At 36.2% G+C, this 72,089-nt stretch overlaps 1 long non-coding RNA gene across 2 annotated transcripts; it reads left to right on the forward strand.

Annotated features, from left to right (window-relative positions):
• Nucleotides 1-23,049: 23,049 nt before the first annotated feature.
• Nucleotides 23,050-53,742, forward strand: LOC141653572 (uncharacterized). 2 transcript variants are annotated; one of them, XR_012547459.1, is made up of 3 exons: nt 23,050-23,132; nt 47,750-48,889; nt 52,646-53,742. It is a non-coding gene; the product is annotated as an uncharacterized LOC141653572 (long non-coding RNA). The 2 variants fall into 2 exon arrangements; XR_012547458.1 differs by lacking the exon at nt 23,050-23,132 and having other exon boundaries at nt 47,110-48,889.
• The last annotated feature ends 18,347 nt before the right edge of the window (nt 53,743-72,089 follow it).

Below are 72,089 nucleotides of genomic sequence, written 5' to 3' on the forward strand. Positions count from 1 at the left end.
GGGTTTTGAGAGGTATTTGTTGACCATTCGTGAGGAAGTGTTTCAACATGATCATCGTCTCTCTTACCTCACGAGTCAAGAAGGTGCGTTGGTTATGCACGGAAAGGTAATGAAGGCCGATCAAGCTCTTACTTTGGAGGAGACAAAGGCTTTGTCCTTGAAAGTTCTTAGCTTTGAGAGGAGTCTTCAATCTCAAGCTACACTTTTGCGGAGCTCATTTGATCGTCATGATGCCTTGGAATATCGTACTCGTCCCGATTACGTTAACCTATACAAAACTCGCCAAATCTAGCTTTGCCTTACCCCTCCCCTGTTTTCACATTTTCTCTTATTAGCCTTATTTCTTTTGTTTTTCTAATGGTGTATTTTGCATCCTAATACTCTCCACCATTCGGCCCATTTTGGCAAGCTACTTGTGGTTATGGCCCATGTAGTTCTAAACATGTTGTTCATTCGGCCCACTTGGCATAAGACATGTTTTCTTTGGTTTGTAGGTTACATTAATTCGTAGGTACTTATGTTTATCAATGGTTTATTAGCTTCCTATATCATTCTTATCTCTTATCTCGTCATGTACTATTCTAGTCATTTTATGTTTGTTCTTGTCTTTTCGATGATGTCAAGAGGGGAGAAAGAACGACCATGGTAAGCGTCTACCTAAGCTTGCTCCTTGTCAAGACCAATTATCTCTAAAAGTTCTTTAAGTTTTGATCTTGTGTTAATCGTTTGATCTTGCGTTGATCTTTATCTATAAAGATGACGGTATTATATTGAGGGGGAACTATATACTTAGTCACAATTTTAGGAGACTTGCCATCATCAAAAATTGGGAATTTGTTGAACCATGTAAAATATATGTTTATGTTTTGATGATGTCAATAGTGCTTGTTGCGCATAATTGTTTGTTTAAGTCCCTTTAGATTAGACTTCCTATTTGCCAAGCTTAAAGAATTATGATGAAAGTATACAACACTATTACTATGATCAGGCCCTCAATTACGGATCAAGATTTTGCAAGATTGTGGAAGAATTATTCAAGCATCGTGAGAAGACGAAGCTCGTCTAAAATTTAATCAAGCTTGAATGATGAAGTAGCCTACACTCGAAGATCTCCTAAGAATATTAGAATAGTGTAGGTGATTATCTCGTAATGGTAACATATGAGTGTATTTCTTATATTGGTAAAGTTATAGCTTGACAGCTATAACATTACTTATGTAAGAGCTCAGTGTTATAGCTCTTCTACTATAACATTGAGATGCTGAGTTTATATTACAAACGACTCAAGAAGTTTTCAAATTGTTTTGAAAAATATATTTGTTCTTTTAAATGTTCTAACAAAAGTATTTATTTAATAAGGAAGCTCATAATTCATTAGAGTGTGGTTTTGCTTTAAACTTAAAATTAGTAATTATGTTGGATTAACTTATGAGTTGAGTCATATTACTAATTAAGGTTTTACCAAGGCATACTCTTAAACCCTAAAATCTAACCTAACTTCAAGCTAGGGTTATTCACGAAAAACAAGGCATATGGGCCGTGGTTATTCGTGTAAACCTAATGGATAAAAGATTATTATTGTTAAGATTTTATTCTCTAGAATTATCTTAACATATATTTTATATTTAGCTTGATATCTTTTTTTATGATAATATATTCTTGATATGGAAAATCTTATCATATCTTAAGATTTAAGGAAAGAATAATAGGAGAATATCTTATAAATTATCCTTTATATTCTCTATTATCTCTTACGGTTTTAAGGAAAGAAATAACAAAGATATGATTGTTTGCATATCTTATATTTCGGCCATTAGGGTTTCTTATGAAACCGTGTGCCATGCTCCTTCCGTCCCTATAAAGACTATCCTTTGCAACATTTAAAAGTAAGACCTTCAAGCATAAATTTATTTTATTTTTAAGAACAAAAAACCGTGTGTTTCAAAAGAAGAAAACCGTTTTGCAAATTTTCCAAAAGGTCGTGTGTTTATAAACTCGTGCATTCATTCGTTCGTTATCGTTATAAGATAATAGTGCTCAATCGATGTCTTACTCGTTCATTAACGTGAACTTTTAGTAGAATCATTAAGTGCTTTCTTATTAGCGTAAGTTAGTCACTCGAGTATTTAACGGTACTCACTTAAGTTACAACTAAGGTTAGTTGTTTGAGTTGGGTTAGTAAATTTGTAATCCGTACAAAGGTACTAAATTTATTAATCGAGAATAGTGGACGTAGGTTTTGATTTCTAAAACTGAACCACTTCAAAAACCGTGCGTCTCTCTCTTTCATTCGTTTATTTATTTCGTTCTTGTTCGTTAATTAGTTAATTAGTTAAAGTTTAATCAATAAACTTTAAATAATTAGTTATACATATACAAACGAAAAAGTAGGTAAAAGTTTTTAATCCTCAATTCATGTAACAACCCGGATTATAAAACAAAGGAAAAACGTATATAAATTGAATTATCTGAGTATAATATTGATACAAGGGTCAAGGTGGCGGAAACACCAAGCCCAAATCCGGATTGATACTAAATCCAAAACCAAACTAATACATTATTCAAAGGTTCTTAAAACATAAAGCAAACTCCTAATTTATTATTCATCTCGCTTCGCACATTCCCCAAGCAAGCATCAACCAGTCAGCAACAATCTGAACAACCTGAGAATGGGGGTCGACAATCAGTCGGGAGTAACTAGATGCTCTCCCAGTCATGTTTACAATAATTGAATATAACCAACAATCATTAACAATTGAAATGTAAAACCAGCAAACATGTGAGATCATCTATACTCTTGAAACCCAACACGAACTTACCATAACTTCATCTACCTTAGATGGATGCAAACATACAAACCTAGACCATATGCAAGCACTAGACCATGAACACTTACAAGGCTAGTAGCAACAAACGACCCACATCAACGAAAGGCACAAAGCTAGCATTAAAGCATAGCAAACATGGTGACACACGATCCACAGCAACAGAAGGCACAAAGTTATCATCAAATCATAGCAAATATGGTGACACACGATCCACAGCAACAGAAGGAACAAAGCTATCATCAAATCATAGCGAATAGAGCGAACGTCGTTAGAGAGTATAACGCACTGCCTCTAACTGCTAGAGCGTATAACGCACTGCCTATAGCTGATGGAGCGTATAACGCACTGCCTCCAAGGTACTATGTATAGCGTATAACCACTGCCTATATGTCTAAGACCTGGCCAGACTCTCGGTAAACTGAACGACACTCGGGGAACAGAGCGTTTAACGCACTGCCTCTGCTACCCCCCCCCCCCCCCTCCCCCCCCGACTATAGACCATACACCAATCCCCGAAGGGTAGCGTTACTTCATTCCGGTAGTATACAACTGATACTACCGTCATCTATTCAACTAGCACACAACAAATTGTACAGTATAACTGACTGTACAAACAATGCGTGAACAACGCCACGACTCACTAGTGGGATAGTATAATTGACTACCCTACTTGTCATACGAACAAGAGTAACCAAAGTAATATGCAAACATAGTATTATCACATAACACAACATTACATGTGAAACAAGCATTAAATAACGAACAATGTTATAGTAACTTCATCTATAACTTTAACGATAACCATTCAATGTTATAATACTCCAGCTATAACTTTAACCATATCCTTACCTCGTACCCCAACGTTATATTAGCTCAGCTATAACATTGACTTCATTAGTCCAATGTTACATTAGCATTAGCTATAACATCGACATGTGACTTAAGTTATAGTAGTCCGGCTATAACGTTGAGCCATAACCTCAAAGTTATAGAGCTCCATCTATAACTTTATCACGACCTCAGAGTTGTACCAACCCAGCTATAACATTGAGCCATAATCTCAAGGTTATACTAGTTTAGGTGCAACTCTAGGCCTTCTCATAAACACCCAACAAGCCGCCACTAGGGTTTCCATTGGGAACCCTAGCCGCATGCCCAAACACCCAAACGGAGCATAGGCAAGACACGTTATGCAATTTAAACAATAAAATGCATACGTAAACACACAAACACAATTAATAAACAATCAAACACGTTCTAGTTTCACAAATCAATTATTAAATCATGTAAATTACATCAATTGGCATAAACACAATTAAAGGAAACTCCTAGTTACTTTTTTAGCAATTAATGAAAACCTCCATAAATAATACGACCAACAAAGCCTTGTCTCCAACACGTGACATCATCCCAAAATCAACATTAAAGACGCACGAATCCAAAACCCCTTAAAACGCCATGAAGGACTCTTCTTCTTCTTTACCCATTAAAATTAGAGACCTTAAAGGTAGGTCTAAAGGTCCATACAAATAATTCCCATTAAAAGATAAGAGCAAAGATTGTGAAAATATAATTTGTGTATGAGTTTGGAGGAAGGAAAGATACTCAACAATGGAGTCAAAGGGAGAAAAGAAGAACAAAAGAGAGAAATAGAGGAAGCTGCCGTGCGGCACTTTACGTGAGAAAACAAAGGAGAGCAGCTTGCCTGCTAGGTTAGGTTTTATATTTATAAGGGGATTAACTAATGGGCTTTAGGTTCCTTAGCTCATACAATGGATTATCAAATCACAAATAGGATTGGACCATATTAAAACGCAAGGAGACCTTATAATAGAAAAGTAGTTATTAAATTAAAATAATAAAATCGTGCACGGACATTTCAACACAATCAAAAGTAGATTAAAATGAGAAATAATAAAATATAGAACGGAAACTATAAATATAAATATTTTCAGAATACATCCATACACTTCGAAATAATTAATTTAATAAAATACTTTTATAATAAAATATTATTATAAAATACGGGGTGTTAAAATTCAACCCCCTAAAAAGATGTTTCGTCCTCGAAACTTGAAATTCAAAAACAAGATCAAAAGAAGGTAAGAATTACAAGTGATCATCAACAAAAGTCATCTCGGAATCCTAACCGCTTCTCACTCTGTCCATATCCAAACTAAAACCAAAGATAAAGATCTTAAATCTTCAATGTTATTATCATCTCCAGTCACTTTACAATCTCAAAAGTTACATCAATCTCACACCATAAAAGTCCATAAACATCATTAAGCCAACATCAACTCCTCCTATTTCAAACCCTCGTCCAACTACCATTTACCATAATTCCAAACAAATACGATCTCTCATAATCTATATAAACTTATTTCTATTACTCCAAGTCCAAATAACTTTCAACAACCACTTCAATTCCAGCTCATCATTCACTACAAGATCTGGCATTGACCAAAACCCCCAAACAAATAATCTCTAAACCAAGAGTATCTTTCGAATGAGAAAACTCTTCCATTCACGAGTGCCATTAAAATTATCGCTACCTTAACATCCTCAAAATCGGTAGTGCTCACTACTATTTATGACTCTTAAGCTCAAAAGGCTTCAACAAATCTCGATGATTCTCGATATATATCTACTTTCTAAAGTCATCAATCTCAAACCTCAAACTCTGACTAAACTGTCAAAATCCTATTCAACCTCAAACTCATGGCAACATTATCAGTCACACTGGCCAGACTTAATCATTCCCTTTTAATACTTATGACCACGACTTTCCTAATCACCCAAAAAAACCACATACCTTTAGTTAAGCTAGTACGTATTGTACCACAACACACTTATCCACTGATATCGCAATTCCATCATCGCTCATAATAATATCACCGTACCACTCTCATCGCATGTGCTCATATAATCACAAAACTTATAACCTCAATTTGTAGTTACAGTTTACTATCCATGAATATTATCATGACATCACAACCACAACAAGGCTGTATAAATCTATGTCCTTCAAAAAAACACTCATACTCTTAAATGAAACATCCTTAACCCCAGATAGAACAAACAAACATCTAAATACCCTCAATATAAAAACACCCTCAAACCTTCTTAACTTAGTATAAAACTTTTAATACTCCTTCTCAAAACTCTATACGTTGTCCCGATTCATATTATCATTCAACTCTCTTACCATGTTCTCAACATCAAATAACCAAACATCAAACTCGAAGCGTCTAACATTGCTCGCTAAAGGATTCAAGCTTCCTCTACGAGATGATCACAAGTAGCTCTAAAAAGATTTCAAACATTTTCAAGTTGCCATGAAAGAACAAACAACTTGCAAACCAAAACAAAATATTTTCGTGTAATACCACAAATCAAAAGAACACATAGCTTTAGGATGTATAAGCTCAGAGAGAAATCAATGTGAAAAGGGTAGTTTCAAAAATTCAAAGAAGAAGGAACTGGAGTAGAAATAAAGAATAAATAGAGAGCAGCGATAGAGAGCAGCGATAGATGAAACAGACAGAGGACAAAGATAAAAGAAACCTTTTAGTCTAAAGGCTCAAATAGAAAAGGTAGGGTTAACACGTGCAAGGATGACAAGAAAAGATATTTCCAAAAACTAGTTTATCTACACGAAGACGATACCTTAAGATAAAATAAATATAGCAGATAACCAGGGTCTTATAATTCTCGTACAATCATCACTTAAGGTAACAACGTCTCGTAACATCCTTTCATTGTATTTCCATAATACCTCAGAACCAACAAATCCTTATATAATCGCCCTTTTATACTTTTATATTCCTCAATTATCAAACTCTCAATATCATAAACACTCACGACATCAACTCTCAAGTCCTTCCACTATCCAGAACTCCATATAATCACACTTAATGAATCAATCCATAGCAATTCTATATATCCTCAAAAGATGAACATCACGATCCATTATAATCATCGTCCACATGGTCGTTCACTAAGGCAACGCTTGAACACTTTAACATTAATATCTCGCAAGTCCATAAGTTACAGTTCACCTCTTTCACTCAATCCTTTAAAAGATACGATCAGTAAGTAACTCCTCAACGGATAAATTATAAAATCATTCGTAACTCACTAATAGCCAAAAACGAATCTTACTCCTCAAATTTGATATCCCAAATAAAAACGAGCATAGTCTCCAAAATTCCCAACGTGCTCAATCATAACTCCACGATAACTCTCAATTCATTTTCCATGATTTTATCTTCGATCCATAAGTAGTTCGCATAACTTTTCCCTTAACACGAGACAAAGATTCAATGTTTCTAACCATTAAGAGCATAAGTCACGATATTTCCCAAATGACATCAATCTACTCATCATGACTCTCACTTCTTGTGAAACTATGAAACCAAAATCATACATCTTATACCGCATATCACCACCATGTATCATTATTAAGGATCCCTCAAGCACATAAAAGAACATAACACCTATAATCCCAAAGGGTTCATCGTCATAACAACCTATATTCCCAAAGTGCACTTCATCTCAACAACCACAAATCCAAAAATGAACTATCTCGTTACCAAACTTATAATAACAAACGCTCTTTTCTTTCATACTTGAACATCTCAACCTGCCAAACCATCCTATCTTGATGCCTCAAAACCATAAAGGAATCAACCTCGAAATCACCTCAAACATGAACAACTCCACCAAATGATCCAAAAAGGATGAAAGTACGGTAAGAGTAAAGCTCGGGTAACCAAGGATTAAAAGTTTTGACAAACATGTAACCACATGCAAAATAATAACATGTAAGAAACATTTTCAAAATCGACCATCTTTCAAATCAACAAAGCATGCTCAACAAGTCATACATGAACAATACATTGAATACAATTAATAGCTATAAACATAAGACATAGACAAACCAATACATGAACAAAACATTTAATACAATTAATAACAATACAAAGTATAAAGGAACGAAAAGCAAGTACAAAAATAGCTCCTGTAAAACAATTGATAACGATCGGAAACATTAAGGCATAAACTAACAAATACATAAACAACACATTTAATACAATTAATAAAAATATGAAACATTAAGGCATAAACAAACCAGTCCTTAATTGTTTCTACCCCATTTACTCTCACTCATTTACTAAGTCAATTTATTTTAGTCATAAACTACGCGAGAGTTGGGAGCGTGTTCGCTCTGATACCAACTATAACAACCCGGATTATAAAACAAAGAAAAAACGTATATAAAATGAATTATCAGAGTGTAATACTGATAAAAGGGTCAAGGTGGTGGAAACACCAAGCCCAAATCCGGATTGATACTAAATCCAAAACCAAACTAATACATTATTCAAAGGTTCTTAAAACATAAAGCAAACTCCTAATTTATTATTCATCTCGCTTCGCACATTCCCCAAGCAAGCATCAACCAGTCAACAACAATCTGAACAACCTGAGAATAGGGGTCGACAATCAGTCGGGAGTAACTAGATGCTCTTCCAGTCATGTTTACAACAATTGAATATAACCAACAATGATTAACAATTGAAATGTAAAACCAGCAAACATGTGAGATCATCTATACTCATGAAACCCAACACAAACTTACCATAACTTCAACTGCCTTAAACGGATGCAAACATGCAAACCTAGACCATATGCAAGCACTAGACCATGAACACTTACAAGACTAGTAGCAACAAATGACCCACATCAACGAAAGGCACAAAGCTAGCATTAAAGCATAGGAAACATGGTGACACACGATCCACAGCAACAGAAGGCACAAAGCTTTCATCAAATCATAGCAAACATGGTGACACACGATCCACAGCAACAGAAGGCACAAAGCTATCATCAAAGAATAGGGAATAGAGCGAACGTCGTTAGAGCGTATAACGCACTGCCTCTAACTGCTAGAGTGTATGACGCACTGCCTCTAGCTGATGGAGCATATAACGCACGGCTTCCAACAGTGTGGAGCGTATAACGCACTGCCTCCAAGGTACTATGTATAGCGTATAACCACTGCCTATATGTCTAAGACTTGGCCAGACTCTCGATAAACCGAACGACACTCGGGGACAGAGGGTTTAACGCACTGCCTCTGCTACACCCCCCCCCCCCCTCCCCCCCCGACCATAGACCATACACCAATCCCCGAAGAGTAGCGTTAGTTCATTCCGGTAGTATACAACTGATACAAACGTCATCTGTTCAACTAGCACAACACAAATTGTACAGTATAACTGACTGTACCAACCATGCGTGAACAACGTCATTACTCACTAGTGGGATAGTATAACTGACTACCCTACTTATCATACGAACAAGAGTAACCAAAGTAATATACAAACATTCTATTATCACTTAACACAACATTACATGTGAAATAAGCATTAAACGAACAATGTTATAGTAACTTCAGCTATAACTTTAACGATAACCATTAAATGTTATACTACTCCAGCTATAACTTTAACCATGTCCTTACCTCGTAACCCAACGTTATATTAGCTCAGCTATAACATTGACTTCATTAGTCCAATGTTACATTAGCATTAGCTATAACATCGACATGTGACTTAAGTTATAGTAGTCTGGCTATAACATTGAGCCATAACCTCAAAGTTATACAGCTCCATCTATAACTTTATCACGACCTCAGAGTTGTACCAACCTAGCTATAACAATGAGCCATAATCTCAAGGTTATACTAGTTTAGCTATAACTCTAGGCCTTCTCATAAACACCCAACAAGCCTCCACTAGGGGTTCCATTGGGAACCCTAGCCGCACGCCCAAACACCCAAACGGAGCATAGGCAAGACACGTTATGCAATTTAAACAATAAAACGCATATGTAAACACACAAACACAATTAAACATGATAATAAACAATCAAACACGTTCTAGTTTCACAAATCAATTATTAAATAATGTAAATTACATCAATTGGCATAAACACAATTAAAGGAAAACTCCTAGTTACCTTTTTAGCAATTAATGGAAACCTCCATAAAGAATACGACCAACAAAGCCTTGTCTCCAACACGTGACATCATCCCAAAATCGACATTAAAGACGCACGAATCCAAAACGCCTTAAAATGCCATGAAGGACTCTTTTTCTTCTTTACCCATTAAAATTAGAGACCTTAAAGGTAGGTCTAAAGGTCCATACAAATAATTCCCATTAAAATATTTGGAGAAGAATATGTTGTAAAGATAAGAGCAAAGATTGTAAAAATATAATTTGTGTATGAGTTTGGAGGAAGGAAAGATACTCAACAATGGAGTCAAAGGGAGAAAAGAAGAACAAAAGAGAGAAATAGAGGAAGCTGTCGTGCGGCACTTTAAGTGAGAAAACAAAGGATATCAGCTTGCCTGATAGGTTAGGTTTTATATTTATAAGGGGATTAACTAATGGGTTTTAGGTCCATTAGCTCATACAATGGATTATCTAATCACAAATCGGATTGGACCATATTAAAACGCAAGGAGACCTTATAATAGAAAAGTAGTTATTAAATTAAAATAATAAAATCGTGCACGGACATTTCAACCCAATCAAAAGTAGATTAAAATGAGAAATAATAAAATATAGAACGGAAGCTATAAATATAAATATTTTCAGAATACATCCATACACTTCGAAATAATTAATTTAATAAAATAATTTTATAATAAAATATTATTATAAAATACGGCGTTTTACAATTCACCCCCCCCCCCCCCTCCCCTCTTGAGTATTTCGGATCGATAGACTCTTCACCTACCTATGCTCATTAGTATCCACCATTGATTCTCCTTGTTTTCTCCCTCTAAATCTCAAGGTTTTTTTTATTGTTTCTCCATATTTGTAGATCTAAGTCTTCGTACTCAACTATTTATTTTTGATGATTCTTAAATCATTTTCGTAGATCTTGAGTTTTTATATGAAGAAGGCTTTATTTTATGTTGGTTTTTTCAAGTTTGTGTACTTATTTGTGAAGCTAATTGAATATGGTCTGGGTTATAATCTGGGTATTTTATTTTAAACCTTAATTTAAGGAAGAAGAATTGTAGTGTTTTAATGGTTGATGGTTGATTAGGGGGGAGAAAATAGAGAACGGCGTCACTGAGATCAATTATCCATTAATTCCCTAACTTCCAACCATGAGATCTCAAAATTCCATTGAATGGACAAAAATTTACCTTCCATAAAATGGTCCAATTTATGTACTTCAAACTTAAAACACTTGAGTTATTACAGCTTGTTGGTAAAAAAATTACTAGAGTATGCAACTAATTTGTGGGTGACATTCTAAAAAGTGATGGGTAGCTTAGGGAAGAAGAAGTGTTGTTTTGGGAAGAACAAGAAGAAAAGGGTGTTTTTGATTGATTTACTGGTAATTTGAAGAGGTTTTTCTAGGTTTTAGCTAAGGTCGTAATGATGCTGATTCTAATTCTTTGTATATGGAAGATGATGAATGGAAAATTGTGGGACAACACCTCATTTTATCTGTTGTTACGGGTTAGTAATGGACCAATTCTATTAAAAGAAAATGGGTATAATAGTTGGGTATGTTGGTAGCTAAACTATAGGTTGGAGTATTTTGAGAAGCATCCCAATAGTTTAGAGTATTTTCATTAAATAACCATTTTTTTTACTTTCAGTTTCAATTATATTTCTGGGATTCACTTTGGAAGAAACTTACTTATGTGAGTCTGTGACAGTCTCCTTTTTTTTGCCCCTTCTGCTACTCGTAAACTCCCTTTCTCTTTTGATTCAGATTTTAATTTAGATGTTTTTCGTATTGTTATTATGTAAAGTTGTGTTTCAGTTTCCATTGTCTTTTTTGCAGGTAATATGCATTCATTTTCTGCAGATCCTTTGGACTTTTCTGGCTATAATACTGTGTTAGTTGTGTTAACAACCTCGCCATTTAAAACTGCATTGTTAATCAACATTTGGTGACCGTCTATTCACTCGCATGCCCCATTAGCTCTCTCTTAATTATTTACCCTTCACTTTGCTCATTTCATTTCATTCTTTCTCCACTACTCATTTCACTTGACACACTTTACCTTTGATGCCATATGCTCAGCTCAATTATTCATGATCTCTGCCTCTGAGTACTACTAATCAAGATCATCATTTTGGTCAAGACTCAAGATCCCATCTATCTTGAATTTCGTGATGGTTTTTAATACAGGATTTGTTTTCGCCTTATTTTTCCCATTCCTTTGCTTTGTTCATTTCTGATTTTCTGAGCAGATCTCCTGAGGCTGGAATTTCTGAAGAGAACTCCTGGAGCTAGAGTTGAGGTCAGTGTTTTATAATCCTGGCTTATGAGTTAAAATTAAGACTGGATGATTATGAGAAGGCTGCCTGTGTTGGTAAAATTGCTGTTAAATAATCCTATAATTTGTTTCCACATTTCTTACTCTATTATCTTTTGCAGGGCATCAGGTTGTGTGTCTAATCCATGGGATGACGTATCTCCATAAGCATTACTTAATACTTGTTGTGCGGAAGCGATACGGAGTAGATGCAAAAATAAAAGACACACAAGATTTACGTGGTTCACTATCAATGCGATAGCTACATCTACCAGGGCGAGGGAGAATAATTCACTATGTCGGGAGAATTACAGATTACAAAAGATGAGCACAGAGTTTTTCTAGATCTGCCTCTTAAAACTCTCAATGTGTTTGCCTCACAAATATCTCCTTAAAGAATAACTAAATTAGGGTAGATTTTATATATTAAGCTACCCTAATAAAGATTATTCTAATTAGGAAATAATAAATAAACAAACTTAATAAACTAAACAAGGAAGTCGGAAACCTAGACCAAAAGACAATTAAACTTGGAAACAAGTGGGACCCACTAATTTTCAATAGCAAGGTCAAAAAACACACGTAGAAAACAATGTAGTTCCAGCATTCTACGCGACCCGCAAACATGTGCCCGTCTTGTAGTTCTTTTTCCTTTTTTTTCTTTTTTATTCCTTAGTCTAATTTATCTCACCGTAATCAAACTCCGACATACTCCGTAAGCGACATACGAGTCACATACTAACAATTCTCCACCTTGACTCGGACAGTCGCATTTAGCAAACGACTTCCAAATCACTCGACCACTATACAGGTCACTCAAGTAGACTTATAGCTGCCATGTTCTAGCAAATTGAGCTCTCACACTAGAACACCATAGACTCCACCTTGAGTCTATAACCATCTAATATACCCTGGACTGGGTCTGCCGTCCAATAAGCCCTGGACTAGGCCTGCGTCCATTTAGCCCTGGACCGGGCCGCTCAAGGATGCTCCACCTTAAGCTCAGCACCCCGAAGGGTCAAGGACTTCTTTTGTTTTATGAACACTCTTGCTAAATTTAAATCTGTGTTTCTTACCAAACACACGCTGCTCATTAAACTCAACGTTACTCATCTTGACACCGTTAAGAAGATCCCTCTTGCACAATTGTTGTATCCCTCTATCACCCATATGACCAAGCTGCTTACGCCAAACCTTAGCCTTCTTCTCGTGATTTACGGATGCACAACTTGCAAAATTAGTCAGTGTTTCACCTTGTAATACATACAAGGAATTTTGTTTGACACCTTTCAGCACCAAACTAGAACCCTTCGTGACAGACAAAATCTCCCTTTACTCTGAAACTCATATCCTAAATCACTTAATAAACCAAGTGATATAAGATTCTTCCCTAAAGCTGGAACATGTCTCACATTAGTCAAAGTACACTTCTTACCCTCAGCAGTCTTCACCTTGATTGACCCAATACCCACTACCTCACAAGTAACATTGTTACCAACAACAACGCGACCCTCATTAAAGGACTCATAAGCATTAACCAATGCTTGTGTGAACACATATGATAAGAACACCCAGAATCTAGAATCCAACGATCAATAGGACGAACGGAATCAACCACAAGTGCATAGTCCGCCTCAGAATCGTACTTCAAATTCTTACTTTGAACTACAGCCGCATTAGACTTAGCTTTCAACTTAGGATAACTAGGTCTTTTATACCCGGGTTCTTTACATAGATAACAGAGATAAAGAATTATCGTGATATTGGTGTCTGGAATATTAGCCTTAGCCTTTTTCTTTCGAACTCCACCCTTTTTAGTATTATCAATAACTAAACCTGCCCCTGATGCGTTTTCTAAGTCAACAGTTGCTTTTTGTCGCAACTCCCTAGTGCAAAGTGCTGACTTCATTTCCTCTAGAGTCAACGTTTCTTTACCAAGAACAAAAGAATCCACAAAATTCTCATACGACGCAGGTAAAGAAACCAGCAGAATTAAAGCAGCATCTTCATCCTCAATCTTAACATCTATATTACGCAGATCTAGTAATATAGTATTATATTTGTCTAGATGGTCACGAAGTGACATACCTATTTGCATCATGAAAGAGAACAAACGTTGTTTCAACAACAACTTATTGGTGAGCGATTTTGTCATGTACAAACTCTCCAATTTCAGCCATAACCCCATTGCAGTCGATTCATCGGCTACCTCAGTTAGGACATCATCTGACAAACTCAACAAGATCGATGAATGAGCCATCTCCTCCATTGTTAATAAGGCAGGATCTTCCGTCTCAGTCACCCTAGGTTCAACACCCGCAGCCGAAGCTTCAGTCTTCGTCACCTTCGTGGAGAAACCCGGCGTCAAGGGTTTCCAGATGCACCGCTCCTTTAGCAAAGCCCTCATCTTTATCTGTGTAACACCCCCATACTCCAAGTGCCTTACCAGGACCACTCAGTTATAAGGATGTCACCATCTCGGTTACCCGAGGCAATGATATTCATAAGACAATAAAGAAACATATTTAAAAGTAAATAGTTTAAGTGATTACATGTTCAAAACCAAAACTAATAAACTGAAATACAACATTCTCAGACGGTCTACTGTTAAAACTATCAAAGCTATAAGACACCGTCTGACACAGCGGAAGACTTCTAACTGCCACGTGATGACTCATCCCAGCTATCCCATACGCGTCATATCATACCTGCTCAATAACTGCTCACCACCCCCGAATGGATCACCACAGTTTTTAAAACATTTAAACAGGGTCAGTACTAATCACACAATTCAATATATCAACAATAAGATAAACAGACAGCTTAACCGTCACACACACATAAACAACCACACCAATCCCAACAATCTCAATCACCGACTGTCCACTTTGGACCCCCGCCGATGGGGACCGCACTGCCGTACCCACCAAATCCCCGCTCCACATAGTGAGCGATAACCCTGTCCATTAATGTGCACATCCCTTCTGTGGCGGGTTCCACAGAAGGCGAAACTAGGGCGTGAAGCCACTCCCGCAAGTGACCCCACTAAGCCGAGGCCACGCCTCGCGAACCATCAACAACGATCACAACCACAATCACAATACAATTATTATATCAAACAACCAAATACAATACATCAACCAATATCCCATTATGGGACTAATACTGAGTAGGAAATCCTACCTGGTAAGCACACAATCGACGGTCTCTCTATCGCCGAGTCAAAAAGCTTCCTCTATGAACCCTCCTCCTATCATACAACATATAGAGGCTACCAAATCACATACTACACATAAACCCCCAAATCTCTAAATTAGGGTTTAACCAAATCAAAGGAAAGACAATAAAAAGGGTACATAGATCTTACCCTCGACGCAAGGAATTCAACGGTATAACCAACGACGCAAACTGACCTTCCAGACTCCGGGGATTGCTAATTATGCGATTAGAATGAAGAACTTGCTTGCTTTCTCTCTTAAACAGTAATTTAGGTTTTGCAAAAGTGATTTAGAATAATGACGACAAAGCTTATATACCTTAATCGCATAATTAACAAAACCCGAGAAAACTCCCCGTAAAACCGCACTCGATCGAGTACCCAAGGTACTCGATCGAGTACCCCCTTACTCTATCGAGTACCTAAGGCTACTTGATAGAGTACCCCCTTACTCTATCGAGTACCTAAGGCTACTTGATAGAGTACCCTACAGGTCAGAAACTTTTCTAAAACGCAACTTACCCTTACTCGACAGAGTAAGGCCTACTCGATAGAGTGCCCCAAGACTTATAAATGCGGAGTATTACAGTCTTCCCTCCTTAAAAAGAACTTTGTTCCCGAAGTTCAACCCATACTCTAAAAACAACCATACTAACTCGACCAAGACACAACAACATAACTAAGAACTCAAAAACTCGACCAAACATAAAACATGAACTCTTAACACCCACTCCACCAACTATGTTTACTTCCTTAACATGACTCATGATATCGTATCCACCACATATATATCTCTCACGACACCAACTTCATATATAACCAACCACCATCCACTAACACTGCTAGCTCCATAATATCATGCACTATCAAATCCAAAATCAAGACACTCATAGACATCAAACGGAATGTTACATTCTACCACCCTTAAAAGGAACTTCGTCCTCGAAGTTTACTCAGACTCATAACATCATCCTCCAACTGTCAACATTATATAAAATATTCTCATACTCCGAAGCATCACACTACTACAAGCACGGCCATGGCCTTTTATAAGTATTATCCACAAAACAAATCCCTCCTTTACGCTACGCTAACACTCTACTTCCAATTATATTACAACATGCACCACCATGAAACTCTCTTTTATCGCCTCCTACTCCTCTTAAGATAAATGTTACGTCCTCGTAACTCACTAATACTAAATCCTAGATATATCTTTTCATAATCCTCATCACCATCGCATGTCAAAGATAACCACCTATAATCTAAACACTCGCCATGCACCTACCCAAGGCTCACTTACTTAAACAACTCTCATACTTCACTTCTCTCGTCACACCACCTAACCTATACCACAAAATCCTTAATTTAACCCAAAACTTCACTTGTTCCCTATTACCGCAACATGACACACCTCTCTATATAAACTACATAAAACTCTTACCGCCAAAAGCATAACTCACGATCCACACTTGTTACGTACACTCACACTAGATCCTCAAGTTCCTTTCTTTTATTACCGCAAGCCTCATACATAACTTAACACGACACTAATTACTCAACGCTCTACACTCACTGTCTCAACAAAGGATTATGAACCACCAAAGATATATCGATCATTACCACACATGTTCTACGAATCACTTGCCATTACCATGTCCACTAAAGCCTTATCTAGAACAAGATCAAAATTATCAGTAACAACCTCTCACAACCGTGTCCCATCAACGAGAATATCACTATACCATGACAACAAATAAAAACATATACCACTCTATTTCATATCATATTCTACCCTCATTCCCAACTTAACCTGGTAAGAGACATCAATAAGAAAACAAACGTCTATCCGTACAAACCGAAACTCACAGGAAGCAACATCAAACAAAACAACAATCTATGTATGATTGGTATGTACTTTCGAAACTCGAATCATAATCATCCCACCTACTCCACCACAACCGGTGACGGCATCACAACACCGCCACCAATGACCACACGCAGATGCGAAAATACCCGCATCACAAAGACTATGTACCGTGCCAGGATCACCACCCGAGGCACAACAACCACATCAATAGTCATCACAATCGCATACAACTCCCATAAATACCGACTCGGAATAATTTCTCGACAAGAAAAACTTACTCAAATCCGCTTTACTAAATCATAACACAACATATTTTATGAATTAAACAGATAATTACCTCGTGAATATCATCCCCTTACCATATCACAGATTGACATGTACCATGAATAAAGACAAGCATAACTAGTCATGCCAAAACAGTCAAATTATTACCTTTTTAAACATCATTCCATTACGTTCTCGTATCCAACATGTATTACAGAAAATTCAGATAACAACTTTATAATTATAACACCATACCATTTTTTTTGTGAGGTCAGAACCTCACACAAACATTTATATATGACATAGACCCATAATCACATCCAACCAGTCAATCCAGATCACGTAAGTTACCACCTGATAAAAGTTACCGCTCACCCGAGCTTAACTTGTATACACCTCATAACATAGTCTCCCCTTCGCATATCCATCACCCTCTGCCAAATGTAGCCACACCATTAATACTCAACTACTAACAACCGCCTCATATAACCACATCTTATACTCTTTCATAACCATACTTATCAATCTTGTCCCTACAAAATCAATCTCTTTAGAATTCTTCGCTTTTCTAATATACCGTCACCCTTAATCACTAGTCACAAACCATAACACTACCACTTTGTCCGGCATCAAACTGTTACACTCATCTCTAAACATCACGATTTCTTTCCTATCTGTGGTTAGCATCCCAAATAACGAACATCAAATCCATCAACAACACTACCTCAACATTCTTCCCAATACTATCCTTAATTGTGTCATTATCTAACTCTCTACTCAAAATCTCATATCATGCAGATATTCTACCAACTTCTTACTCCCTTAATTCCCCGAAACTCATGATTAATCATGTTGTCCTGAAACTTCTGTATAAGCATGAACTTACTTACTCTTGATAGTATCATACATCTCGACGATTCCTTACTTTTATGTCACTTAACTCCGGTCAACATTTTCCTAGTTTTACTCCCCTCATTCTTTTCTTTTATACTTGACAAAATCCATTAACCATTCAACTCTTTATCCCTTCTACCTAACTCTTCAGTTCTCCAATTACCTTTTACCGCTCCAAAACTCAAATCTCATTATTTCTTATCGATATTATCTCACTCTTCCTTACCATGGGTCCTCTCTCATCACTCCACTCACTCACACTTATCACTAATTTGTCCATAAAAATCAACGTTTAAAGTTCAAACAATTACATCTCCCTTTTTACATCTCTTGAAATCAAAATTCTTTTTATACCGTTAATTGCCCAAGGAAATCACACATTAGTTTCGTCTCTCGATAACACAAATTTCTAAACTCAGTCACTATCTGCAAATCCACGTCGCGACATATCTCCATTAAGTTCACTATATACCACTCTTCTCAATTCCTCTAAAACGACCTTTCATTACATATATTCTTACTCAACACTATTTCTAACCATCTCCTCCATAATTCGTTATACATCTCAGGTTGCTACTATCCACATCCTTTCTTTCAATCTTTTCATTCTCACGTTCCTTAAACTTACATCATGCCTTGCCCACATTCACTTACATTTACATTACCCAACACACAACCATGTCACTCATCTCGTCTCGCACAACATGCTATATGCCTCAATTAAGCCTTACCAATCTTCCTTTTCTTTTTCCTCTACCTATCACAACACATATAAATCATGTTCTCCCCACCGAACTCATACTCATCATAGGTGCCACTCTTTACCTCATAAGATTGGGTAACTTACGCATCAGGATCAACATACATGTAAAACGGTGCATAAATAAGCAAAATAATACCTTTGAATTAAACATAATATGCAACGAATGTCAAAAGATAAGCATATGACCCAAAACAGGAGTCACTAGATCGAGTACAGGCCACTTGATCGAGTAAGGGACTTACTCGATCGAGTAAGTGAAGATCAGAAGCAAGTAAAACAAATCACCAGGGCTACTCGATCGAGTAACTAACGTACTCGATCGAGTTCCCCCTTACTCGATCGAGTACCAAGGCTACTCGATCGAGTACCCCAATTCTCAGCACTGTCCAGTTTTCGCAAAACAGTCATAACTCACTCATTACTTGGTCGTTTTGGGCGTGTGACATATCGTTAGAATCGTAAAAGAACAAGCTATCACCTCCAATTGGAATCACATTAAAATCATTTATGCATCTCAAGTTATAACAGTTTAAAGACAACTTTTTGTGTAATCGACGACATAACTATTCGATTTTCTCTTTCAAACAACTTAAACATCAACAAAGCGAATAAAAGCGACTCAATACTTGTAAAACCACTATCCCTAACCACATGTTACGACCTACCAAAAGCCAAACAATAACATTTATCATGCACATAATTCATTTAACTTGCCAATCATGGCTTCCCACGTGCTTTTATTCTATCACTTTTCGTAAACAAAATCAGAAATACATGACATCAAGTCCCCTATTCACATGTTACTAGCATAACAACATTATAAAATAACTTTCATTATATAACATGCTTAATCATAAATCATATTATCATACAACGATTATTCATCTTTTTCCACTAATTCATCCATCATGCCACATATTTATCCACCACATTCGTTCAACATATTCACCCAACACATGTTCAATTCACACTCCCAACTTTTGCGTACTCTTACTCAAAACGACAACAACAACATGTATACTTACGCATCGCTTTATATATATATAAACAGAACACTTTTCCTTACATAATTAAAACATGCCAAATTACATGTATCAATCATTATACTTTCATGCTTTACAATCAACCATCATACAATTCACGTCATCATCATCTTTCAACTCAGATCCCCCCATCCTCCACATGCATGCATCCATCAATTCATACAACATACTACTACATAGATACACAAAGCACACAATAAGCACATAACGATCCCGACACATATCCCATGGTGACCGGTTCAAAATCAGGGGCGAGTTCGCGACTTTAGGACGTCTCCGAGTCTTTGCATTAGCTCCTACAACCTTTACCCGGGTTCATTTTAATTAGACTCCCTAGGTTCATTAGATTCATTGGTTACAGGTTTCGGGATCGTCGCTCTGATACCATTTGTAACACCCCATACTCCAAGTGCCTTACCAGGACCACTCAGGTATAAGGATGTCACCATCTCGGTTACCCGAGGCAATGATATTCATAAGACAATAAAGAAACATATTTAAAAGTAAATAGTTTAAGTGATTACATGTTCAAAACCAAAACTAATAAACTTAAATACAACATTCTCAGACGGTCTACTGCTAAAACTATCAAAGCTATAAGACACCGTCGACACGTGAAGACTTCTAAGCGCCACGTGATGACTCATCCCGGCCTATCCCATACGCGTCATATCATACCGCTCAATAATCGCTCACCACCCCGAATGGATCACCACGAGTTTTAAAACATTTAAACGGGGTCAAGTACTAATCACACAATTCAATATATATCAACAATAAGATAAACAGATGACTTAACCGTCACACACACATACACAACCACACCAATCCCAACAATCTCAATCACCGACCGTCCCTTTGGACCACCGCGATGGGGGACCGCACCGTACCCACCAAATCCCCGCTCCACATAGTGAGCGATAACCCCTGTCCATTAATGTGCACATCCCTTCTGTGGCGGGTTCCCAGAAGGCGAAACTAGGGCGTGAAGCCACTCCCGCAAGTGACCCCACTCAGCCGAGGCCATACCTCGCGAACCATCAACAACGATCACAACCACAATCACAATACAATTATTATATCAAACAACCAAATACAATACATCAACCAATATCCCATTATGGGACTAATACTGAGTAGGAAATCCTACCTGGTAAGCACACAATCAGACGGTCTCTCTCTTGCCGAGTCAAAAGCTTCCTCTATGAACCCTCCTCCTATCATACAACATATAGAGGCTACCAAATCACATACTACACATAAACCCCCAAATCTCTAAATTAGGGTTTAACCAAATCAAAGGAAAGACAATAAAAAGGGTACATAGATCTTACCCTCGACGCAAGGAATTCAACGGTATAACCAACGACGCAAACTGACCTTCCGGACTCCGGGGATTGCTAATTATGCGATTAGAATGAAGAACTTGCTTGCTTTCTCTCTTAAACAGTAATTTAGGTTTTGCAAAAGTGATTTAGAATAATGACGACAAATCTTATATACCTTAATCGCATAATTAACAAAACCCGAGAAAACTCCCCGTAAAACCGACTACTCGATCGAGTACCCAAGGCTACTCGATCGAGTACCCCCTTACTCTATTGAGTACCTAAGGCTACTTGATAGAGTACCCCCTTACTCTATCGAGTACCTAAGGCTACTTGATAGAGTACCCTACAGGTCAGAAACTTTTCTAAAACGCAACTTACCCTTACTCGACAGAGTAAGGCCTACTCGATAGAGTGCCCCAAGACTTATAAATACGGAGTATTACAATCTGCCATAGTGCAAAACTATTCCTCCCGTCGAACTTCTCAATCCTTATAGTGTCACTTGCCATCTTCTAGTCCCTGGATCCAAAAACCTAAGCTCTGGTGCCAATTGTTGTGCAAAAGCGTGAATATCCCGTGTTGGGCCTCTGCTGCATCTGTGTCCACAACCCATAATAGTACGATATTGTCCGCTTTGGGCCAAGCCCTCACGGATTTACTCTTGGGCTCCTTTCCAAAAGGCCTCGTACTATTATATTTTGTAGATACTTATAAAGATGATCTTCCATCTTTATTCTAAAGATGTGGCATATTCACGCTTCCGCACAACAAGTGGTATCAGAGCCCAAGGTTCGACTTGGGCTAGACACGGAGATTCATCGGGACAAAGACTTGAAGGTGGACGTACACTATAAGACGTGGAACTCCTATAGCTCGAGAGAGAGCTAATATGTTCGCGTAAGGCGACATTGGTCTCATGGTGTTGAAACGGCAGGCCGTCTAAGAGAAGATCGTCAGCGGCCCGGCGAGGTGGGCTGAGGCTTAATGGAGGCAACAAAAGCGGTCCATGGTAAGTCCAAAGGTGGTCCGGTGTGACGCACTGAGGCGGTGGATTCGGACCCAGTCTAGGGTATATTGGATGCACAGGAGTTTGGTACGCAAGTGTAGCACAAGCCCCTATGAGACACATGGTGTGTCGTTTAAGGGGTCTTTATCAAGACTTTGTGATGCGGGTGTCTAGAAGTTGGGGTTGCAAGGTGTGGGGAGTTCTCCATGGAGGTCAAGGTCCGAGTCAAGATGATGGTCCTTGGTTTGAGGGGAGGATTGTTAGGGTGCAAACTCATGTCCCACATCTTTAGAATAAAGATGGAAGATCATCTTTATAAGTATCTACAAAATATAATAGTACGAGGCCTTTTGGAAAGGAGCCCAAGAGTAAATCCGTGAAGGCTTGGCCAAAAGCGGACAATATCGTACTATTATGGGTTGTGGACACAGATGCAGCAGAGGCCCAACACGGGATATTCACGCTTCCGCACAACAATACTCTATTAATTTCGGAAGAGATCTCGTTGTTTTGTTAATTTCTAAATTTCTGAAGATATCTCCTCGGGCTGGAGTTGAGGTCAGTGATTTATAATTCCTTTTTATGAGTTAAAGTTAAGTCAGATGATTATGAGAAGACTGCCTGTATTGAGACAATTGTTGTTCTTAATGCAAGTCCAGATGTTTGCCCTGTTTGTAGAGTGCTTTAAGTGTTTAAAACGATTCGTGCATTAGGGGAATGATGGTGATTAATCGCTTTAAGGTTTTAACGTTCATTTACTGTACCTTAGCAAAATTAACCCCTAGCCCTCCTCCTCACTGTTGATATCTCTCTTTCAATCCTCACCATCCATTTTTTTGCTTAAGCCGCATTCATTACCTACATTTTATTTTATTTTCTTTTTCATTTCATTACCTACTTTCTCGTTTGCTAATTTCATTCATTCATCTGCTCAACGACGGTACAACTGGCTACCAAAGAGGCAAAGATTCTTACTTTATAGACTAGGTCAGCTAGCTGCTTGTGTAACACCCCCATTTATTCAGGAGTCTTTAGCTAGACATTCCCAAATAAATAGACTGTTACCATCTCGGTTTTCCGAGGTAGTGAATAACAAAGTACAATAAACCAAAGTACTTTAATTAAAATTTAATGATTACATGTTTATTACAAATTAATCAACTAAAACTTAATATAAAATAATTATAACTCGCAGCGAAATAAATAAAGTGATCTCATAATCTATGTGGTCTAGACTTCTAGGTAGATTGGCCAAGTCCTCACGCATTCCATAGCTCCCAAGTCAGCTAATCTTTAGTACCTGTCAAATCTGGTCCCCATTATGGTTCATCACAGGTGTTCACGAATACACGGCCAACCACGAGGTTGAGTAGGATAAAATACTTTAAAACAACCAATCTCTCACAACTATCAATATTCCAATCTCAACTGTTCACATGTCACATCTCGACATCAACTGTCCACGTTATCCACCATAGACTAAGCCTGGGGCAGTCCAAATACTCACACCCGTTATCCACCAGAGACTAAGCCTGGGGCCTTCCAATTAATCACACACATTATCCACCAGAGACCAAGCCTGGGGCAGTCCAATCATCACTCACATTATCCACCAGAGACTAAGCCTGGGGCAGTCCAATTCTCATAAATCATTCCACAATACAATCGTATAAAGTATACACAACTCTAACAACTAACAATGTTAATCACTCAATTAGGTTAATTAAATAAGCAGTCATAAACCAATCATCCTTCCAATAACATCCATGTATTAAACACGAAAACAGATATGGTTGAGTAGATTATCGTACCTCGTCAACAATTTCCAATAACGCAATCCGAGTAAATATAAATCCAATTAACACCGCTTCTCACAACTCCGTCACCTAGACAAGTAATTATTATTATTATTATTATAATTACTAATTATTCACTTCATTTAAATAATTCAATTAATTATAAATTAATTACGTTAATTATGTTCTCGTATAATATAATTCAAAAACCCGTTTCAATAAAACCAAAACCCAATTATCCATTAAAACCCGTGTCAACCCGTCTTTTAAAACCCGACTCAATAATAATTAAACCAAATTTAATAATCAGAATCATACACGAGCACACGACCCACAACACAAACACAAACCCACGACACCAACAACACTAAACATACAACAACCGAACCCGAAAACCGAAGCTACACGATAACCACAACCCACTTCCGCCAATTAACACCATCATGCCAGCCACCACCTAGTACCCAGCCGCCTTTCGAGCACCCATAACACCACCAAAAACGACCACCATAAACCTGCCCTAGCAGCGAGACGACTGACACTAACAATACAACCCATACATGAAAACAACCCACATAACCCGTGTAACACCACCTCACGCCACTACTGACCACCATATGTAACCCACCCTGACTCCCTAGCCGCGACACTAACGACCCACAGCCACCTACACTCGTCTCAACAACAACAACCAGCAACAATCAACCAGACAGCAACACTCCCCTGTTTTACGGTTTTTCGACAACTACCACCACCACTCACCACCCCAGACCATCCTACTGCCACAAATATAACCGCCTAACCCCCACGAATCCAACCAACCTAAGTTCGAGTCAAACCAGCCACGAGAAGGGTATAAAACCGGTTCCATCGTGTTTAAACAATAACCATGCCCTACCTCGTAATTCCGGCCAACCATCGCACGAACCACCACCCTTGACCACCCACGACCACCCACGGTGGTCGACTCACCCCCATGTAATCACCCAACCGAGGTCTAGGTCTGTCTCGTCCATGTACGGGTTCATAAACTATATAAAACGTGTAACTTGTGTATATCAACCACCCAACAACAACCTCTTCAAACACCCGTTTCCAGCCGGTCATAAGTGGTCAATGGTGGGTCTGGTCAAACTATGGTGTCCCACGGTCAAGGTCATGGTCTCGGGCCAGTCAAGGGCGGTCTAATTAAAGAGTTAATAGTAAAGAGTATACATGAGACGGTCTTAACTCGAGTTAATTAGCAATATTAATCTTGTGAATATTTGAATGTCAATCCCAATTTTCTCCCCTTTGTGAATTCTTCATATTTATTATGAATTATAAGGTCTATAGTTTCATCTATTTATATATGTAGGTTAAGCTTATAAGAAATTAATTAGGAAATATGTAATTTGCCATATTATTAATATTATACAATTACTCTTATTATTACTATTATACAATTACATACATATACTATTATTATCTTTCTTTAACTACACGAGTAACTAGCACACGGTCCAATTAACAAATCGCGAATCATTCATTATTTTTATCATTAATTATCGTCTTATTTGCAATTATTAATATAAATACCGTTTTAATTAATTATTCGAATTACATAAATTATTCCTATAAATAATTATCAATTTACGGGATATTACAGTCTTCCCCCATTAAAATGAACTTCGTCCCGAAGTTCGCCCAGGAATACTATAAAATTCTCTATAAACAATTACATATTCCAACTTATGATCATTGCAGCATGATTAACCATTTATTATTAACAAGCTATATCAACTTATCAGAATGCATAACAAAATAAAGTTTTAACACGGAAATGTATGTCAAAATAAACTCAAAACATGAGGTGTCACATTCTACCCTCCTAAAAATAAACTTCGTCCCGAAGTTTCGGAACTACTACTACCCGAGGAAAGATGGTCTAAGATTTTAAATATTCTATACTTATAATCAAAACAAGGTGTAGTCAATTGTATCCTATCTTACCTCTCCTTTGGTTCCTTTATCGTCACTCCCACATCTCGACTATCATAGTTTACGAATTTATAAAACATTTATATTAAACTTTTAGTAAAACTCGCGTTTTCAGAAATCAAAGTCAAGTTGTAACTTTCAAAAATCACCATTAAATAACCGTTATATTCCACGTTGAGTTTTTATACTTTACAGAAAATATAAGGAGTTTTAAAACCATGAGAAAAAGAATCATACTGAAATCTCGTTCAACCATTTTATAAAGATTTTTACACTCCAGTTCGTCCAATCAAAAATCGATCAGCAATTTGTCAAAAACTAGAGTCAACTTGTAAAAATCACTATTAATTGTCAAAAATTTACCTTGTAACGTGGCTTATCAATTTGAAACATATTTGAATCATTTAAACACTGGAGTTATAATTAAGTACAAATATTAAGTACAAATTAAATGAGAATTTTTACAAAATCGTTTGTCGAAAACATAACTGTACAAGAACATTCTGACCACTGTCCACTAAATTATTTATTTCTCCCAAACCATAAAACTTTTAAACATAAAACCAATGACATTGGTAAGCTAACTCAATGGGTCATCACTCATAAACATTTCAACCTTAGACGATAAACAGAGGTCAAACGACAACTAAATCAAATAGGGGTACAATCTGACGGAATAAAGTCCAGCTCTAGGTTCCTTTTTACTAGGTCACAAGCCCTTATTAACACCCTCCTACTCCTATACCAACACAATTTGGTCAATAAAATTTCTCACACAACTAGTATCTACTCTAAAGCATTCATCTCACAAGTTTTAATAATATCATAATATATTGTAAATAACATAATATGGCTTCGGGATTCACATAACCGCATATCGCTAGACATGCATGATACTACTATAACATTCAATCACATAATCAATAATATCGATTTACACTTACTTCATGCTTATGATCAAAACAATTCAACATCAAATCCTTATTTCATCCATCCCACTCTCCTTAAAATCAAGGTTACGTCTCGTAACCTTGGTCATCAACGAAACAATACACATCCAAGGCACAATGACTCCTAAGAAAATAAACAACATTCATTTTAAATTACCCCACTCTTCAATATCTCTGGGGTAACCGGTTCAAAATTGAAAGGGCCAGAAGTTTGGTGTGAGGGGGCCCCTAACTCATCCCAAGCTTAAGGGGGCACCTAACAGTTTCTACCCGGGTTTATTTTATTAGACACTTCTTATATTCATTATTTGTTCATTGGTTAGGCATGATGATCGTTTTGCTCTGATACCACTTTGTAACACTCCCATTTATTCAGGAGCCTTTAGCTAGACATTCTCAAATAAATAGAACTGTTACCATCTCGGTTTCCCGAGGTAGTGAATAACAAAGTACAACAAACCAAAGTACTTTAATTAAAATTTAATGATTACATGTTTATTACAAACTAATCAACTAAAACTTAATATAAAATAATTATAACTCGCAACGAAATAAATAAAGTGATCTCATAATCTATGTGGTCTAGACTTCTAGGTAGATTGGCCAAGTCCTCACGCATCCCATAGCTCCCAAGTCAGCTAATCTTTAGTACCTATCAAATCTGCTCCCCATTATGGTTCATCACAGGTGTTCACGAATACACGGTCAACCACGAGGTTGAGTAGGATAAAATACTTTAAAACAACCAATCTCTCACAACTATCAATATTCCAATCTCAACTGTTCAAATGTCACATCTCGACATCAACTGTCCACGTTATCCACCAGAGACTAAGCCTGGGGCAGTCCAAATACTCACACCCGTTATCCACCAGAGACTAAGCCTGGGGCTTCCAATTAATCATACACGTTATCCACCAGAGACCAAGCCTGGGGCAGTCAAATCATCACTCACATTATCCACCGGAGACTAAGCATGGGGCAATCCAATTCTCAAAAATCATTCCACAATACAATCGTATAAAGTATACACAACTCCAACAACTAACAATGTTAATCACTCAATTAAGTTAATTAAATAAGCAGTCGTAAACCAATCATCCTTCCAATAACATCCATGTATTAAACACGAAAACAGATATGGTTGAGTAGATTATCCTACCTCGTCAACAATTTCCAATAACGCAATCCGAGTAAACATAAATCCAATTAACACCGCTTCTCACAACTCCGTCACCTAGACAAGTAATTATTATTATTATTATAATTACTAATTATTCACTTCATTTAAATAATTCAATTAATTATAAATTAATTACGTTAATTATGTTCTCGTATAATATAATTCAAAAACCCGTTTCCATAAAACCATAACCAAATTATCCATTAAAACTCGTGCCAACACGTCTTTTAAAACCCGGCTCAATAATAATTAAACCAAATTTAATAATCAGAATCATACACGAGCACACGACCCACAACACAAACACAAACCCACGACACCAACAACACTAAACATACAACAACCGAACCCGAAAACCGAAGCTACACGATAACCACAACCCACTTCCGCCAATTAACACCATCAGGTCAGCCACCACCTAGTACCCAGCCGCCTTTCGAGCACCCATAACACCACCACAAACGACCACCGTAAACCTGCCCTAGCAGCGAGACGACTGACAGTAACAATATAACCCATACATGAAAACATCCCACATAACCCGTGTAACACCACCTCACGCCACTACTGACCACCACATGCAACCCACCCTGACTCCCTAGCCGCGACACTGACGACCCACAGCCACCTACACTCGTCTCAACAACAACAACCAACAACAATCAACCATACAGCAACACTCCCGTGTTTTACGGTTTTTCGACAACTACAACCACCACTCACCACCCCAGACCATCCTACTGCCATAAATATAATCGCCTAACCCCCACAAACCCAACCAACCTAAGTTCGAGTCAAACCAGCCACGACAAGGGTATAAAACCGGTTCCATCGTGTTTAAACAATAACCATGCCCTACCTCGTAATTCCGGCCAGCCATCGCACGAACCACCACCCTTGACCACCCACGACCACCCACGGTGGTCGACTCACCCCCATGTAATCACCCAACCCAGGTCTAGGTCTGTCTCGTCCATGTACGGGTTCATAAACTATATAAAACGTGTAACTTGTGTATATCAACCACCCAACAACATCCTTTTCAAACACCCGTTTCCAGCCGGTCATAAGTGGTCAATGGTGGGTCTGGTCAAACTATGGTGTCCCACGGTCAAGGTCATGATCTCGGGTCAGTTAAGGGCGGTCTATTAACGAGTTAATAGTAAATAGTATACATGAGACGGTCTTACCTCGAGTTAATTAGCAATATTAATCTTCTGAATATTTGAATATCGATCCAATTTTCTCCTCTTTTGTGAATTCCTCATATTTATTATGAATTATAAGGTCTATAGTTTCATCTATTTATATATGTAGGTTAAGCTTATAAGAAATTAATTGGGAAATATGTAATTTGCCATATTATTAATATTATACAATTACTCTTATTATTACTATTATACAATTACATACATATATTATTATTATCTTTCTTTGACTACACGAGTAACTAACACACGGTCCAATTAACAAATCGCGAATCATTCATTATTTTTATCCTTAATTATCGTCTTATTTGCAATTATAAATATAAATACCTTTTTAATTAATTATTCGAATTACATAAATTATTCCTATAAATAATTATCAATTTACGGGGTATTACAGTCTTCCCCTGTTAAAATGAACTTCTTCCCGAAGTTCGCCCAGGAATACTATAAAATTATCAATAAACAATTACTTATTCCAACTTATGATCATTGCAGCATGATTAACCATTTATTATAAACAAGCTATATCAACTTATCAGAATGCATAAGAAAATAAAGTTTTAACACGGAAATGTATTTCAAAATAAACTCAAAACATGAGGTGTCACATTCTACCCTCCTAAAAATAAACTTCGTCCCGAAGTTTCGGAACTACTACTACCCGAGGAAAGATGGTCTAAGATTTTAAACATTCTATACTTATAATCAAAACAAGGTGTAGTCAATTGTATCCTATCTTAACTCTCCTTTGGTTCCTTTATCGTCACTCCCACATCTCGACTATCATAGTTTACAAATTGATAAAACATTTATATTAAACTTTTAGTAAAACTCGCGTTTTCAGAAATCAAAGTCAAGTTGTAACTTTCACAAATCACCATTAAATAACCGTTATATTCCACGTTGAGTTTTTATACTTTACAGAAAATATAAGGAGTTTTCAAACCATGAGAAAAAGAATCATACTGAAATCTCGTTCAACCATTTTATAAAGATTTTTACACTCCAGTTCGTCCAATCAAAAATCGATCAACAATTTGTCAAAAACTAGAGTCAACTTGTAAAAATCACTATTAATTGTCAAACATTTTGTTGGAATATGTGTCCTCCGACAATAATGCGATCACAATTGTTGATCATGATGATCACGTGTTTAAGTCTCATTATAAAGAATACAATTGGGAAGTAATATTTTACTGTCAACTGGTCCACACATATCGGTAATGATTGACTGACTAGAGTTTGACATTCGTAGATGCGTGCGCGGTGGTGATCAGTTGATCCCCTAGGTCATACCTAAAGGGCAACACTCTTAATTGATCAATTAATTGATCGTATAACGTTACGAGTCAATTAAATTATTTAAAATTGACGGACGATTTTGGAAGTAATATTTACGTGTCTTATTGAAATTTGATTAAATGAGATACGGTCTAAGTAATCGAATTGTTTCATTACTCAGATGAAATTATTGTTTAAGGAAACAATTTAAATTGAATGAATTATTATAAATACAAATTGTTGTGATTTATAATTGGTAAAATATTTTGGTACAAGTAATTATGAATTACTAGGTCGATTTTTGTATATGACGTAATTTTATTAATACGTTGATTTTTAACATGTTAAAAATACATAACAATTTTATGTGACATGTGACATATTGAAAAATTGACAAAAATAAAATGGATTCCATTTTACATATGTACCGAAATTAAGGGAGGATTTAGGATAATATTATGTTTATTATATGAGTGGTAAGCATAATGATTACCCTAATTGACTAGCCATGCAAACCTAGTGATCATTGTGAAGAACAACTAGTGCATGCATTGGCTCCCTCTTCCCCCCTCTTCCACCCGGTTTTTTAGAAGAAAAACCACTTTGGTTTTTCTTCTTATTTTTACCCATTATACATTACAAATGAAATTAGTGCATAATATTATTCATTCATCTAAAAAATTTAAGTTTTAGAAAGATAAAAACTCTTCCTTCTCTTCCTTCTCTCTAACCGAAATAATAGAGAGTTCCATAATATTTTTGGGTCAATTTTTATGCTAAATTAATATTGTTCTAGTATACATAATATTAATTTAATTAAGAGTTTGCTTTGGGTATTATACTTTGGGAGGGATCCTATACTTGGATCCTAGTTCATCCATTGAGGAAAGCACAAGAACAAGAGAGAAGGAGATCTCTCTTGTGCCCAAATAAACCGAAATATCAATGTAAGATAGAGATTTCTTCTTTAACTATTTTATTGTTTGCATGCATAAGATCACCATTTAATTTTATGATAAATTAACATAAAACATATATGAATATGTTGAGTATAGAGATCTACTTTTCTAACAATTGGTATCAGAGCCTTGGTTGTTTGCATGCAAATCGGTTAAAAGTTTTTCCGAGTTATACGATTAACATATAAAACTTGTTTAATTTGTGTTATTATGATATATCACGAAAATCATTATGCATGTTAAAGTTTCTGGTCTTAAAATGTTTTTAGGATATTTTGGTTAATTTATGGATTTTTATTGTTCATATTATACAATAATGGCATTAAAAATAGGATTTTATGAATAAAATATCATTTTCGGACTAAAATTAGCTAAACTTCGAATTTTTCAGTGATTTTTGGATTTAGATGGATTTTTCATTATTAAAATCGGATTTAGATGAAAAATAGGTTAATAAGAGATAAATTTCGAATCTGGTCATAGAAATTTAGTATGTTGTCACATGTGATTTTACAAGATGTGTGTAAAATAATAGGCTATATTGAAGTCTTCATGCGTGATTTATGATTTTTTGAAGAAAAATAGCATAAATAGTGACTTAATTAGTGAAATATTAATAAAACATACTCCATGACTAAGGAAAAACGTCGCATGTTGCATTTTATTATCTTTTTCAGATCTAAAATTGAAAAGTTGATGAAATAATTTTTCTCATGTTTTTATGATTATTTTTTGTTAAAACCGATAAACCGCAACATTGTTTTTCCGGATAAATTTCGAAATTTTTAACCTTAGTTTTTGAACATTATGAGTGTCATGGTATTTTTCCAGAATGTTCATGAGTTTAAATTTCAAATTTTGAATTTATTTGAAATTTTGTGATTTATTTGAAGTTTATAGCTTATTTTATTATAATTTTTGGTCCTTTAATGAACAAATTTTGGAAATATGAGTTAATTATGGTCAAATAGTTAGTGAAGACTAATTTTGAGTCCTAAAAGGTTAGAGTAATTAACTTATGCATAAATATGAATTTATGTAATTTTGGTGATTATAAAACGTTGAATCACGCAAATCCGTAAAAACCGTGTAATATACGATATTGGCTACTTAAAGGCGATTTAGCATAAAATTGGGCATGTTCATACATATTATAATGCTGCATTTTATTTATGATTGTCATAATTTTATTTTATGTAATTTTTGAATTATGTAATTTTTACTTAGTATGGCCTTAGTTTTTTAATTGGTATTACCCGAAATGTATGGGAATATCTGTAACATTCCGTTTGATGTCTAGGAGTGTCTTGATTTTGGATTTGATAGTGGATGATATTATGGAGCTAGCAGTGTTAGTGGATGGTGGTTGGTTATGTATGAAGTTGGTGTCGTGAGAGATATATATGTGGTGGATACGATATCGTGAGTCATGTTAAGGAAGTAAACATAGTTGGTGGAGTGGGTGTTAAGAGTTCATGTTTTATGTTTGGTCGAGTTGTTGAGTTCTTAGTTATGTTGTTGTGTCTGGGTCGAGTTAGTATGGTTGTTTTTAGAGTATGGGTTGAACTTCGGGGACGAAGTTCTTTTTAAGGAGGGAAGACTGTAATACTCCGTATTTATAAGTCTTGGGGTACTCTATCGAGTAGGCCTTACTCTGTCGAGTAAGGGTAAGTTGCGTTTTAGAAAAGTTTCGACTGAGGGTACTCTATCAAGTAGCCTTAGGTACTCGATAGAGTATGGGGGTACTCTATCAAGTAGCCTTAGGTACTCGATAGAGTAAGGGGGTACTCTATCAAGTAGCCTTAGGTACTCGATAGAGTAAGGGGGTACTCTATCAAGTAGCCTTAGGCACTCGATCGAGTAAGGGGGTACTCGATCGAGTACCTTGGGTACTCGATCGAGTGTCCGGTTTTCGGGGAGTTTTCTCGGGTTTTGTTAATTATGCGATTAAGGTATTTAAACATAATCGTCATTGTTTTAAATCACTTTTGCAAAACCTAAAACCCTGTTTAAGAGAGAAAGCAACGAGTTCATCTTCCTAATCGCATTCTTAGCAATTCCGGAGTTCGAGACGGTCGGTTCTTGTCGTTATTCGTATCGTTGAGTTCCTTGCGTCGAGGGTAAGCTTTTAATATAATTTTTATAGTGTTTTGTTAAGTTTGGTTAAACCCTAATTTAGAGATTGGGGGTTTTGTGTGTAGTATGTGATGTGTAGTCTCTATGTGTTATATGATAGGAGGAGGGTTCGTAGAAGAGGCTTTTTGATACATTTTTGTAGATAAATCTGCTTGTTGTGCTTTCGGTAGGATTTCCTACTCGGTATTAGTCCCATAATGGGATATTGGTGATGTCTTTGTAGTTAGTTGTTTGATATGATGATTGTGATTGTGATTGTGATTGTGGTTGTGTTTGTTGATGGTTCTCGAGATGCGTTCTCGGTTGAGTGGGGTCACTTGCGGGAGTGATCTCACGCCCTAGTTTCGCCCTTCGTGGAACCCGCCACGAAAGGGGATGTGCACATTAATGGGACGGGGTTATCGCTCAATATGATGAGCGGGGCTTAGGTGGGAACGGCTGCGGTCCCCCTGGCGGTCGGGTCCAGGTGGACCGGTCGAGTATTGAGATGATGGGAGTTGGTAGTGTGTGTGTGTGTGTGTGATTCATTTTGTTTGTTTATCTTATTGTTGTTATCTATATTGATTGTGTGATTAGTACTGACCCTGGTGTTGTTTTGTAAACCTGCGGTGATCCATTCGGGGATGGTGAGCGGATATTGAACAGTATAGAGATGAGTCTTTGGGATATTTGGGATGGCTACGACATGATGATAGAGTCTTCATTTGTAGTTTAGCATTTATTATTATTTGAGTTGAGAAAGATAGTTTGGAATAATGTATTGTACTTTGATTTGGTTTGAGGATTGTAACTCTTCGCTAAAGCATTTATAATTAAACGTTGTTTCTGTTTTGTCTATTTGATTATCATACCTCGGGCGACCGAGATGGTAATGTCTTCATACCTAAGTGGTCCTGGTAAGGCACTTGGAGTATGGGGGTGTTACAAATGGTATCAGAGCGACGATCCTGAAACCTGTAACCAATGAATCTAATGAATCTAGGGAGTCAATTAAAATGAACCCGGGGTAAAGGTTGTAGGAGCTAATGCAAAGACTTGGGAGACGTCCTAAAGTCGCGAACTCGCCCTACAATTTTGAACCGATCACCATGGGATATGTGTCGGGATCGTTATGTGCTTATTGTGTCTTTGTGTGTATTTATGTAGTAGTATGTTGTATGAATTGATGGATGAAAGATGATAATGACGTGAATTGTATGTTGGTTGATTGTAAAGCATGAAAGTATAATTATTGATACATGTAATTTGACATGTTATAATTACGCAAGGAAAAGTGTTTTGTCTCTATATATATATAAAGCGATGTGTAAGTATACATGTTGTTGTTGTCGTGTTGAGTAAAAAGTACGAAGGTTAGGAGTATGAATTGAACATGTCTTTGGGTGAATATGTTGAACGTATATGGTGGATAAATATGTGGTACGATGGATGAATTAGTGGAAAAGATGAATCATCGTGGTAGTAACATTTGAATAGGGGACTTGATGTCATGTATTTGTGATTTTGTTTACGAAAAGTGATAGAATAAAAACATGTGGGTAAGTCATAATTGGCAAGTTAGATAAGCTAAGTGCATGATGAATGTTGTTGTTTGGCTTTTGAAAATAGTAACATATGTTTATGAATACTGGTTTTATGAGTTTTGGGTTGTTTTCGTTTAACTTGGTTGTGATTTAAGTTGTTTGGAAGTAAAAATCAAATAATTATGTCGTCTGATTACAGCAAAGTTGTCTTTAAACTGTTATAACTTGAGATGCGTAAATGATTTTAATGTGATTCCAATTGGAGGTGATAGCTTGTTCTTTTACGATTCTAACGATAGGTCACACGTCCAAAACGACCAAGAAATGAGTGAGTTATGACTGTTGTTTTGAAAACTGGACAGATCTTGAGAATTGGGGTACTCGATCGAGTATCCTTGGTACTCGATCGAGTAAGGGGGCACTCGATCGAGTACCTTAGCTACTCGATCGAGTAGCCCCGGTAATTTGTTTTACGTGCTTCTGATCTTCACCTACTCGATCGAGTAAGTCCCTTACTCGATCGAGTGGCTCATACTCGATCTAGTGACCCCTATTTTGGGTCATATGTTTATCTTTTGACTTCGTTGCATATTATGTTTAATTCAAAGGCGTTATTTTGCTTCTTTATGCATTGTTTTACATGTATGTTGGTCTTGACGCGTAAGTTACCCAATTTTGTGGTGTAAAGAGTGGCACCTATGATGAGTATGAGTTCGGTGGGGAGGACATGATTTATATGTGTTGGGATTAGTAAGACTTAATTGAGGCATAGAGCATGTTGTGTGAGACGAGATGAGTGACATGATTGTATGTTGAGTAATGAAAATGTAAGTGAATGTGGGCAAGGCATGATGTAAGTTTAAGGAACGTGAGAATGAAAAGATTGAAAGAAAGGATGTGGATAGTAGCAACCGGAGATGTATAATAAATTATGGAGGGAGATGGCTAGAAATAGTGTTGAGTAAGAACATATGTAATGAAAGGTCGTTTGGAAATAGTGGTATATAGCGAACTTAATGGGACATGTCGCGACGTGGATTTGCGGTAGTGAGTGAGTTTGGAAATTTGTGTTATCGAGACGAAACTACTGTGTGATTTCCTTGGGTAATTAACGGTATTAAATGAATTATGATTTCTAGAGATGTAAAAAGGGAGATGCAATTGTTTGAACATTAAACGTTGATTCTATGGATAGATTAGTGGCAAGTGTGAGTGATAGCATAATAAGAGAAGATCCATGGTAAGAAAGAGTGGGATGATGTCGGTAGAAAATAATGGAATTTGAGTTTTGGAGCAACGAAAGGGTAACTGGATTTCTAAAGAGTTAGCTAGAAGGAATAAGGAGTTGAACTATTAATTGGTATTATTGAGTGTAAAGAGAAAAGAAGGATAAAAGTAAGCTGAGGAAAATATTCACCGGAGTTATGTGATATAAAGGTAAGGAATCATCGAAATGTGTGATATTATCATGAGGATGTTAGTTAATGGTTATATGGGAGCTTCTGGGACAACATGTTTAATAATGAGTTTCGAGAAATTAAGGAAAGTAAGAAGTTAGTAGAATATCCGCATGATATGAGATTTTGGTGGAAAAATGGATGATGATTCAATTAAGGAAAATATTGAGAAGAATGTTGAGGTAATTTTGTTCATGGATTCGATGTTCGTTGTTTGGGATGTTAACCAATGATAGAAAAGAAATCATGATGTTTAGAGATGAGTGAAGAGGTTTGATGTCCGGACAGTGGTAGTGTTATGGTCTTTGACTAGTGGTTAAGGTTAAGGGTATATTAGAAAAGTGGCAATTCTAAAGAGGCTGATTTTGTAAAGACTGAATTGATAAAAGTATGGTTGTCAGGAAGTATAAGACATAGTCTTAGGAGGTGGTTTCTCATAATGAGTGTTAATTTGTATGGTTATGTATGGCGGAAGGTCTTTGGTGATGCGAATGGAAGAATGTGATGAGGGCATGCGAGTTAAGCTCGGACAACGGGTAACCTTTGTTGAGTGGTAACTTACGTGGTCGGGATTGACTAGTTGGTTGTGATTACGGGTCTATGATATGTGTAAATGTTTGTGTGAGGTTCGGACCTCACAAGAAGTGGTATGGTGTGATAATTATAAAAGTTTTTTTTATGAATGTTATGTAATATATATGTTGGACACGGTAGTTTAATTGAATGATATCCAAAAAGGTAATAATTTGATTAATTTGACATGGCTAGTTATAATTTTATGTGTATTAATACCACATGTGTATTCCGTGAAATGGTAGAGATGATGTTCATGAGATGCTTATCTGTTTAATTCATATAATATGTTGCGTTGTGATTGAGTAAAGTGGATTTGAGTAAGTTTTCTTGTCCAGAAAGGTTATTTTAAGTCGTATTTATGGAATTGTATGTATTTGTGATGTCTATCGATGTGGTTGTTGTGCCTCGGGTGGTGATCCAAGACACGGTATTTAGTATTGTGATGCGGGTATTTTCGCATTGTGGTGTGGTTGTTGGTGGCGGTGTTGTGATGCCGTCACCGGTTGTGGTGTAGGCGGGATGATTATGATACGAGTTTTGAAAGTGCATACCGATTATACATAGATTGTTGTTTTGTTTTTTGTTGTTCTTTGTGAGTTTATGTTGAACATGTAGACGGTTGTCTTGCTTATTGATGTTTTCTTTACCGAGGTTAAGATAAGAATGAGGTAGAGTATGATATGAAATAGAGTTGAATATGTTTTCGTTGTTGTCATGGTATAGTGATGTTCTATTGATGGGACACGGTTGTGAGAGGTCACATTATTCGGTAATTTTGATCTTGTTCTAGATAAGGCTTTAGTAGACATGGTAATGGAAAATGATTCGTGGAACATGTGTTGTAATGATCTGAAAGCGGCAGGTAGTTCATAATCTTTTGTTGGGACAGTGAGTGTAGGGTGTTGGGGGAATTAGTGTCATATTAAGTTATGTATGAGTTTTGCGGTAATGAAGGAAAGAACTTGAGGATCTAGTGTGAGTATAAGTAATGAGTGTGGATCGGGAGTTATGCTTCTGGAAGATAAGTGCTTTACATAGCGAGGTATGTTGGTTTGCAGTGATAATGGAGAGTTAGTATGGTGATTTTGCTACGAGCCTTATGGTATAGGTTAGGGGTGTGCAGATTGATTTGAAGTATGAGAACTGTTGAAGTAAGAGAGCCTTGAGAAATAGGAGTGATTATGGAAATGAGGTTATAGGCAGTTATCTTTGACCTATGGTGGTGATGAGGATAATGAGATAATATAGCTAAGGGTTTAGTATTAGTGAGTTACGAGGACGTAACATTTGTCTTAAGAGGAGTAGGATGCAATAAAAGAGAGTTTCATGGTGGTGCATGCGGTAATATAATTGGAAGTAGAGTGTTAGCGTAGCGTAAAGGAGGAATTTGTTTTGTGGACAATACTTATAAAAGGCCATGGCCGTGCTTGTAGTAGTGTGATGCTTAAGAGTGTGGGAATATTTTATATAGTGTTGTGAGTTGAAGGATGATGTTATGAGTCGAGTAAACTTCGATGACGAAGTTCCTTTTAAGGGTGGTAGAATGTAACATTCCGTTTGATGTCTAGGAGTGTCTTGATTTTGGATTTGATAGTGGATGATATTATGGAGCTAGCTGTGTTAGTGGATGGTGGTTGGTTATGTATGAAGTTGGTGTCGTGAGAGATATATATGTGGTGGATACGATATCGTGAGTCATGTTAAGGAAGTAAACATAGTTGGTGGAGTGGGTGTTAAGAGTTCATGTTTTATGTTTGGTCGAGTTGTTGAGTTCTTAGTTATGTTGTTGTGTCTGGGTCGAGTTAGTATGGTTGTTTTTAGAGTATGGGTTGAACTTCGGGGACGAAGTTCTTTTTAAGGAGGGAAGACTGTAATACTCCGTATTTATAAGTCTTGGGGTACTCTATCGAGTAGGCCTTACTCTGTCGAGTAAGGGTAAGTTGCGTTTTAGAAAAGTTTCGACTGAGGGTACTCTATCAAGTAGCCTTAGGTACTGATAGAGTAGGGGGTACTCTATCAAGTAGCCTTAGGTACTCGATAGAGTAAGGGGGTACTCTATCAAGTAGCCTTAGGCACTCGATCGAGTAAGGGGTACTCGATCGAGTACCTTGGGTACTCGATCGAGTGTCCGGTTTACGGGGAGTTTTCTCGGGTTTTGTTAATTATGCGATTAAGGTATTTAAACATAATCGTCATTGTTTTAAATCACTTTTGCAAAACCTAAAACCCTGTTTAAGAGAGAAAGCAACCAGTTCATCTTCCTAATCGCATTCTTAGCAATTCCCGGAGTTCAGACGGTCGGTTCTTGTCGTTATTCGTATCGTTGAGTTCCTTGCGTCGAGGGTAAGCTTTTAATATAATTTTTATAGTGTTTTGTTAAGTTTGGTTAAACCCTAATTTAGAGATTGGGGGTTTTGTGTGTAATATGTGATGTGTAGTCTCTATGTGTTATATGATAGGAGGAGGGTTCGTAGAAGAGGCTTTTGATACAAATTTGTAGATACCGTCGCTTGTTGTGCTTTCGGTAGGATTTCTACTCGTATTAGTCCCATAATGGGATATTGGTGATGTCTTTGTAGTTAGTTGTTTGATATGATGATTGTGATTGTGATTGTGATTGTGGTTGTGTTTGTTGATGGTTCTCGAGATGCGTTCTCGGCTGAGTGGGGTCACTTGCGGGAGTGATCTCACGCCCTAGTTTCGCCCTTCGTGGAACCCGCCACGAAAGGGGATGTGCACATTAATGGGACAGGGTTATCGCTCGTACGATGAGCGGGGCTTAGGTGGGAACGGCTGCGGTCCCCCATCGCGTGGCGGTAGTCCGGTGGACGATCGTATTGAGATGATGGGAGTTGGTAGTGTGTGTGTGTGTGTGACGGTTAGTTTGTTTGTTTATCTTATTGTTGTTATCTATATTGATTGTGTGATTAGTGCGACCCGGTGTTGTTTTGTAAACTGCGGTGATCCATTCGGGGATGGTGAGCAGATATTGAGCAGTATAGAGATGAGTCTTTGGGATATTTGGGATGGCTACGACATGATGATAGAGTCTTCATTGTAGTTTAGCATTTATTATTATTTCGATTGAGAACGAGATAGTTTGGAATAATGTATTGTACTTTCAGTTTGGTTTGAGGATTGTAACTCTTCGCTAAAGCATTTATAATTAAACGTTGTTTCTGTTTTGTCTATTTGATTATCATACCTCGGGCGACCGAGATGGTAATGTCTTCATACCTAAGTGGTCCTGGTAAGGCACTTGGAGTATGGGGGTGTTACAATATCGATTCGGTTGTAATTTATTGTGATCTCGTATCACCATTTTGTAATTTAATAGATTTATTTTATTTTAGTTACAAATGTATAATAGGAAATTATGTAATTTGTTATGTAATTTTATTTATTTCGGAGTTCCCAAAGACGGATTTCTTCAAGATGGCGATACATAAAGACGGTGTTACCTCGAGATGCGTGCCACAACCGAAGTTCAAGGGACCAATGGAGTTGGTTTCCGAATATGTAATAGTTAAATAGTTTTCTATTTTAGGAAGGCAATACTAGGATTTATTTTTATGCTTTGCCTTTTATTTATATGTCGCATGCATCGCTAAATCGCCATAACTAAAACATGCATCATCTTTTATCCAGTTTTTCGACCGTGTCAATTACAATTATCATAGTTCACCGCTTTAGTTCACTTAAAACGTGATAGATAATAAATTGACATGCCCTCTCGTTAAAAATAAACAATTGAGACATAGCCTTACCAAAAAGTAGAAACCATGAAAACCTATTTCGTGAGGGAGTGCACTCGGCCATCCCGGGGTACAAACCTTGTTACGTAGGGGAAGTGGGTGATAAATGTCTATCCACCGAATTCATGTTGATGAGGGTTTCATCGGCCATCCCGTGCCCAAATTAATGTGAATTTGGATCATGGACACATTTATTCGAAATTTGGATTGACCTCAACGGAAGTATTAGTGACCGTAGTCGCATGTGTTCCGGGCTATAGATAAACATTAGAGTAAATTTATCGACCAAGAGTTCTAAAAGTAGAATCGATTAAGCGTTAATCCACCGAGTTATATTGATAAGGGTTTCATCGGCCATCCCGTGCCTAAGTTGATATGAATTTGGGTCTTGGAATCATTTATCTAGTTGGGTAGAGGTCACTAGAAAAATGTAATAAAACTTGTTTAAATCTTTTTACGAGTATTATTTTAAAACGACATATGTTTTACTCCTTTTATTTTGTTTTGTAAACCATTTCTTTTTCTCATAACAAATGGCTACACCAAACCCAAACGCCACGCCTCTCGCTAATTCATCATGGCTCCGATCCTTCATGGATCGATGTAAACTTGAAAAGAATGGGTCAAATTTCTCCAATTGGGATGCCCAACTCAAACTAGCCGCCCAAGGTGACGACAAGCTTCGTTACATAACCGAGGCCTCTCCACCCGAACCTAATACTAGGTCGACCGCCGCTACTAGGGAAGCATATGAGGCTTACCATAAAGAGTCCGCCGCAATGAAAAACGTGTTGATCTTTGCGATGGAGGCGGATCTCCAAAGGAGAGCCTTCAAAATGGGCACCGCTAATGAGATTTACTCCAAGCTTGTGACAATGTTTTCACAAACTCCGCGGATCGTCCAATATGATGCGGCCGCGGCATTCTTTGATCTCGACTTCAAAGAGGGCCAAAAGGTTAGCCCTCATGTGCTCAAACTTATGGAGCTAGTCGAGACCTTGAAGATTCAAAAGGTTGAAATCCCCAAAGAACTCATTGTAGATAGGATTTTACACTCCTTATCCAAAGTCAAAGCGTATGTTCAATTCCGGGTGAATTTTAACATGCAAGACAAGGATGTGTCTCTTGAAGAATTGCACAAGTTACTTGTGCAAGCCGAAAGGGACATGGGGTTAAATGTGAACCCACCCAAGGATGTGCTTAATATTAGCACCAAAAGCAAGGGGAAGTTCAAGAAGAATGGGAGGAAGGGTAAGAAGCAAGCTCCCACTTTCACCAAAACTAGGACTTATGAAGCTAGCACTTCAAAAATCAAGAAGGGTCCTCTTGATAAATGCCATTATTGTAATGGTGTTGGACATTGGAAAAGAAATTGTTCCAAATACCTTGGTGATATTAAGGCTGGAAAGATTACTCCAGTAGGTAAATGACTATCCTTTCTTTTATATTTCTATTTCAACTATGGTATTGTGATACAAAGTTGTGATAATGTATCTCCCTTTTTATTGTAAATAGGGCCTCCACCAAGCAAAGACAAGGGAAAAGAAAAGCAAGCTTGAGAAACCATCAAGAAGCTAGGAATAGCTTTCATGGAGCTTTGCTTTTTATTGTCTTATTTTAATCATGTTTTGGATTTTTAGAACCTTTAAGTTTCCGTGTTCGATATGGAAAGGTATTTTGGATAATTGGTTGTATTTTGGATAATGGTGGCTTGGTTTGCAACCCAAGTCACCCGTTTTATCATTTTATCCTTTGTTCTAAAATTCGTATTTAAATGCTTGCTCTTAGAAACATATGATTATTCAATTAAAGTGATCTAATAGACAACTATAATGACGGGATTCATTATATGTCCACATGCTTAAGGCTTGTGTATGATCATTTATAAAGTGATTTTGAGTCTATGAACTCTCTTAAAGGAATGTCAATCACCAAGTACACTTACGAAATCTAAAACTATTAGTCAATCTATGAGTTAGTTCTCCTTATACTTCAACATCATTATTTGTGTCTCATATGCTATCTTTGAATCTCTTGTGTATTTATTCTAAAGATAGAGTGGGAGAATAATGAGGACACAACACACACCAAGATAAATTTGTGTACTTGTGTAAATGAGATCTACGCAAGGGAGAATGATTTGAATGAAGGTATATCTATTTATATAATATACCCAATAGATGAGATCTATGGTCTCAAGTAAGTTCTATATGACTAAAGAGACCAAGTGAAGTAATCATAAGAGTATGTTCTCAAGATAACTACACGAGGAGACCAAAAGAAATTTTTGGAACAAGAATGACTAATGTAAAGTCTTAATTGACTAGTTTATGATAAATTTTGACCAATAGTTTCAAACTTTACTTAAGAGCCTAAATGAATCAAAGTAACATTCTAGTAATAAACAAGTTGCAAGGATTGATATACCGATATCTTCAATAGCTAAGTTTTAACCACGCAAGAGTCATTTCTTAACCACATTTTGAAAATGAATTGGTTAAACCTCCTTCTGAAAGGGATATTTTGAAGGACGTACATTAGATATTATTTATATTTAATAAATGACATTGTCACGCATCATTATGACATGAATGTGTTAGAGATTAAAAATCTCTTTCCATAAGGTTAAGATGAGACCTCTTCAAAATAGGAATTTTGAAAGGATATGATGGGAACATATATGGCTTCATCTTAATAACTTTGCAAAGGTAACATACATTCCAATTTTGAAATGTTTTCGATTGAGTAATCAATTTCGAAACATGTGGAATTAAGTGGGAGTTTAGAAATTATCATGTGAAGACATGGAATTTAGTGGGAGCAATCATCCTTTGAATTTTTACAACTCATTACTCATTAGGAATGACGAGCTAATATCTTCCTTCACAAAGAAGTATTTGAGTTTTCAATTCTGGATGAATATGGACTATGATGAATCCAATTACATCAAGAGATGTTGGATAAGTATTAAGAGATACACATCGAATCAACAAAAACGTAGGTTATTCATGTAAATGAAAATGGAATTGCCATTAGCAGTCATGGTCGTTCCTTGAACCTAAATATAGTTGATGACATGATTAAAAGTTACTAATGTTTCCGCCATTAGAATAATCATGCACATGTCCAATTATGAATCATATGCATAAGAGCATGATGAATCATTGGTAAGCCATAGTAGAAACGTCATGAATTCTCGAGAAGAATTCGATGAGCGATTTTGGTGTTTGACAGAATACTCTGTTATGTGTCAAGAGGTTGCACATATTATAGAAAATCCGAACACACGTAAAGATTTATGAAAATCCTAAACTTTTCAAGCCAAAAGGAGAAATAGGAAGTTTGAAAAGATACTTAGTTGAATAAGAAGTTGCTCAAAACTAATCTTTCCTAATATGCTAGGACTTGTGAGAAGTGCTAGGCTAATCATCTTGACAAATTGTTGCAAGACTCTACAAAATATTTACCTAGTGCATTGTGTGTAGATGAAGTACTTGATCAGTGCAAGTTATATCATTCACCACAAATTCGTACGTTATGTGATAATCGATAAGGAAGTTCTTTCAAGATAAAGAACCGAAACCAAGGTCGGGAACCTTGATGTGTACTTGGTAAGGTTCATGCTATGAGTGATAACATGAATGTAAAGGATAATACGATTAAGAAGTTTGAACACATGGACACGTAACATGTTAAACTTCTATTGCAATCAACAAGTGTTTACACACTTACGATATGCATCACAAGGTTGTAATATGGTATTGACTACCCGAGTGTGATGTCGACATTTGTCGTTTGAGTTTTTATTAACTCACCTTATACTTTGTTACATCCAACGGGTTGTAGAGACAATTGAACCCCGTTTAAGTGAACACGGATTAGCATTGTATTTGCCCATAGTTACTTACATGAGGTGACGTCTCGAAGTGACTAGAGTATGATGCGATTGATGGCAAGTTCAAGTGCCATAGAGTCATGTGAGATGACTAGTTGATCACATAGGCAGACTGTTAGGAACATTTTGTCGGGCCTTATGACCGCTTATAGAGTTTACGGCATATTTATATAGCACGGTGGTCGTGCGGAGAGCGACTATAGTATTCAAATGAGTCGATTCTTTTGACTAAAGACTATTCGCCTAAGATGGCACGATTTCAGATTAACTTTGATTTGTGTTACTACGACCTTCGTAAATGGGGTCAAATGGGCATATTTTGGGTTATGATGGTGTGGCTAGTCGAAGGGAATGAGTGCGATAGGAATTGTCCACCCCTAGTCAGGGTTATAACAATATCTCGGGGCCACTCGAGGAGTAATGAATTGGAAAATGCGTGGCCACGCTCGGAATGTATCCATGGTGGATAAATCCGGTCAATCGATTATTCTCCGGATCGAGGAAACCACTCTCGATATGATCACTTGCAAGTACGACCTGAAAGACACCTTGTATTGAGTGGGAGATAGTAATAGGACAAGAGAATTGGTGACGCACACTTGTCGAGGACAAGTGGGAGATTGTTGGAATATGTGTCCTCCAACAATAATGCGATCACAACTGTTGATCATGATGATCACATGTTTAAGTATCATTATAAAGAATACAATTGGGAAGTAATATTTTCTGTCAATTTGGTCCACACATATCGGTAATGATTGGCTGACTAGAGTTTGACATTACTGTCGTGCGACGGTGGTGACCAGTTGATCCCCTAGATCATACCTAAAGGGCAACACTCTTAATTGATCAATTAATTGATCGTAAAACGTTACGAGTCAATTAAATTATTTTAAATTGACGGACGATTTTGGAAGTAATATTTACGTGTCTCATTGAAATTTGATTAAATGAGATACGGTCTAAGTAATCGAATTATTTCATTACTCAGATGAAATTATTGTTTAAGGAAACAATTTAAATTGAATGAATTATTATAAATACAAATTGTTGTGATTTATAATTGGTAAGATATTTTGGTACAAGTAATTATGAATTACTAGGTCGATTTTTGTATATGACGTATTTTTATTAATACGTTGATTTTTAATATGTTCAAAATACATAACAATTTTATGTGACATGTGACATGTGACATATTGACAAATTGACAAAAATAAAATGGATTCCATTTTACATATGTACCGAAATTAAGGGAGGATTTAGGATAATATTATGTTTATTATGTGAGTGGTAAGCATAATGATTACCCTAATTGACTAGCCATGCAAACCTAGTGATCATTGTGAAGAACAACTAGTGCATGCATTGGCTCCCTCTTCTCCCCTCTTCCACCCGGTTTTTGAGAAGAAAAACCACAAATGAAATTAGTGCATAATATTATTCATTCATCTAAAAAATTTAAGTTTTAGAAAGATAAAAACTCTTCCTTCTCTTCCTTCTCTCTAACCGAAATAATAGAGAGTTCCATAATATTTTTGGGTCAATTTTTATGCTAAAATAATATTGTTCTAGTATACATAATATTAATTTAATTAAGAGTTTGCTTTAGGTATTATACTTTGGGAGGGATCCTATACTTGGATCCTAATTCATCCATTGAGGAAAGCACAAGAACATGAGAGAAGGAGATCTCTCTTGTGCCCAAATAAACCGAAATATCAATGTAAGATAGAGATTTCTTCTTTAACTATTTTATTGTTTGCATGCATAAGATCACCATTTAATTTTATGACAAATTAACATAAAACATATATGAATATGTTGAGTATAGAGATCTACTTTTTGAGAATTAGTTTCCAATTGATCATTGTAACTTCTTTTGGAAGTCAGGATGTAATGCATGCTGAGTTCGATTGTACTACATCTCAAGGCTGTGAAGCCTCTTCTAAAGTGCGGCTAGCATTTGGTTCTTATGTATTGCGGAGTAGTTGTTATTTGTAAATTTCCTTGAGTCCCTTCTTTTGCTTTTCACTCCTTCGTGATAAAAGTTATACCTTGCGTCTATTTAAAAGTTTTTTCCACATGCTCATGTAACAACAATATTTTTTTTTTTTTTTCGCTTAAGAGGGGCAAAGCCCTGTCATTTAACAACAATATTAATATATCATTATTTCAATGCCTCAAGGGATTCTACCATGCTTAGCTGGTCATTTGGGTTTGGGTGGGGTTATTGGGTTATTCCCTCTATATATTGAAGTCAATTGTTGTTGCCGCGTAGCAATCTTAAATAGAGTAGTGTGCAATTGGCCTGTTAATGACATCATAGAGATCTGAATGATGTTTGATAGTGTCTGCATGTATGGTACGTTATCATAGTATATTAGTAGGGCTACAATGCTTGGCGAATAAGCTTGTTATTTTTTCTAGGTTAAGTTTCACTACATTGCAGTTGTGCCTTACTTTTATTCAGGTTCTCTGCGTAGGATTGCTTGCATGGAATGCAGATGCTACGGTTTCAGATTCCGGAAGGTTTTCCGGCTTCCATTCTTTGTATAGTTCGGCTTTAAAACAATAGCAAGCTCAGCGATGAGCTAGAAAATGCAGGTCAGCGATGTGAAACTCCCAAGGTTGGTTTGACGTTTTTACCTATAAAATTGTATCCCTGTGTTGGTGAATGTGATTGTAGTGTTGGTTGGCCTGATTCTAGGATTTTATGGGAGTAGATTCATACTTAACTAGGGTGGGTTGCTGTTGTTTTCCGGTTGACTGATTCGTTAGTTTTTTGTTTGGAGTCTTTCTTTTGGAGGTTGAATTGAGGTTTACCGGGATATTGTGTTTATTTAGCGTTTCTTTTACTTTGTATTGTTGGTTGTCGTTTTAGGTAGCAACGCAGCTCCAGCATTTTTGAACTACTTGTTGACAATAGGATTCTTAAATCTTCTACCAGTCAGTTTGTACTTCTCTTTTGCCCAAAAATCCCTCCCCATCACTCCTTTTATCCGCCTCATTCCTTCTTGTATTTTAGTTTACTCATATTAATTCTTCATTCTTATCTTAGTTTGTCTTTTTGGTTCTTGTTTTTTTTTTGGAGGATCATTTGGAATGATTTTAATCAATAGGTAAGGGTTTCTTCATCTCAGTTTATTTTTTACAGTTCTTGAATAAGGATCTGAAGAACTTGCAGGATTTGTTATGTAATGGTATGTTCCACTAATTTTTAATTGGCTGTCTTTTTTTATCATCTTTATTGTTTTTATTAAGACACGTTCCTTTTTACTGGTCTAAGATTTGGTGTAAACATCTCTAATTTATCATCAATACCATTGAGTTTGGATATTTATGAAACTTTGATTAGACTTGTTTCCAATGTTGGATGATTTAGAAGGTTTTAGTGTAGATATCATTGATTTATCATCAACTACATTTTTAAAATTAATTTTGATTACTTCATGAATCTATCCCTCTTACCTCTTTCTTCTTCCTTTTTTTTAAATACTTGTATGGCTTTTATTTAATGTAGGATAATCATAATTAACATTGTAAAATAATTAGATCTTAAAAATGGCAGGATGTTATGATCCAAATCATTTTGACGAAGAACAAGTTAATTGTAAGTATTTGTATAAACCCTTTTTATCATTTAGCTTAGTTATTTAAAGGTCTTCATTTTTTTTTTGTTATCGAGGTTTATGTATAGTTCACGTTTATTTGTACTTTATTAATTTTTTGGGTTAGTGTGGTTTAGATCTTTGTTAATGTGATTAATTAGATATGTGATTAGTTTAATACTTTCTTAGGCCCAATAAGTTACGTACTATTTATAAAATAAGCCCTACTAAGAATATGAGAGGTAAATAAATAATTGAGACGGCCCGGTGATTGGGAGAGGAAGGGGGTATGGTTTAATTAGTTGAGTCAAATTTAGTGAAGTGGGTGGTATGTTACTTTGATTATTCAAGAAAAATTATAACTTTTGCTGTAGGATTGTGGATTTCTAAAAGACATTTAAATTTTAGTGTACAATCGACTAACAAGAGTAATTATCGTGTAATACCTGTCGGACAATTCTTTTATGTATGAAGACACCCCGTTTACCAAAAGGACCGTCTCGTGTTGTAAAACGGTTATATTATATAATTTGTAATCTAATAAAGGTGCTTGAGGATGGGTGATGGAATTGGTTCATCTTGGTTTGAGTGGTGATAGGAGTGTTGTTCATTATCTTCATGTTGAAGTTGGTGACATAAGTTGGAGTTTTGAGATGGCGGTAGGTTATTTTGATGGTGGTGATAGTGTTGATGCCGCTTAAGTAGTTTTCGATAGAGTTATACCTTTGACAGCATAATAATGGAGCTTAAATTTACTATTTTTCTACCCCATTGTACCGATGTATCCCCAATTGGCTTGTTGTCATAGCCTTTTTTTTTTGTTTTTTTACAATATTCCTATAGTCACTTCAGTAATTGTAACAGCCACAACCATCCTGGAGAACCTCACTACTGTCCTCGGCATTTGCATGGCTCGGCATTTTAAATAGTAGATTACATCAAAATCCCCATATTGATCTTTAACTATTTAAGGTCGCGTTTTGGTGGGATCTATTTGTTGGGCCTTTGCTTGGATCAGATGGTTAGAGTGTCAGCTTAGAGACGGAATTGTTCTAATCGTTTAGTCTTTCATGCTGTGGTCTCTTTTCAATTTGTGGTATTATTGTTTCTCACTGTACCAAGGATGCTTACTTTATAGGTGTTGCTAGGAGTTGCTTGTTTCCGCTGACTGTTTAATTGTTTTATTTCGTTAGCTATGTTTAAAGTAAAGATCTGAACGACTGTAACACACCCATTTATTTAGGAGTCTTTAGCAAGACATTCCCAATAAATAGGACTGTTACCATCTCGGTTGCCCGAGGTAAATGATACAAATTAAAACAAACCAAAGTACTTTAATAACTTTAACTGAAATAATGGTTTTATTACATTGTCAACTGATTAAATTTAAACCTTAACTTTACAATATACTACGCAGCGGAATTTACATAAATAAAGTTGTATAAGTCAACTAAGTGATCTAGACAGCAACTATGGTCCAAGTCGAGCTCACGTCCCAATGCTCCGAAGTCAGCTAATCTTTGGTACCTGTCAAATCTGCTCCCCATAAAACGGTTCACCGCAGGTATTCACGAACACACAGTCAACCGCGAGGTTGAGTAGAAATAAATACTAACAACAAAAACATACAATAACAATTCAATTTCTCTTTTTCATTGCACAACTCCCTGACAACGTGCCCATTATTTTCTTAACACACCACCCTTAACAACGTGCTCACTTTACATCATTCCAACCGAAGTTGAAGTATCCACCATCCCAACCGAAGTTGAGGTATCCATCATCCCAACCGAAGTTGAGGTATCCATCATCCCAGTACTGAGGTATCCAACATTTAAGACATGAGATAACCAACAACCACAATATAAACCAATGACATATACTTCACAACTGATAATTCATCCAACAACATTATCGAGTAAAAGTTGAGTAGGATTTATCCCTACCTGGCAAGCAAGCACTCCAATTACGCAATCCAATAATTAAAGCTCACAAATCTGACTATAAACTCTTCACAATTTCCGTCACCTATATAATAATAACAATTACAACAATTATAATTACTAACTTTACTTATTTATTCATTTATTTATTCCTTTTATTTAATTATTCAAATTAATTATTCAAATTAATTATTTATTATAATTATTAAAGGTTTATGATAACTAAAAACCCGATTCAATTACGAACCCGACTCACCCGAACTAATTAAATAATTAAAACCCGTCACAAAACAAACACACACCACCCTAACACCGTGTAAACCGTGTTCAACCACTCCCCATAAACACCTTTCAACCTGACACCACACACCACCACAGCCACTACCTAGCCTCGACAACCCCAGCCTGCAGTCCCACGCATCCCCCTCACCCATAACCACCAGCTAAACCACCGCCACCAACCCATAAAACCACGCCCTAACTCACTCGACACCAACAACAACACTCCTCGACACACCCACAAAACCCGTCCCAAAACACCACCTACCGCCACCTATGCTGCCGCCTACAACCACCACCCAACTCACCAATCCACCCTCGATACAAACCACCCAATACCACCCCAACCCAGACCTCTTACAACCACCAAAACTCCCTCCAAAAACCGGCTGCCCAAACACGTACTCCTCCCCTGTTTTCGCCACCACCGCCACCTGCCACCATTCCGCCACCACCAATATGACCGACCACATTCCCTCATCACAACCCGTCTATACCCAGGTCAAGTCGAGGTCAATTAGGGGTTCAATTACTCATTCTAATCACCCACAACCAAACCCGTATAACCGCCTGACCAGCCACCTTTAGCCGCCGTAAACACCACCCTACCACGGTCAATGACGGTCAACAATGGTCAGGTTAGAAACTTGGCAGTCTAATGTCGCTATAGGTCCAATTCCCGAGTCCTATGGTGGTCTATATAAGTCATACTATCGATTCTAAAGATGCTTGCATGAAAAGAATATAAATCGATTTAAGATGAATAATTACCTCGAGTTGATTAATTGATTTATGTTAATTCCTTCTTCTTCCGTCTCCTAAAGCTCCTTCTTTTAATTTGTGAATTATTTCTCAGATTTAAGGTGGTATTTATAGTGTAAAATTTAGAGAATACGAGGCCAATTAGGAAACTATGTAACTTTCCTTATTCTAATTAGTATCGGAATTGTCATTATATTTATATCATTATTATTATCACATATTATTAGCCTTACCTTAACTATGATTTCCTCATATAATACTTACTAATTTATTATTTGCCATAACTTATTATCACTATTGATATAATTATTATTACTTTCATATTTATTATTTCCATATTATATTATTATTAATTCCCGGTATAAATCCCGATTACACTCACACTAATTTAATAAATTTCGGCCCAACCAATCAATGGCACATGGTCCAACACTCGATTACCAACTAAGCCCAAAGAACAAATATTAGCCAAACCCAACTCCCGACTTGAATTATTAATTTATTATTTAATTAACGCCTTTCTTGTATTTATTATTAGAAATGCCATTTAATCACTCATTAAATTACATAAATTATCCTTATAAATTATTATTAAAATACGGAGTATTACAACGACATTTATTGGTGTCCGCATGTATGGAACGTTATCGTAGTACGGTTATAATACTTGTCGAATAAGCTTGCTGTTTTTTCCATGTTTAAGTTTCACAACATTGCAGCTGACCATTACTTTCATTTGGGTTCTCAGCATTAGATTGCTTTCATGTAATGCAGGTGTCGTGGTTTCGGCGTCGGGAAGGTTTCTCAGCTTCAATTCTTTGTAAATTGCAGCTTTAAAACAATAGCGAGCTCACCGATGGGGTGGTCAATGCGGGTCAGCGATGTGCAACACCCAAGGTTGGTTTGACATTTTTTACCTTTAAAATTGTACCTTTACTTTAGTGAATGTGATTGCGGTGTTGGTTGGGCTGATTCTACGGTTTTATCAGAGTGGATCCCTATTTAGGGTGGACTACTGTTGTTTTCTGGTTGACCAAGTCGTATGGTTTACTAGGATATTGTGTTTATTTAGTGATTCTTTTACTTTGTACGGTTTGGTAGCCTGGAGTCAAGGTAGTTGTGTTTCTTTTATTTTGATGAGGTTTTTATGGACGCATACTTACCTTTTCCCACTATGTTCACCCAGTGCAAGGACATCTTGAAAATGGGAACTAGTTGGAACTAACCGTCATTTATTTAACATGCTGGTTCTGCACTAACCTATTCTAAAACCGCATGTTACTTAACCAAATACTCATGTAAATGAATTGGTTGATAATTACCTTAATATCGCATTTGAGTACTAATGCGCTCTTATAGTGATACTTATGTAAATCTGACTTAAGTATTTGTGGAATCACATCAAATGTCAATGATTTTTCTTTTCGGGCCTTAGTGACTAAAATTATCAAGTAGTTGTGTATACAATTTCAGATGGTTATGTATAGAGTCAGAAATCAGAATTTGGGTTTTGGGTATAAAAGGTTGTGTTCTAATCATCTATTAAAAAAAATATGATGGATGGCCAAATTACTCGTTATCTCGAGGCCATTCACATGTTGCGGGGCTGGATAGTAAGGCGCTATATGTATTTCACTTGTGCCAATGTGGACGCACAAACGGTCCTAACCTAAAAGTGCAGAAAAAAATATGCAAATGACCTCGTATTTCAAAATGGCCAAATCTGCAGCTTATGCTTATGTTTTACATTGGATTTTGTTGGTTAACTGTATTTCATTTCGTTTTGAATTTGTACCTTGTAGAGTTTCTGTTGTGCATTTGAAATTTTTCTTTTAAATGTCGAGCAATACAATCGTTACTGGTTTCCCACAGATCCTCAATGTGTTGTGTATTTGAATTTTTCCTTCAGACGCCGAGAATGCAATACCTTTATTCTTCAGTATAACTTTCAGTTGCAATGTGTTGTTCCTTGTTCAAAAAAATTATTGTTCAAGATTCGTATGAACTCTGAACGCGACAAATAGTGGAAATCAAACGGAAAAATGAGTTAAATATATATACCAACTACAATGTTTGCCCATTGACTAAGATATAGCGTTTTTTTACTATGATGAAGTGTTTTGCTGATGATTCGAAACTCTATTGTTCGTGTCGGATTGAACAACCAAAACGTTTGTCTTGGTAAATTTTTTCGAAGATATTAATGCCCTTATCATGAAGTATTCTGATATAAATTTGTTCCCTTTATTTCGAAGACACCGATTACAATTATGAAAATTCAAAGTTGTTTTACCCATGTCTCTGACCACGCTCGAGAAGGCCATTACATATCCAAAGATATTCCACGAGTGCGTGATGCCCTCAATGGTTTAGGCTACCCTGTAAAAGTTCCTTAACACCACCTACACGTCCAAAAACAAGCAAGCGGAAAAAGCACATTCGCATCATATACATCGTAACAAGTATGGTTACTTCGTACATCCATTGACCAAACAATATTCATTTCAATTGCGATGCTTACGTATTCTTTCATCCAAACGGTCTTCAAATTGGAGTCCCGCACCCGGTAGGGTGCGGGGCAACAACTAATAAAATTAAAAGGGTATCTAGCTAAAATAAGGTGACATGCATGACAAATTTTAATGTGGCATGACAACTTTTAATTGACATGGCAAATTAATACTCCCTCCGTACCACACCAAAGGTAACACTTACTATAAACGGACGTACCACACCAAAGGTAACATTCCTTATTTGGCCCACAACATTACCAAATTATCCTTATACCCATTTGGTATTTACACAAAATGCCATTACATACCCCACCTACCAACCCACAATTACATACCCCACCTATTTTTTCCCTCTTTACCCTTACTTTTTCCACCTTTTCTTAAATACTCCATTTTTCCCTACGTTACCTTTGGTGTGGTACGGAGGGAGTATGATGGATTATCAATCTATACTAAATACTCCCTCCGATCTACACCAAAGGTAATAGTTACCTAAAACGGACCATGACAATGTTATCCTTATTCCCATGCATTATTTAGAAAAATATTATCTATAGGCCCACACACCAACCTCACATTTAACACACCTAAACACATTAAATTTCCTAACAACAATCCCTAATTTAACACTAACCTCCCCTCCCCAACTAATCGTTCCCTCCAAAAACCCTAATCACCCTACTATTGCCTCATTTTGTCTAAAATTCTCCCTCTCTCTCTCTTCTCTCTTCTCTCTTCAATCTCACTAGAACTGTTATCTTTACCTTCTCCATTAGCCGCCTTCATCTTCTCCTGGATCTCCAACTCACAGCGTCTCTATCTTCAACCTATGCATCATCAATCATCTTCAATCATATTCTGTTTCTCTCATTCTCACACACTCTTTTATTTAATCACCCATTTATTGTCTTTTTCTATAATGGATGGTCATGGATCTTCTTGTTCTTCGTCTTGTTTACGCTGCTCAGTTTCCCACTTCAATCTTGGTTCTTATTGTTGCGAATATTGTTCTCTTAATGATAAAAGTTCTCTTCCATCGACTCCTCTACCTAATTTGGTACCTGACACTCTTGATCCGCATGATATGGGAACTGAAGTTGGGGAAACTCAAGAGGAAGATATTCCAACTACCCCTGAGTTTGAGATTTTGCGAGATCTGATCCAAGTATGTCCGATGCTTCTTTGATGAATGATTGTGATACAGAGGTCACTAGTGTCTTTTATTTGGGTCCACAATCCTTTGTCCATGATTCATGTGTTGAGTAAGCGTCTGCATCTACTGGAGAAGTTGATAGATCTAGGGAGAATACCCTTAAAAATGAGGAGCCTGATCTTTTTCCTGATGAGTCTCCAAGCTCAAAGAAATTCAGGAATTATGCTAAGCATTTCTTTGACAAACGCAAACCCCGTGCTCAAAAGTGAGTTTAAATTTACTAAACTGAACCTGTAATACCCCTCATATTCAAAGGTTATAAAACCTTTTGTTTATATCCAAGTGTAGTGTAGACTATGAAAGGTGTCATACTTGGAAATGTGATTGCTTATTTTAGCGGTATTTTCAAACTGTTATATCTAGAGTAGTAGAGCTCCGTTGGAGGTGATTTAAATTGGAGCTGAAAGCTTATTGTCTTAGCTTTCCAACGTATGGTCACAAGCTTGATTCCGATAAGGAACGAAGAAATGACAGCTATTTGAAAATTAGTGCGCAAAGATGAACTCGCTGAGAAGGACACGCGTTAATCACTTTTCTAATTCCACTCTTTCCTAAATTGATTCTAATATTCTAATATTAATCTTAAACTGACCTAGCTCAACCCCAACTCTATCCATATATATATATATATATATATATATATATATATATATATATATATATATATATATATATATATATATATATATATATATAGAGAGAGAGAGAGAGAGAGATTCGGGATCCTATGAGAACCAACAAGATAATGAGAACCATGAGAACCACTCACAGCCCTTAGATCAAACTGCAATTTGACGGTGAGATGAACAGTGATTAAACATATTTCAAATTTGTCAAAAAACGTCACACCCCCAAATTCAAGACTGTTATTTTACCAAATATCTTTTCTCTCTCCTAATTTTTCTCTCTCTTCGACTATCAAATCTTTCAACGCATCTGCTTTCTCTACTTCGATCGTTAGAAACATTCTGATCAGACTTCAACGATCGATCAAAATCTTCCACCTTCTTCTAGCAATTAAGGTTTATATATTTTTCTCTTTGTAATTTTTTTATTTGGCGATTAAATTACTTGAATTTTTGCTTTGAGTATGTGTTAAAGTCGTAATGAGGAATTGTGTTTGTGAAATTAGGGTTTTGTGAATTAGATTGGGGAAAGTTAGAAATTAGGGTTGGGGAAGCTGAGAAATTTGCTAAATTGGTTGAAATCATGAAATTAGATACTGAATTTCCAGAAGTTTCCGTAATTTAGCTACTTCATTGTTCAACATATGTGGTAAACAATAATCTAACCTACGGAATTCTTCATTTTAGTTTGTCGATCGTATAAATTGTCATCAAGCTTCAATTATTTATGAATTGTTCTTTATAAAATTTGCAGGTAGCAACGCAAAAAAGTGAATTCAACTGAAATCACCTACCACTGTTTCTGGTATAAAACTCCTTTTCACATTACAATCTCTTTTGATTATTTATTTTATAAATTTTTGTTTAGAGTTAGTTGTTGCTGATAAGTTTTATGCTCGGAAATTGTTGAAGTTTTGATTACCTCACTTTTCTATAGTTTATAGTCTGAAAATTCGGTTATTAATAGCAAATTCTTCAAACTGTCGCTTATTGTGTTTTTTCCTTGGAATCGATGTTTTGTCGTTAATTAAGCTTGATTTTGTCGACTTGCAGCTGAAATTATTTACATTTCGAGTTGTTACTAAGCTGGATTTTATCAACTTGCTGCTGAAATTGTTTACATTTCTATGCAGTTTGCATTTGTCTTTTAAGTGTCTGAAAATATCACTCAAATCATTGACAGATTTGGGGCGAAACAATGTTGTACTGAAGAAAACCACCAGTAATAGGAGTTGGGTCACGCAAAGATTATTTTCCACCAAAATCAAAAACTGCAAGCAAGAATGACTTGAGCAAAGTAATCCAAGTATGAATATCTGCATAGTTTTTATCTTTTTTTTTTCTTTGATCCCTTTCTAAAAATAATGGCAGGGGTTTAGGGTGCAATAGACTTATCAGTGTATGAAAAAGCCTTGTAGATGAATGAAAAAGCAATATATGTGCATTAAACAACCACGTACATGCATGAAATAAGGTTCTATGTGCATAAAATAAGATTCTATGTGCATAGAATAAGATTATATGTGCCTTAAAAAGTGAAAGGGGACGGGTAACCTAAAATATAGGACGGGATTAAAAGTAGGGGATGGGTATCCTAAAATTTAGGATGAGAAAGGATTTAGGGTTGGATTAGGCGGACCGGTCCAAATTTGGAGAAACAATGATTAAATTAATCACATTTTAGTGTTGGACTATTTTCATTTTAGCTTTAATTAAAGAATTTCGAGAAACAATAATTAAATTAATCACATTTTCAGGTTTCTTCATATTTGTCTTATCTGTGCATGAAATAACCTTGTATGTGCATGAAATAACCATGTGCATGCATGACATATTAAATGAGATTAGGTCGTCAATTCGAATTTTAAGGCTTAAGGGAAAGGGTTCACCCTGCCCTCTAGGGCTTCAAATTTGTTTGTTTATTTGTTCTGTATGTATGAATCTTTTTTTTTTTTTTGTATGGGGCATTAAGTTCATATTTCTTTAGGCTGAATGAACCCATTGTGTGGACCTCTTAAGGCACTTATGTAGTTGTTGGTATTATATGAATGTTCCAAATTGTCAGTCTTTTTTACCCTTAGTCATGTAGTCTATTCATTTCAACTATTTTTGATTTTGTACTTGGTATGAAGTCATTTTTTCTCAATCAATATTGAGCACTATGCCTTTGTTGGTTCCTTACTTCCTTGGGTTATCTCGATGCTGATCCGTTCTAATTATGATGTATTTTTTAGCAGAGAATTCGGGCTTTCTTGTATTTTACATCTTAGCAAATTTGATTCTCAAAGAGGTTCTCTTGGTAATTCGGAAAGGAAAACCTGGGGCTCTCTCACCTGGACGACCCACTGAGTACTTAAGAAATTACAAATCATGGTTAGATTTTATGTCTCAATTAGAAGGTAAGATTCTTTGACCTGGGAGTTTAAAAAGCTGGTGCTTTGTAACATTTGGTCAAAATGCTACTTCTGAAAAACTTTTCGCCTTTGCAAGAACGTATCATCCTTAATTTGTAATTCTTTTGTTGTCAAGGGTACTGCACATCCCGATATGCCGTTGCGAAGCTCAGATAAGAAGCTGTATATATTGACTTCATAAAGAAGCGGAATCTGGGAGTTTACTTCTCACTGAGGTACTCTATCAGAAAGAACTCTCATATCCCCTATTATGTTAATTGACTATTATTGTTGTCCCAATAATAATGTTTAGGGTTTGCGGTGCAATAGACATATCAATACATGAAGTAGCCTAGTAGATGCATGAAAAAGCAATATATGTGCATCAAACAACCGTGTACATGCATGAAATAAGTGTGTTATATGGGCATGAAATAAGAATATATCTTCATGAAATAAGATTATATGTGCATGAAATAAGGTTACACGTGCATTAAAATGTTCTCCACTTGCATTACGGACATTATTATTATTATTTTTTTGACAGTGTGCGTAGATGAGCTCAAAATGTAGCATTACGAGCTAGATTATGAGCCATCCTATAAGGACATTAATTATATGTTTTGATTTATCTCTTTGGAGCAATTGTGTTATGTGCAACCCTCATTTCATCTTTGTGTAGCGTATATTAAAGGCTATTAGCTCAATGGTAGAGCGATGTGCTAATTTTGCACAAAGATATGGGTTCAAATCCCATATAGCCTATTAAACAACAAATTCCATAATTGCATCCCACACATGCCATACTTGAAATAGAAGAATTCCCACAAAGAGGATTTCTAGAAGATAGTTGTACCGGCAGAAAAAAAAATATAATCAAGAGAACAGTTGGAGAAGGGGTTCAAAGTCCAATACCCATACAAGGCATAACTATTCTACTGTGAAACTTTGCTTTTCATCAGAGTAAGATTCTCTACAGTGGTTATACTGTTGTCAGTTAAAGAGATGTAACTCTTTGTGACACGGAGAGCATGAGATAGCAATCATTAGTCAATGAATTCAAGTAATTAGGCTACATATCCTAACTTGTTAGTTTTTGTAGGAAACTTGTATTTGGATAAACCTTAGTTAGAATTTAGAAGGGCTAATAGAAAATTTTCTTGACTGCAAAAAAACAAAGTAAAAGAAAGAATGGTATGTCATAGCCAATATGGGAGTCGAACCTATATTTGTGCATTGCACAATGCTCTACCGTTTGAGCTAATTGGCTTTGGCTTTTGGAGTTGGACCCAAATGATGCGCTTTTTAGGTCTATGTTGTAGCATATCAAGTTTCAGGACAATTGAAGTTCAAGCTGATATTTTGTGAACTTTGCTCATCTTTATGCTAAAAAGTAATACAATAGTAAAGTTGATCACTTCATATACTTTAAGCTGGACTAGAGTAAGACTGGTAATCAATAGCAGTGAGTTTTATGACTAAGTTGATCACCTCTTACCATGTGGCAATGTAAATAATCTATCAAACGCACGAACAATTATTACGACACTGCTAAGATCAGCAACAACTTCTACCCATGTATGCGACCTCAAATCATATGCAAGAGGAGGTTTTGAAAGTCTCATTCATGGAAATAGATGATGTCGCTTGCAACAACGACGACATTACACCACAAACAATGGTTCAGATTAGCCATGTGTACGATAATACGATATTTCTCATGATCAGTAACACTTGATGGGTGAAAATATACGAATATAAAACAAATGACATACAGAAAATTGCATGCTTAGACACTTATTAATTTATCACAACAAACTTAACTTTGATTCCGAAGTTAAACCTGAATCTGTTGTTCACAAAATGAATAATTAATCTTTGGTTTAATTTTAGGGTGAATTAGTTGATCTCGCATATAAGACCGCCACTATAAGCCGTGAATTTTGAGAATTAAACTCTACTTTAGCAAGTCCATCCAAAGCTACAAATATGAAAAGGACTGCGATAGAGGGAGTATTAACTTTTAACAAAGCTGCCTAAATTTTAAACTCGTATTTGAAATAGCTAAACAACTGTCCATGACGAAGGGATTATATAGTCAATTACTACTATATGATTAGAATCTGAAAGAAAAGTAAAAAGAGAAAAGAAAGAGGTAGAACCTGATGAAAGTGGTAAAAGAGAGATGATCAAGGAAATGATCCATGATAAAGAAGGAGGTTGAGTGAAAGTCAGTGAGACCATCAGATATCAAAGTCATGGGATTTGGACCGTCGATGTTGTTTGATAAGCAGAACCCTGCTAACACAGGAGATCACTAGTGCTCTTACAAAGGATGAGTATGTCGAACCTGCCATTTCTGTGGAGATTAACATATTTGCTAGGTTCAAATCATCATGTTTTCACTTTTCAAGTATTGGTTGTTAGTAACAGCACCATTTTCTACTCAAGTTTGGAATCAAAAAATCATGGATTAACATATATTGGCTGTCTTTTTCATTTATGTAATTTCTCAATTTTCCTAATCCTATTTACTCAGTATCCCCAATTTAATTCGAGAAGCCCTATGTTCACAAGAATAATTCATCAATTCCAAAAGTTAATCACGAATTAACAATTTGTCAACCCTAATTTGTTGACGAATTAACAAATTCAAAAAACATAAAATGGAAATTCAAGGAAATTGATTGAGAAATCAAACAAACCTTGTCGAATTTGAGGCATGGTGACGGATGGTTCGATTTTGTGTCTCCATTGATAAAGGGAGTAGCAGATATTGAAGCGCGTTCTTCAGTTACAAGAAGCAGTTTGGTGATCGTGAAGAGAGAATGAAATTAGAGAGAAAAAGTAAGAGACGACGTAATTTTATTAAATGACTGGGGGTTGTGAGAGGTTCTCACAGTTCTCATTATACTAGTGGTTCTCATCGGATCCCGACCCTATATATATATATATATATATATATATATATATATATATATATATATATATATATATATATATATATTTGGGATCCGGTGAACCACCAAGATAATGAGAACCGTGGGAACCACTCACAATCCTATAATCAGACGAATTAAACGGAAGAGAAACTCATCTAACCTATCAAACATCCGCAGTTCATCACCCCCAACCCTCCAAAACCCTGTAACTCAAATCATTTTTGCAATTTCCCTTTCTCACTCATCTGTTTTTCTCTCTCTTCTACCATCATTCTCTTTGCACATCACACTCAGAGCTCATTCTTCATCTCCATTCGATTATCAAGCTGTCCTACGACGATCAACCGCCATTGCTATAATTTTCAGAACATTACTCGGCCATCTTCAACCTTGTTTCCTTCTTCGTTCTCTCATTTCATCTACAGTTCTCTTCTTTTAGGTAATTTCTCAATTTCCCCCTTTTCTTTCTTTCTCCTCAATTTCTATAATTTTCATGCTTCAAATTATTTTGTTAGGTTTTTCATTCCTGATTTTTTCTGTTTTTTTTCCAATGTCATTTAAATGTTGATTAATAACCTATTAATCGATTCAATTTAGTCTTTAATCATTGACCTATATTCGTGGCCTTTTAATCGATTCAATTTACTACCCTAATTTTCATTAGTTTTCCTAATTTAAGCTAATTCAATGTTCTTATATGACAAATTCGCAACCTAACGCAATTTTAGTAAACATTATATTGTCTCTAAGCTTACTTAGAAGAGGATACAAATTCACAGTTTTATGTAATTCTCAGGTCGATTCATTACGATTCGCTTATTGCTGAATTCTTCTTTGTATAAATCTTAAGTCATACCGCAAAAAGCGTTTGCAGTTGAAATTATCAAGAAAGACTCAGTGTTTCTTGTATAACACTTCTAATGACATTACGAACTCTTTCGATTAATATTTTATAAACTTTTGTTTTAAATTTGTTGTTGTTGATGAGCTTTATGCTTGGAAATTGTTGAAATATAGCTTACATCACTTTTCTACAGTTTATAATAGTTTGAAAATTCGATTATTAATTAGCAAGTTCTTTTTTGCTTATTCAAATGTTGCTTCTTGTGATTTCTGAGTTGGAATCGCTGTTTTGTCGTTGTCTAAGCTGGATTTTGTCGAGTTGTTGCTGAAATTGTTTACATTTCGAGTTTAAAAAATGCTGATTTAGTAGTATATACGCGTTGTGTTTTGAGGTATTCAACATGAAACATGCTTATATTCGTTACAAATGAGGTTACAAACGATTTTCAGCCTCACATTTATCTTCTTACATGTTAATGTTGTCTGCCGTGAATTGGTAATGTTGTCGGCTACGTAGTATCGCAAACCAGGAGTACGAATCCTGATTATTCCCCTGGATACAAAACCATGTTCTCAGACGAGTTTCCGTGAATTAGTAAAGCTGTCTGCTACATAGTATCTTCTTACATGTTAGGTCACTCACATGGCGTGATGGGCTGGTTGTTTGGATATTTCTGTTACTACTCATTTTGTTTAAGATTGCACAAAGGAACAAAAACAGACACTAATAGGGTAAGTAGGAATTAGAAAACTGCATATACAATAGCTACTCAGCCGTACAACGACCATGATACCATAGCTACTCAGCCGTCAGTAGTTTCCAGAGTGCGACTGAGGACACATACGATGTGCATAATACATATATCTGTTTAAAAACGGTAGACCAGACAACTTTATTTTTTTTTTTCCATTAAAGGATGCAATTATGGCTGTTACTTATTCGCCAAATTATCGTTTGTTTAGTTATATTTGTACATGGATCTTTGTGAATAAGTGCAGGCTTGTCCACTTCGATGTCTTAGGGTGGCGAAAGACAAACAGTACGTATGCTAAGCATGTTGTAGTAACCCTGACATTTCTTTTAGACGCGCCCTTTTCCTTGCAAATTGGTTTAGGGTCCCTCATCTATACTGAAATGCCAATGCGTCCAACAAATACACGTCTAATTATCCCACACTAATTACCATACACACGTGCACAAGTAAAATGACTTGCCCAAGTGCCTCAAATTAATGTCGGTATAAGTAAACTTAAAATAAGGGTATTTATTTGTGTATTATTATCATTTTGTTTGTGTAGAAATATATGATACTCTGATGTCTTTTCATCATACTGATATAGTGATATGGTTACTTGACTACTTAACTTATTTATAGCGTATTGTAAAGGATATTAGCTCAATGGTAGAGCGATGTGCTTATTTTGCACAAAGGTATGGGTTCGAATCCCATATAACCTAATAAATAAAAAATCTCATGATTTTAGGATAGCTGTCAGGTGTACATGCATAAAATAAGTGTTATATGTGCATAAAAAAAAATCTATGTGCATAAAAAAGTTCTTATTATGATACTAATTACTGTTGGTTAAGGACATTAATTTTACATGGCCGTTAAATAAGATTATAAGTGCATGAAATAAGGTTCTATATGCATGAAATAAGGTTTTATGTGCATTAAAAAGTTCTTCAGTTGCACCAGTTGGTAATATTATGTTACTAATTATTGTTGGTTAAGGACATTAATTTTCATTATATGTGCATGAAATAAGGTTCTATGTTCATGAAATAAGGTTATATGTGCATGAAAAAGTTCTTATTATGATACTAATTACAATTGGTTAGGGACATTAGTTTTAATGGCTATGAAATAAGATTATAAGTGTATGAAATAAGGTTCTATATGCATGAAATAAAGTTCTATGTGCATTAAAAAGTTCTTCAGTTATACCAGTTGGTTATATTATATTACTAATTACTGTTGGTTAAGGACATTAATTTTGATTATATGTGCATGAAATAAGGTTCTATGTGCAGGAAATAAGGTTCTATGTGCATGAAACAAGGGAAATGTCTCTGAAGGAGATTTAATATATTTATCGGCCTTTTCAAGGCATTTTAGGCTTATGCATAGAAACTACTAGTCCTTGGCAATTACAATGTAAAAGAATGTAAAAGAAACGCCGGTATTTCCTAGCCAATGTGGGAATTGAACCCACATCTTGTGCACTGCACAATGCTCTCCCGTTTGAGCTAATTGGCTCTCGAAATAAGTAAAATGTGCATCCTGTTTTGCAGCCTAGTAACTTCATAGTAAAATAGGACTTTTTTTTAATACTGTGGTTGAGGTTATACAACTGGGTTTAGGGACAATAATCAAAAGTTGATCTTATCACCAACTAGTTTTAAGATGTGACCTTACTTCTGACCAGTTTATCTTGCTTGCTTCAACTACGTAACTATAGGCCTATTGTGAGTATATGAGGTACTCCACAAGTGCTGTCAAAGCGTGATGGTTTAACTTTGGCCGTCAAGGGTAAAAATGGTGATGTGCTTGAAAAAGTGTAGAGTACCATATCATCATGGTGCAGACTACAGAGTCTTACTGTCTGGGTTTTCCATGAGTTGTTTAAAGACTGGATGTAAAGTAGCCATCATTGTGTCAAAAGGGAGGTTCCAGCAGGGCTAGACTATTAATGTCTTCCAAAGTGTCCTGTCTCATAAGTTAGGAAACTAGTTTGTACATCATCAAGTTAAATGATTCTACCACAAACAAATAAGGAGAAAAGAAAGCAAACGGAGAGTCAACTGACAAAAGCACAGATAGTCTCAATTTATGCAAGGCTAGATGCGGTTCATCGACAAATCTCATCTATTTAGAACAAACACGTGACATTTACATTCACCAACCTACTGCAGTCTGTCAAGATAAACTAACAACCACAGGCTAACTTGTAATTTCTCAGTTTCTGGTATGACATTAGTACTCCGCATCAATTTAAAAATACGGAGTATTCAGTAATATCGAAATTCAAAAGTTTAACCTATATTGTAACACCCCCGTTTATTTAAGGGCCTGAACTAGGACTCCTCAGATAAATGACGGTGTTACCATCTCGGTTTCCCGAGGTAGTGAATAACAAATTAAACTCCAAGGCAATTTATTTAACATTTTAACTTAATCATTACAAATTCTCCTTTTAAATTAAATTACAAGAACTGACGTAAATAAAAGTGAAGTCTTCTAGATGATGAACTAGCCACTAGGTCATCTGATCCGATGTCTCACGCCCATCCAGCTCCGTCCTATCTCATAAACCCTGTCAAGTCTGCTCCCCATAAAACGGTTCATCACAGGTGTTCACGAATACACACGGTCAACCACGAGGTTGAGTAGGGAAACAATAAAACAATAAATATGATATGCATGATACTCCGTCACCTCCATCTCCATCTCAACTCATCACACTAACCCCTAAGCACGCCCAGCCATACCGATCCCGGTAGACTATATATATCGACCGTAGTCGATCCGCCGCTTCATGAGCGGAGGACACCAGGGCAAGTCTGCAGAACCAGCCTGGGCCTTATCACAACATCACATCATATCTCATCATCGTCACCACCACACCATCCTCCAACTCCAATGCATATGCAATGCTCAACAGTAATCAATGCAACATGATATGTATATCAATGAATGAAATCATGCCAGCTATCAAAATAATGAAATAACATAATCAACACGAACAGTTGATCAACCACACTCCGAGTGTATGAATCATAACATAAATTACAACCACGCACAAGTCATCGATCACAGCTCGGTCACATGTAACACAACAACTCAACACAATTTAACAACACCGGTAAGTCAAGTGTATTTCCCTACCTCAGATCTGCAGTCAAATAGTCGGGTGCTCAGTAATATTTCCACAACAATTCGCCCTCTGAAAGGTAAATAAATGATAATTGATTACTTAACTATTCTCGTTCCCAAAATAGAAATTTACCAAAAATAGAAACTTTCCCGATATAGAAACTTTTCTCTTTTAACAAACCCGACTCAAAAACCCGACTTGAATTATTTAACCGACTCGGGAATTAATTAAATAAATTATTTAATGACACGGGAATTAAATTAATTAACTATGAATACGACTCATTACGAATACAACGATTACATTATGAAAAACCCGCTTCTAAACCAAAAACAGCCCGTCATCGCACTACCCCCCTTCACACGCACTCACGCACCACCACGCACCACCTCACCACCGTGTCAACCACTGACCAGTCCTCCACTTCAACCTTGACCATCAACAACCAACCCCACTCGGTCGATTGTCGCCGCGAGTCGGACAGGTCGCTAACCTGGCGGTTCACCACCGCGCATCCCCAAACACCTCCTTTTCTCCCATGACCACCGCCACAACCAACAACCATTAACTATTCTATCACCACCATTCAGCCAGCCGCCAACCCACGAACACAGACACCACAGCACCACCGTTTCGACCTCCCCCTAGTCCACGGTGGTGCCACCCAAAACCCACCTGTCTAAACTCCCCTGAAAACCCGTGTATTAACCCGTTTCTACCACCCATGTCGCTGCTGCCTTTTTCCGCCATTATCACCGCCAACAACCACCCTAAACACCACCAATACACTCGCCCCTTACCACCCATTACCAATACCCTGCCAACAACTACCCTAGACGCCATTATAAGACACGAAACAACCCACCAAAACCCGACATTAAACGAAAACAGAGGAGACGTGTTGAATGCTTACCTTTCCGCCACCATAACAGCCACCACGGCCGCCTAAGAACGTCGACGACCACCCCTAGCCCTTCCTTGCTGCACTGACGATACCCACGCTCTCTCTCTCTCCCTCGAATTGCGTGAAGATGGGGATTGGTGTTGCTGAAATGAGGGTGGCGGGTTGAGGGAGTAGGACGATTTGTGTTAGGGTAGGATTAGGTTAAACTTAGGTTAAAATTAGGTTATATGGTAAATGGGTAAATGGGTTATAACATTTGGTAAATGGGTAAATGGGTTATAACATCTTGACCCGAAAATGCCACCTAAACTATAAACCCGATTCATCTTACAACATGAATCAATTAATTACTTTTACGATACTACTAAATAATAATATCTCGCTCAAATAAAATACGGGGTATTACATATATAGCTAGTTAGCTATTGTATACAATGTCAAAACGCTTTCGCAGAATTAAGGTCGGAGCTGAGGCGGGCTTGTTGAATAATAGGTAGAAAGACATAAAAAGTGTATAAATAAGAGATATAGAAAGAAAAGCTTGTAGATGGACCATGGACCATGTATAGATGATGACGACAAAGGCGACGAGGATGACGAGGATTTTGTCATTGCAGCAATGTTTTTTGCTCTCTAGAGAATTGCACAGGAGGTGCAGAGAGTATAATTATTCAGATTTAAGATGGACAGTTGGGTGATAGATTGGATCAACTAGTTCCATGTTGACTGATACATATACTGACACAATTAATTAAAAAAATTACTGATGTATATGGGAGAACAACCAGCAATTAATTAAAAAAATTAATGCCGAGTATATCATCCTCTAGAAGTAGACCATAACTTGAACTAATTGAACCCAAAGAACGAATTTATCAAGCCCTAATTTCACAAATTCAACAAATTGATGCAATTAAAGCAATTAGGGATTAGAAGACACCTGAAATTGGAGATAGGATGCCAATTTAACCCTCCATGCATCAATTAGAACAATAACACACTAGGATTCGATGCAATAGCTGTGTTAAAATCAACTCGAAGCAGCAAATCGACACCGAAAGTATGAGAACAAATAACAGTGATATGGATTTGCTTTGTTGCGGTGATCGCCATAACAGGGGACGGCGGAGGTGGAGGTGAGGATGGCGGTCATCGCAGTAGTAAGCGACGGAGCTCGGGCATGCGGTGATGGTAGAGGTGTGTGTCGCAGCAGGGGACGCGAAAGAGAAGAATAAGTGTTGCATCAGTGAGCGATGACAACAGGTGGTGGCCGATTGCGGTTGAGCGGAGCTTGATGGTCGAAGAGAGAGAGAGAGAGAGAGAGAGAGAGAGAGAGAGAGAGAGAGAGAGAGAGAGAGAGAGAGAGAGAGAGAGAGAGAGAGAGAGAGAGAAATATGAGAGAGAAAGAAAAATTGGAAAATGAATTATGTTTGGAGGGGTTGGGGGATGCGCGAAATTTTGGGGGGTGACTCAGTTCAGTCGTCTAGTATAATTAGAGATCTAAGGGCTGTGAATGGTTCTCACAGTTCTCATTATACTAGTGGTTCTCACTGTATCTCGACCATATATATATATATATATATATATATATATATATATATATATATATATATATATAAATAGGATCATATGAGTTTGGTCATTCTTGGTGAGTTACCCCTCTAAAACTGAACCATTGATCTCATCTAAGATGGAGGGTTGAGATTAAATCTTGCTCAACATATAAATAGTCACTTTTCTCTCAATCTTCTTCATTATTAGAAAAATCACTCTCTCCTCCTTTTCCCCCAAAAAAGTCACAGAAAAAAAAAGAACCAGTAGAGAATATCAAAATCAGATCAAATTCGTTCATATTCGTTCAAGTTGCAGGTTACAAACTCAATATTCATCCTCAATATTCATCATCCTCGTTCAAATTTCTCATCAATTAAGGAGATTTCGTCAGTTTTGCGGTATGTTACTCTACAACGATTTTATTGTTTTTCGATATATGACCTAATTTTCGTTTTCAGTTGTTTATATCTTATGTTTATGTCATCATCGTCAAATATCTTGTTCCATCAATTTTTTTCATAATTTCTAGGGTTTTGTGTTTGATAGTCTATTTCTACATGATTTTATGCATTTTTAAGTTGTTTATAAGGTGTTTTGTCTACTTGTGTTGTTTCAATTGTGTATTTTTATACGGATTAAACAATCTTCAACATTTATTGTCCAAGCAAAGCATATATATGTGTTAAATTACCCCAGTTATTGAATTATGTTAATCTGTTAATAACAGTTATTTTATTGCTTTGAACGCGTTATTGTGTTATTCGAACTCAGTTATTGTATTTTGTGGTTTTTTTTTTTTTTGCAGTGTTAGTCTATTAATAACAGTTATATATTGTATTACTTTACCCGAGTTATTGTATTACTCAAATTCAGTTATTGTATTTTGTAGCTACTTCCTATGTTAGAATATATTTTGTTAATAGTAGTTATTTTATTGTTTTAAACGAGTTATTGTATAATTCAAACATAATTATTGTATTGTTTTAACGTAGTTATTTCAAATTAGAGTTGTTGTAAGCTGGTTATAGTAATATTACACCTCAATTAATGTATTGTTCTACACTATATGTGAGCACTTGAACTCGACAGGCCGTGGATTACATGATGGAAATGATTGTGCATGTGATAGCGAGACTACACGATCTAAATACTAAATCAAGCGCATCTTCATCAGGCATTCTAGAGATTTGCTGGTCTGCATCAAGAACATCTCTTTCTGGAACTGGTAAGTTTTCATTTTTCTGAATTAGTGCATTTGTTTCCATGACTGCACTTGTTTGTTGCTCTCGATCGACTGCGTCTTGTTCACTTTCATGGACCACGGCTGTTTAATATTGACATTGCTGGTTTACCAATAGAACTCTGGGATTTCAGTTTGGTTATGTTGGTATATTTATTTTCTCTTACACTGCTATATAAATATGATGACTTATTCAAATCAGTTGAGGCTAAGACTGAGTTTAGAGTTGTTTATATGGTTTTAAGCTGTCCATTCACTGAGTTATTGTATTATTCAAACCTAGTTATTGTATTGTTTTAACTTAGTTATTTCAAATTGTAGTTGCTGTAAAATAATGGTGTTTTCTTATATAACTTGTTTAAATTGGTTATAGTAATATTACATCTCAATTAATGTATTATTTAACTTAGTTATAGTCGGTTATAATAATATGCTTTATTTCTGTAAAATATGCAGTTATTTTATAGTTGTTTTACGATTATTTCAACACTTATAAGTGGTTATTGTATATCAGTTGCAAAGTTATTTATAACTTACTTACTTTTTGTTTTTATTTCTTTCAGTGAGCTTTCGTTTTTTGCTGGTTCAACCCTCATCAATAAGCAAGACATGGTTCTCGTTGGGAAGAAATACTAGTAGAAGAAACGTGAAAACAACGGCAAGACACAGTTCTAGTTGGAAGAAACACTTTAGTCGTTGTATTGGACATAAATATATGTAATATTTATGATGTTACTATTGTTAGATGTATTACTTGAAATGATTAAATGTAATTATGATGATGCTTAGATGTAATATTTATGATGTTACTATTGTTAGATGTATTATTTGAAACACTTTAGTCGTTGTATTGGAGATGTTTAAGTGTATTGTGTTGGAAACCAAATACTTATATAATGAAAGTAAGTGGTTTTTTTTCACCTTGTTATATTATTATTTCATTTTTCAAATTTTGCTATTGCATTAACCAATCTCAATTATTGATTGACTGAAAACACTAGTTATTCAATTAAACAAGATGACAACAAACACAAGATATAGAAAGTTGAATATATTTGAGTTTCATCTCAATACAATAATACAATTTACTCGTTACAATAACTGAGTTTCTATATTACAATAACTACAAATACCAGAGTTTTACATTACAATAACTGAGTTTCTACATTACAATAACTACAAATACCAGAATTTCTACATTACAATAACCGAGTTTCTACATTAGAATAACTGAGTTATTCAATTAAACAAGATGAAAACTAATAAAAAATGACCAAGTATATACATCATTTTTTCTGTTGAACGTCAATTATCCGCGTCTATCTTGATTCAACCTGTAAATCACCAAAAAGCAGAATATAACTTAACAGAACACCCAAGAAGTAACTACAAGATAAAATAAGTGAGTTTTAATAATACAATAACTAGGTTAAAATAATACAATAATCGAGATGTAATATTACAACAACTGCAATTTGTAAGAACATTATATAGAATAACTCAGTCAATATATTACAATAACTAGATTGTAAAACAACTACAACTAACTTTAAAAAATTAACGAGTGAATAACTGAATCACATCATTACAATAACCGACTTTATTCATTACAATAACCAAGTTTCTACATTAAAATAACTACAAATACCAGAGTTTATACATTACAATAACTGAGTTTATACATTACAATAACTGAGTTCCTACATTACAATAACTGAGTTTCAGCATTTGAATAACTATTAAATAACCATGTTTCTTCATTATAATAACTGAGTTTGTACATTTAACTAGACATTTTAACAAACAGTTGGTGTGCTAATCTAGATTACCAACAATTTTTAAAGATTATGATACATCATCAATCAAATGTCAACGATATGATAAACAAGCATAGTAAGGAAGTAGCGATTGAAATAACTCGCAAAATAACATGTATTGACTTATATAATCTACGCTTACCTTCGTTTTGTCGACTCACGCTAAGGTTTCTGCAAATTTTGGGCAGAAATTGACGATCAACCAAAATGAACGAAGATAATGAACTATTTTTGTGTTTTTGTCTTGAATTACTCCAGCTATTCGATTATTAGCTATGAAACCGTAAATGATTT

This window comes from Silene latifolia, chromosome 4 (assembly GCF_048544455.1).
Source record: "Silene latifolia isolate original U9 population chromosome 4, ASM4854445v1, whole genome shotgun sequence".
NCBI lineage: Eukaryota > Viridiplantae > Streptophyta > Magnoliopsida > Caryophyllales > Caryophyllaceae > Silene > Silene latifolia.